This window comes from Arachis duranensis, chromosome 7 (assembly GCF_000817695.3).
Source record: "Arachis duranensis cultivar V14167 chromosome 7, aradu.V14167.gnm2.J7QH, whole genome shotgun sequence".
Taxonomy (NCBI): domain Eukaryota; kingdom Viridiplantae; phylum Streptophyta; class Magnoliopsida; order Fabales; family Fabaceae; genus Arachis; species Arachis duranensis.
The window spans coordinates 74,296,764-74,357,781 of record NC_029778.3 but is presented as its reverse complement, the minus strand read 5'-3'; the positions used below and the strand labels follow the sequence as shown (position 1 = coordinate 74,357,781).

Genomic DNA, 61,018 nt, shown 5'->3' with positions numbered 1-61,018 from the left:
CCATTTTGATTTTCTTTCAGATTAAGAAATTAATTTACAAAGTAATTGAATATAATATAATATAATTTTAGATACATTAATCGTTAAACATATTAAAAAGATTTAGAATAAACGTTTATAAACATGAATTGGTAGAGTAACTGGATAAGAATAATAGGGAAAAAGGAAAGTGGAAAAACAGAAAGAAATGATACAACAAAAAGGAGATTTAAATTGAGATTTTTATTGCAAGCAGCAAACTCTAAACCATACAAATGCTATAACTTCAAACTCTAACACATACTTGAATTTTTCGATAGTTGTTGAAAACCTAACAATCGCTTAAAATTGACTATAACAATATATATATATAATGAAGCTTATTACAAGACAAATTAAAAGTGTAATATATATTTTAGCTAGCAAATACGTAGAACAAGTGAACAACAACTATATATATAGAGCCTAGAGCAATTATTAAATCAACTTCATGGAGGAAGGAGACCCACTAATCACGATCCTTAATTATTGTTTATTATAATAGGAAGAGGAATAGCTTGGAGGGGTTGATCCTTGTCCATATTTCCAAGTTTCCAATCAAAAGAGTTGATCAAAGATCCCAACATGACATGAATCATTCTCATAGCTAATGGAGAACCAGGACAAATTCTTCTTCCACTTCCAAATGGTGTCAGCTGAAAATCTCTTCCTTTAACATCAATTTTAGATCCCAACAATCTCTCTGGCAAGAACGAATTGGCATTGTCCCACACATTAGGGTTCCTACCAATAGCCCATTCATTAATTAGGACCCTTGCATTCTTTGGGATCCTATAACCTGAGATCTCCACATCAACCTTAGCTTTTCTTGGGAGCAAGAGTGGAGCTGGAGGGTGTAACCGTAAACTCTCTTTTACAATTGCTTGTAAGTATGGCAGTTTGGCAACGTCGGACTCATCAATAGGGTTACCTCTTCCAATGTTTTGTTCCAACTCTTGTTTGGCTTTGGACATAACCTCTGGATTGTGGAGTACTTCAGTCATTGCTCTTTCTAATCCATATGCTGTTGTATCCGTTCCCGCTACAAGTAGATCCTACAATACAATTGAACCGAATTTTTCTAGATGAGAAATGAAACTTTGTAATATCGATCAATTAACATTTGTAAAGTCTTTCTTTGTGTATCTTACATTTTTGTTTTATTCATTTGAAGTCAAATGTCAACTTATTGTTGAAAGAAAAATTACGAATGTTTAGTAACAGTTTTTAAAAGTCAAAAGTAAAATGATTCGATTTGTACACAAAAGATGTTAACGTATAAAATTATTTAAAGTTATCATTAAAAAATAGCTTTAAAAAAACCTTTAGAGCACTGATTATATGCAAGAATTTTTTTTTCACATCAAAACATTTTTAGAAAAACTGTTCACATGGAATAGTTAGTAAAAAAAAAAAACACTTCTAAACAATTTTTAAAAGAGAAAATCTAGAAAGCTAGTATTTTTATTAAAATTTGGTCAGCACTTAATCATAAAAAAAATTAAATAATCTTACACTATTGGATGAAATCTCACACTATTAAAAATACCAATGATAACTAATTAATGACAACAAATCACAAAACTTGCTGGCCCTAACACTTCTCATATATTTCTCGTATATTGACCCTAATAACATATTTGTAATGTTTTCTTGATAATTAGTAATCCTAAATTTATTTTAGTTACTTTTTCCTTTAATTATACGGACAAATAAAAAAGGATAAGAGAAACTTACAAGTAGGAAGTGTCTGATTTTTTTCCTGTCCATCCTCTTGCTATCTTCTTGAGAAACATCAAGGAGTGCATCCAACATGTCATTATTTGTGACATAATTTCTCTCTTCTCTCAACTTCAACCTTTTATCAATCAACTTATCCAAACTACGGAAGAATTTGGTAAGGTAATTAATAGTGTGTCTTTGGAGGCCTTGAGGATCAAATATTTTCAAAAATGGAAAAATATCCACCACATTTGTTGTTCCGGTTAGTTTCAAGAGAGTGGACACAATCTCCTTGTACTCTCCATTCTCTACAGATTCAACAAAATCCTCAGACACAAAAGTATAGGACAAGAAATTTATGCATGCCCTAAAAGCCGCGTGTCCTACATTAACAGCTTCGCCTGTTTGGCCGTATTTTCGCATGTCGTTGAGAAGATCTAGAAGCTTCTTGCGCCGAAGCCCTTGACTTAGATCAAGGACTTTGGTGGAGAACAATTGTTCATTGCATATTCTCCTTAGATCTTTCCAAAGTGGACAAACAGGTAAAAAGGGCAAGCTATAGTTATGGTGATCAAGGGAGGTTACAATACTCGGAACCGTTCGATCCGAGAACAACAAATCATTGGTTTGGAGAACTTCTTTGGCAATGTTTGGTGAAGAGATTATTACAGTGGTTGATTGACCAAACTTCAAAAACATTATGTCAGGGCCATAAAGCTTAGCAATCTTGGCCAATGTTTGTTGTGGCTTATTGCAAAACTCAACAAGGTTTCTCACCATGGTAAAGAAGGAAGGTCCTGGTGGTAATGGAAGCTTGTGTTTTGATTTTTCTCTTTTTGCATGAACAAATTTTGTGACAATGCATGTCATCAATACAAGGATCAATGATAGGGACAAGTAAGAATAGTAATGCATAGAGATTGAGAGGGTATGATGGTCATTATTTGGTTCAAGAATTACTTCACCAAATAATGTTGAATTCATTGATGCATGCCAATGTGCTAATAACAATGTTGATTCCATTAATGTCTTTATGACAAAAACAAAATCAGATAATTATTGTATGTTTTGATTCAAATAATAATAGAGAGTGTAGTAGTGTCAAGTGTGTTGATGCAAGTGGTTGTGGTGATGAGAGTAAGGAACATCTCTGGCTTTGTATATATAGTGGTGCAGTGCCTCTAATTAAGATGAATAATCCATTATCTTTCACACACGTGGTGTTTTTCTTTTTATTTTTTTAAATATCTTCAAAGAATAGTTGAATTTATTGTCAATATTAACACATGTCCATTTGGGGTAATTTAAATAGTGATTATTTCATATTTTATATTATCATGGGTAGTCATGACATCGAAGCGCGTCTAAACACTTTGACATTAGCACAGGTTACGTTGTTGAACAAACTCTAATAGAATAATTAAGCAATGTTAACGACTAAAGAAAACAACAAAAGAAAACAGAAAACAACAATAACAACACTTTTTGATCCGTCCCTTATAGCTAGTATTCAACTAGCTTATAAACAGTGACGGAGCTTAAAAAAAATTTTGAGGGGGGCAAAAATTTTAACATAAAATTATATAATGCTATTGTATTAATTATTTTTAAGTTTGTTACTAGTATGACAAAAGATATGTAAAAAAAAATTATAATTGTAAAAAATTAAAGTATTATAAACCGTAAAATATGTAAAAAAAATTATAGTTAAAACAATAAATATAATATTTATTAAATGTTTAAGTTTTTTTTTAAAATTCAATTGAAAAACTAATAAAATATAAAATAATATTAAATTCAATAGTTAAAAAAAATACTCAATTTTTTAAAGGCTTGCAAATTCTCTATTACCCCATATACGAATATTTATTGAATATTTTTATATTTTGTCTAATATAAATTAAATTAAAAAACCAATAAAACCTAAAATACCCCTAAATAACATAAAAAAAAATCCAAATAAGCTTGTAATTTTGTTCAATTAGTTTGTCTTTTCATTAAAGCGTGAGGTAAGAATGAAGTTGTGTCATTAAATATAGTCTTGTGAAATTGTTAATCCCATTCTAACATTATATTAGTCTAATATACATATTATGAAAGAAGCTCCGCCCTCTGCTTATAAATCGGAAAACGTGATATATAAATACTCCATGTTTGATTCAATTATAATGAAGAACGGATAAGAGTTTGTTATACATGATCTCAACGTTATATTCATTAATCGAGAGATCAAGTAGAAAAAGATAACTGCATCATATTACGTGGTGTAAAACAAGTTTCTATAAAATACAAATATCCATAAGAAAAAGAAATACATTATTTATTCTGAATATATACTATTCTTAACTTTTACTCTTACTTAAATGTTAGATCAGAGTACTTTTACAAGTGTTTACCACTACCAGTTCTTTCGAAGCCGATTTATATTTCATCTATTTTAGACGAAGACGAACTCAACCCTAAAAAGAACGAGTTATATTCTTCACAAAGCTCATAGCACAGGAACACTTTTGTAAAACACAAATCTATAACTTGGCTGGTTTTTATAAATAAAGGAAAAAAAAAAACTTGATTATAAAAGTAAATAACTCGAAAAAAGTTATAAAAATTCGACGGTTGTGACTTGTGCCACGAAAAAAAAAGGCAACATAATGAAAATAGCAGATGAATGATGAGACTTAACCAATTTCTGAAAAATGGTGTATTATCATAAGATAGTAAAATCAACCGCTTATATATACAAGCTATTGCACATGAATGACTTGCAACTTGTAATAATTAACAGTAACTAACTTCCCACTGATAGAATAACAGAAAACAGATAATCATTAACTAACTTCTATTAACTGAATTCTATATATCAATTGGATAATTATACCTACCTAAGTATAATTTTGTTTTTCTTCACATTATTAATATGTTTCTATTTAATAAGGTTGTTTTTCTTTCTTGACTTTTAAATTTTTTTTTGTTGGGGTCTCTTTGGATAGGTAAAAAATAGGGAATATTGAAGAGGCGGATTCCTAGCTAAATGGTGCACGTTGAAGGATTTTGAATTTTTTTTTTAGCGTTATCTCAATAATAAGTAGGGTTGCACACGGATCGGATCGGATTGGATATAGCCTAAAATTTTATCCGATCCGAATTATACTCATCGAATCAGATCGAATATGATATTCGCATTTTCAAAAAAACAATTTTAAGATTCTGCTCGGCTATTTTTACAAAAAAAAATATCCAAAAAATTTATTTTTTATTTGTTTAAACTTATTTACTCCTAAAATATTATCAATAATAGTTCTCCTGAATAACAAAAACAAAATAATAACACAAGATTTAAGTTTAATTATTCTAAGTTGAAGTACAACATAAAAAATTAAAAACAAAATATCATAAAATTCATAAAATAACACGTTAAAATTCATATCACATTAGGATTTATTTTCTTAAACTATGCTATTTATATGTGAGTGCGGATATGCGAATTTGTGGATCGGATCCGCAGGTATCCCTGCCAAATCCGCAATCCGATCCGACGATAGTGCGGATCGGATCCAATCCGATCCGATGACTCTGCGGATCGGATAATATCCGCAAAATTCGAATCGGATGCGAATAATTACTGCGAATATCCAGATATTATCCGATCTATGTGCAGTCCTAATAATCAGCTTTAGTATGCTAACTTTGTATATTGTTTTTAAGACATTACCATGGGCACTATAATTTATAACACTGTTAACTATCCATTTTATCATGAAATTACTTTTTTAAAATATTTAAACTGATAAAAAATTATATAAATAATTATATTTTTAATACGCTCTTTTTACAAAAATTTTTTTAGATTTATGTAAATCTTTTATACAAATTTTCCCTTTTTTTTATTAGCGCAGCCTTCTTATGCTGAATTTTTTCTTATGGTTTAACAAGGATTATATTTTTAAATTTAAGCTGATAAAAAAAATATATGAATGGTTATATGATCTTTAACACATTTTAAGGACACCTAACTTTACTCTGTCAATTCTTTTGAAATGGTTAATTTGGAGTTGTTAAATCTCTCAACAACCTGAATCAAGCACGTTTCAGCAGAAACAATCAGCTTGTCCTTGTAATTATTTTTAGTATAGTATTTGTATACAAAACCCTAGAAAATAATACACGTATGCGGCTATTATTATGTCTGCGTGTATGTGAACATCAAATTAATTAATCAATGCGATTAAATAAAAGCTTAACCTAGTATCGGCGTGGCGAAAACTGAAGTAATGTTTGACTCTAATCGGTAATATCAAACATTGTTAAATGTTAAGTCCCCTCCAAAAATAATATTAAAAAAAAGGATTAAATAAAGAAGCGGCTCCTATATGAAAAACACAGGTATTTAACAGAAATTTTCAATATAACAAAAGTAAAACTAAGTTTCAAATATGTGAAGATATAGATTATGTTACCAAGATGTGATATATACAAAAAATTAAAATATTAAAGAGCGCGGCATAATGCATATAGCGGTCAAAGAAATTGAAAAGAAAGTAACACAATTTTTGTAGCTTTCTTTCGGAAAAAATGTCCCATCCTACGAAGGATTTGTTTCTATTTTTTTCAAATGTTTTATAATTTATTATTATTACTAATTAATTATAAAACCAATTATTTTCTTTAATATTAAAATAATTTTCCTTTTAGATATTGGCTAAAATGTATTTAAATATATTTATTTAAAATTTTAGATTTTATTAATTCCAAATATAATCATCATCTATCATCATTATTTGTTGTTATTGTTATTATATATTATTATTATTAATTGCATTATCACAACTTACAACCACTACAATAAAAAAAAAAGTCTACGGTCACGGTGAAAAATCATGATCATAACTAGTGAAAAGGGTGATTATAGGTCTATGGTCACGATTTTTGAGCTATAGTTACGATTTCTTCACCGTGACCTATTCTACCATGGTCATAGACCTATGATCATAATTTTTTTTATCTATGGTCACGATTTATATAGTCACGGTTGTAGTGTTCAAATTCTGGTACTTTAAGCTACTTTTTTTTACCGTGACCATATGTTAATCTATGGTCACGCTCACGCGTAAAAACCGTGACCATAGATTGCTCTATAGTCACCCTTTTATTAAAACAGTGACCATAGCCTGATCTATAGTCACGGTTTTCACCGTGACCATAGCCTCTATGGTCACCCCACCTTAAAACCGTAACCATAGCCTCTATGGTCATCCCACCTAAAACCGTGACCATAGCCTTATCTATGGTCGCGGTTCACCGTGATCATAGCCTTTATGGTCACCCCACCTTAAAACTGTGATCATAGCCTTACCTATGGTCACAGTTTTTACCGTGACAATAGCTTATCTATGGTCACCTCATCTTAAAGCCGTGACCATAGCTTACTCTGTTTTTTTATATATTTTTTTATAGTATAATCATATCCCAAATTTTTTATAATCAGGAAATCAGTCTACAAAGGAGAAATTCAAAAAATCTAAATCATAAAATTTACATTATAAACTATATATGTTTTTAATTCAAACAACACAAATCAAAATAGGATGCCCTTTCATAAAACCGTGACCATAAACTATTTTAGGTCACCTCCAAAACTGTGACCATAGACTATTGAAGGTTGTGGTAGGCTTAGAGAAGGGGGGTTGAATCTATGCCTTCCTTTAATTTGCTGTTTTCACCCCTTTTTAAGCAAAGTTACAAATCTGGTTCTGTTTAAACTCAGCAGCGGAAATTTATGAGACAAATTATTTTTGTCTCATGAATATCAGAAAACAGAACATGACAGAGAAGAAAAAGCTAACACCAGTATATATCCTGGTTCGGTTGCTTTGTGCTATGCAACCTATATCCAGTCTCCTCCACAACTATGGAAGAATTTCACTATAGTTAACAGTATTACATACACCAATTTCACACTCAAGTTCTGACCTAACTTGACATTGGCTATGCTAACACTCAACTATTCACTCTTAGTGCTATCCCAACTAAGAAAGGGTTACCAAACAGGTACAAGATACAAGACACTTAATCAACCTAAAGAAATTTGAAAATAACTCTAGGCTTTTCTCTCAAGTGTTTCACTCAACCTTTTTCCACTCATGGCTTTTTCTTGAGCTTTCTCACAATGCCTTTTCTCACAAGAAATTACAGAAAGATAAACTTAGAAAAGTACATTACAATCAGTAAAACATGAAGGAGATTGACTTCATCAACAGCCTCTAAGTTATGTGAAAAACCAGCTTTGCAAACCTCTGAATTTGTTCTTCAGTGTTGGCAGAATGCTTCTTTGATAGAGAGCATTGTCCAAGTAGAGGAACTTCACAGGGAATACTTCACAGAACTCAACTTCTCAAACTCTGGTTTTCTCTCCTTGCTTCAGAATGAACAACAAGCTTCTTTTTATCTCCTTGCATGTTCCTTGGTTCTTCTTCCCAGGTCAACATCTTGAGCCTTGAGCTTCACCAACCTACAAGCGCACTTTTTCTTCTTAATCATCAAAGTGGAACCTTTCCTTCTGACGTTTCCAACTTGACCGAAAGCCATGAAGGAGTAACCGAAATTGTTTTTCTATGGTCAACCAAATCTGAACCATAGAGATGCAACTTGGTCCCCAAGAATCTCTTGCGACCGTGGATTTGTAGCAGTGAAGAACAGAGATCAACTTTTTCTTTGAATGCCATTTTCGGATATTGCAGAGCGTTGGGAAGAAGGGATGAAGATCTGATGCATGCAAGATGAGATGGATTACCTTTCTTAAACTTGATTTAGCTTGGAGTTACTGTTTTAGCTTCTGTGCTTCAAGCTTCACTCTCTCTCTCTCTCTCTTGCTTCTTTGGTCACTAGCTTATGGATGAAGCTTTTTTTTTTCTCTTTCTCTTTCTTACTTTTCTGATGCTATGATTTGACTTGATTAGAGAAGTGTACGTTGCTGTGGTGAGAGCAAGTGAGAGGGAATGAAAGCTTCTATCTTGTATGAGAAGCTTTGTGGGATGGATACGGGCTTGGATCCTGTTTTCATTAAGCCACCCGTTTGGCCCATTGGATCCTTTGGCTTTGATTCTCTTGGGCTGTGCTTGATTACTTATCCATCAGCCTTGCTATATCATTTTCATACCATTTGGGCTGCTTGAGATTTTGTTGGCCTGCAATATGAAATAAATAATTAGCAACATATACTTGTTAACACTTAACACTAATTATTTATTTTGCCCAAAAATAATGTTTGTCATCACTAATTAATTTAGTTAATTTCTTAACTCAACAACTATTTTAGGTCACTCTCCAAAACAGTGACCATAGACCCTTTTAGGTCACCCTTTTTTGAAAAACCGTGACCATAGACCATTTAAGGTCACCCCCCAAAATCATGACCATAGATCGCTTTAGGTCATTCCAAAAAATCGTAACCATAGACCCTTTTAGGTCACCTCTCAAAACCGTGACCATAGATGTCTTTTGGTCTCGGTGAAAAACTATGACCATAGATCATTTTAGGTCACCTCCAAAACTGTGACTATAGACCCCTTTAAGTCACCCTCCAAAACCGTGACCATAGACCCTTAGGTCATCATTTTTTGAAAAACCGTGATCATAGACCATTTAAGGTCATCCCCAAAACCGTGACTATAAATTCTTTAGGTCACCCCAAAAAACCGTGAATATAGATCCTTTTAGGTCACCCTTTTATAAAAAACCGTGATTATAGACCCTTTTTGGTCACCTCAAAAAATCGTGACCAGACTCTTTTAGGTCACCTCCGTAAACCGTAACTATAGACCCTTTTAAGTAATTCTTTTTTTAAAAATTGTGACTATAGATACTTTATGATAATTCTTTTTTAAAAAATCGTAACCATAATTTTTTTTATCACAGTAAAAAATCGTGACCATAAAGAATCTATGGTCATAATTTTTTATCGTAACAAAAAAATCATGACCATATATCCAATATGTTGTAGTGAACAAATTCCCTATATTAAGATAATAATACTTGCAACATCTATTTTTTTTTTAGAATTTCCTTTTGACGTAAATATAAAGAAAATCATTAAGCGAAAGCAGAAGAAGAAACACATAGACTTGTGCAGCACAAGAAACAAATTCACATAAACAGAAATATGAAAAGTGAGAGTAAGATGAAGTGCATCTTCTACAAATAAAGAATTGGGTATTTATAGCAAAAAATGACATATTACGATTCATATTTTATAATTTTTTAAATAATTTTTTTATGTTGTAATACAATATTGCAGTACATCATTTAAAATTAGTACTGTTTAATAGTTGATGTAACATCAGTTTTTTATTAAAATCATTCAAAAGTTAACGTAACATACATCAGTATATTAATTAAAGTTAAAATTGTTTAAAAATTGATATAATTTCCAAACATTAATTAAAGTTAAAAATGTTCATTACTATTTAATTAATATTTTATTTACAAATAATAGATGTGGTATTTTGCATTTTTTATATATGAATAATATATCCAAGATATCATGTTCCTCGATAAATATTGATGAAATAGTATTTTACATGTTCTTTATCGTATTTTTTTATATTCTTTTACGGCGGTGACATTTCAAACATCACATTCTTGAAACATTTTTTAAAATTATTCATTTCTATATCCTTTTTTCTTCTATGCGTATGAATAAGCCAATATTTAAGATATGAAGTATAAATACATGAGTAGTTATATATCTATTAACGCATTTTATTAGTAAGACTATCTTTTGGATTTTATTTTAATTTTGGCTGAAAATTTATGATACCATACAAAAAGAGTACTTATTCCAAGAATTGAAGTTATTAAAAAAAATATATAAATAATTATATATCTAATACTAACACTTACAGTAAAGAAATCAAACCAGGAAAAGTGTTACAAATGGCATAAAAAAATAAAGGTGAGATAAACACGTAGTTGAACAAAGAAATTTAAAGCAAACATATGCTGCCAAGTAAACATACAATTTTCTTATTTGGTTTTCAATTTTGTATTACTAATTAAGTTTCTATTTGTTTAACAGTGCAAAGTTGTTTTACAATGTTTATGTATAGAAATTAAGGTTCTAATGAAAGTGTAAAATGGACAAATAATTATATATTTTTTATTAAGTTTTGAACTTTGAATTATTTGGCCCCGTTTAATTTTATGTTATTTGAAGCACATGTCTTAATCAAATTCTCTACATAATGAATATTTTAAAAGAGTAACACATAATAAAACGGGATATGCAAGTGAACATGATCTAAAAGCTTGATCCGAAAATCGCGTAATGAAATTTCATCACAAAATCTGAAACAACTTCAAATCAAAATAAAATATTCTCGCTTGAATGTTCAAACATATATTAAACCTTATCTAGATGAAATGGAATGGTAGTTAAAAACATGATCTATTGTTTTGAAAAGGTTTAATTATTCTCTTAATTCCTACAGTTTTACAAAATTTTTAATTAGATTCTTATTTTTTTTTAGTTGAGTCCTTGTACTAATTCTTTTTTTCAATTAGGTTCCAACACTTTTTTTTCTTTTATTTGAGTCCCTACACCAATTTTTTTTAGTTGGATCTCTATGCAATTAAGTCAATTACTGTCAAAAAGGACCTAATTGAAAAAAATGATGCAGGGACCCATTTAAAAGGAAAAAATGTATAGGAACCTAATTAAAAATTTTGCGAAACTATAAGGACTAATAGAATAATTAAAACTTTTGAAAAATGTTCCAAGGTGTACCAGAAACAAACTCAATTGATCTGGCCTTGAGAAAAAGGAGATCGGAGGTGATAGTGAGGGTCTTGAATGTGCCATCATGTCGGTCCTGAACAACAGTGGAAAGTATTTGCAAGAGACTTCGATACTTAACTCTACAAGAAACACATTAAGTATCGTTGAATTTACCGTCGGATTTAGCGTTGTACATTAGCGTCAGCTTTATCCACAGATTTAGCGACGGTTTTATTGTGGGATTCGTCATACCAAATAATTATCGGCGGATATCCTCTTCTGACAGTAAAATTGCCGGTAACTTTTGGCGAGAAAACAAGATAAATAGGCGCCAAATTTAGCGTCGGAGTTATCGTCGGAAAAATCTGACGTTAGACACTTTAATAGAACGCTACATTTTGGTGATCCGTATTGTGTTACCGTTGGAGATATCTGCCGTTAATTTGACAGTTCTCCATCAACCTCTTCTGTCGCTGTTGCTGCAAATGCCCCATCGCTGCCGTGAACGCCCCTATTGTTGCTACAAACGCCACTGCCGCTGCTGTAAACCCTTTGTCACTTCCGTTTCTGCCGCCACTGCACCTTCCACCCCTCTTCTCCATTTTTTCTTGTCCTGCATTTAAGATTTTTTGTTTGAACTCTATTTCTTTCAAATTCTGTTACTTCAAGTTAATTAATTAGTTAGTAGAATTTAATTAGTTTAATTTTCTGTTTTAGTGATTTTAGGTGAATAAGATAAGTTAGAATAGGTTGGATTAGGTCCTGAGATTACAGAAAAGTGTTGAATTATTGAGCTATTTACTGATTTCTGCTACTAAATTATTTGAAAAATGCTTGACTGTATTGATGAGTCACTATTTTACTGTTGATTTGATGAATTTTGATACTGAAATTATTTGAATAATTTTGATTACGTTTATTCACTACACTAAGGTCGTTTTTGCTGAAAATTAATCATTGTTTTGAATTGTCGCTTGTCAATTGCTAATTGAGTACATCAATTTTGCATCTTTAATGTTTGTGATATTGCCTTAAGAATGTTCTTGGATATTTTGAATTTCATGTGTGACCACCATGTAATTTGAATTTATTATTTATATCTCGGTAATTGCTTACAAATGATGTATTTGGTTACTAAGTGATGCTTATTTTCATGGTTTATTACCTTGATTACCAAGTTTATGCATTAAATAATGAAATTAGATTGTACACTAATTGAGTGATGACAGAAGAAAATTGTTGGTTAGAAATTTTCACAAAAATAATTTTGTTGTAAATATAGATCTAAACTGACAAATCACTCTCAATCAAAGTTTAATTTATTTATCACAAGTGCAAACCCAATAAAAATCGAGATTATTTAAATCTCGGGTCGTCTCTTAAGGAAGCAGGAAAGTATTCTTATTATTGGTTATGTGGTGTATATTTTTGGGATTTTGGGTTTGATGAATAAGAAAATAAAACTAACAACTAAGAAAGGTCCTAGCAAGGGTTGAGAATTGGAATTCCTATCCTTATTATCTTCATCAATTGTGATGGTAAGTGTAAATTGCTTTCGCTTAGTTATCCTCTAACAAATGAAGGAAAGTCAAATGAGCAAAATCAACTTAAGTTCACAAGTCCTAATAATCAAAGACTAGATTTAGTGAAACTCAAGCCAACTAGCAACTTTCAATCACCAATCAACAAGAGACTTTGATAATTCAAGAGTCTCTAATTTACTCAATCTAAGCCAAAAGTAAAAATCTACTCTAAAATCCAACCAAGCATTTTATCAAACACTTGGAAGGCATAAAAGAAAAGCATAGTAAATTGGCAAAAAATATAAATTCTAAAACTACCCAATGCAAGAAAATGACAATAACAACTCAATTAAATATTAATAAACATAAAAACATAAATTGCATTAATAGAAATTAAAATCAACAAAGAGTTCATAAACATAAAAGTAATAAAATAAAGGGAATAGCAAATAAAACTAGAAGAATCAAGATATAAAAACAATAAATTGCAAGGAACACTAAATGAAAACAAGAATTAAAACTAAATCTAAGAGAAATCTAACCTAATTCTACCTTAATTCTAGAGAAAAAAGAGTTTTTCTCTTTAGAATATGACCTAAAGCATGTTACTAAGCTATTCCTAATTGCTCTCCCGTTGTTCTTTCTTGATTTTGGCCTCAAATACTTCAAAAATGAGTTGGATCTAGGCCAGAGTGAGCTCAGAAATCACCCTCAGCATATTTCTTTAATAAGGTCACGTGACAGGTGTCACGCGTACGCATGGGTCATGTGTACGCCTCGCATGGCAGATTTTCAAAACTTCATTTCTTCTTCTCCACTTTTACATGTTTTTTTCTCATTCCTTCAATCCAATCCTTGCCTTCTAAACCTGGAATTGCTCAACAACTACATCAAGGCATCGAATAGAATTAAAGTGAATTAACTTTAGCAAATTAAAGGCCTAAAAAGCATATTTTCATTCTTAAGCACAAATTAGGAGAAATTCATAGAACCATGCTATTTTATTGAATAAATGTCAGAAATATTGATAAAATTCACTAAATTCAATACAAGATAAACCACAAAATTAGGGTTTATCAACCTCTCAACACTAAAACCAAGCATGTCCTCATGCTAAACCAAGAAATATACAAGAAAGGGGTATCAACATTTATTCAATGCAAGTAAACTATCTAAATACAACCTATCTACATGCAATCTATCTAAATGCATGCAATTACTTGGTCAAAATAAATTAATTTCTACGAATACATATATAAACATAAGGGCTAAAGCAATCACAATCAAATCAAATCCACAATTGAATTGAGTTACTGAAAAGAATTTACAACTTGCAACATAAAAAAATAATAACCGGTGAAAACATAGAATTGAGCAATCGAACCCCTCACTAGATATGTATCTGCTCTAGTCGCTCAAGTGTTTAGGGTTGATTCACTCAATTCTCCTCTAATCACACTTTCTATGACTTGTTTTTCATCTAACAATCAACAATTATTCAATGCATGTATACAATTATCATGAGGACTTTTGATGGGTTGTAATGGGGCTAGGATGAAGATAATGATATATATGACTAAGTGAGCTAGAAATTTAGATCTTTGATTAACCTAAGCCCTCACCTAGCACATATAACAACCTATACAATTCAAATTCAAACCTAAGTACCCATTCTTTACTTTTTCACACACATGCATTCCCTATTTTATCACAACACATATGCATTGATTATTATTGAACTTTCTCTTTGGAACATTTTGTCCCCTCTTATTGTTTTCTTTTTCTCTTTTTCTTTTTTTCTTTTCCTTCTTTTTAGTTTTCTTTTTTTTTATACAACAAAATATGTACAAGAGTATCAATGCATATGGTTTAAATATTTAATGCATGAGTATGTACCCAATTCCCATGATCTTCAATAAAAATTTAAAATGCACTTTTACCCCAACCAATATTTTCAAATTTCTCCACACTTAAATGATACACACTCTCACTAGCCTAAACTAATCAAAGACCCAAATTAAGGACATTTATTGATTTTTTACTTTAAGGCTAGTAATGTACTAAAATTAAGAACAAAAGGGGATTAAAATAGGCTCAAAATTGGCTAACAATGGTGGATAAAAGGGTAAAACTATTTGGGTAAGTGAGCTAATAAAATAAAGGCCTCAATCATATAAATGCATTCATACGCAAAATAATAGACATAAAGAATCAAACAAATCAAATATTACAATCAATAGAAAGAGAATAACACACACAAGAATGAAATAGTGGTTATATGATGTAACCACATAATTAGGCTCAAAACTCACAAGCTTGTGTTCTTAGCTCAAAAACATATTCCACAATATATAATTCAAGCAAGTTTAATGAAATTTTTTTACTCAAATCAATTGGGGTGTCCAATAGATAAATTTCTTGAAAAATTTTATTATTTTGACTAAGCTTATTATATATATGCAATCCAAGAAAATACAACTAAAAATTCTAAAAGACCTAGTAATAAAATAAAATAAAATGTGAAAGTATTAGGATTAGAAATTTTCACCCAAAAATGGCCGATTGGTTGTACGGCCTCCCCACACTTAAAAGTTTGCACCGTCCTCGGTGTATTCAAAGATGAGCAAAGGGGTACGGCGACTACATGGGTTGCCACCTTCAGCTGGTAGATCAACTAGCTGTTGTATGTTCTTTCTCCCTCTTCCCTTGTTGTTTATGGTGAATCATTCATGAAAAATAGAAAATAACACCATAAGATGAGAAAATGCAAAAGCAAGAAAGCATAGATTGTTGGAATGAGGTAAGAATCACTAGAATGAAGTGAGTGAATTAATGCGTAACATTGATGAAAACAAGTGTGCAAATTCTAAGATTGCACGCGATTTAGTACTCACACACTAGAATTCAAAAGCTATATCACACTTACACAAAAGAAGTATAAACTTCACTCATTCTAGTGTGCTTGAAATACTCCCAAAAAAACATGTAGGTTAAGACAAACAAACAAACAATAAATAAGCATGAAAGCCCTCAAGCAATTGAGAAATGGATAATGAATGGACATTGATTGATGTGCAAGAGAATTCAATGAACTAAATGAAATATAGAGCTTAATTACACATCAATCAATAACACACTTGAAGTTTATTTACATCACCTAATTGACATGAAGTGGGACACATGGTTATTATGCAACTTAGGAAAAGAGAGATAGAAGTTAAAATCAATCACATAGCAAGCATGGTCCATATAGCTTGAAAAATTAAAAAAGATTCCCGTAGGTGAGCTTACAATTCGATTTCACAAATGAAGCATTATGCCAAAATGAATAGTTTCAAGTATGTGTATCGCACATAGTTAATCAATTAAGGGTCAACATATCATTAAGGCATAAGTATAACATATGGATGCATATGATCAAGCAATACAATGCATTAAGATAAATGCATAACATCCAACAAGAATTTGCCTAGTCAAAGTAAAGAATTCAAATCACATGGTGGTCAAAACATACAATTCAAAAGATTTAGAATGTTTGGAAGGCAATGTCATAAGTACTTGGTATTCACAAATATTCAACATTCAAAACTCAATACCAATCAACAAATTATAACCTCAACAAATAAATCCAACAATAAATATTTTCAGAATTAAGAAACAGCAAATCAAATCAATAATCCAACACTTATCACCTAAAACAAAATTAACCTAACTAACTAAATGAGATGATGGTGGATGGTAAATGATAGTGGTGGATAATGGTTGGAGAAGGGAAGAAGAGAGGAGAAGAGAAATGAAGAAAAAAAATTGGAGAGAAGAGAAGAAAAGAAGAGTATGTGAGATAGGGGTGCCCACGCGTAAGCATGGGTTGGGAGAATGGAGGGGTGACGCATACGCATAGGTCACGCATACGCGGGACTGGGGGAAATAGAGGGTGACGCATACGCATGGGTCATGCGTATGTGCACAACTCTCTGTCTGGACCGTGCAATTGCACAATGCCAGCACAATCCTGGCACGTTCAAAAACTTGGGGTCACACGTACGCATGGGTCATGCGTACACGTGACAGGGTGCTCTGTTTTTCAAAATTTTTCAAGTTCTAGCACTAAACTAAGCATTCCAAACATCCAAACAGTCATCTAAACATCACCAAACCTTATTTAACACACCAGACTATCAAATAAACTCAACCAACCAAACAAAACTTGAAATTAAACTTATTTTAACATGCAACTAAGCAATTCAAACAAAAAATGCAATACCAAACAAGATGCAATTCAAAACAATTAACCAACAAGTTAAATCATAAATCTAACCAAACCAAGTAACAACTAAAGAAAAATATACAAGAGTGATATAAAATAAAGAAATTACCTAACAATGGCAACTCAATTCATTCATCAACTATATATATAAGAGAATGGAAAGAGGTTACCATGGTGGGGTGTCTCACACCTAGCACTTTTATTTATTGTCCTTAAGTTGGACATGTGAGAGGCTCCTTGTCATGGTGGCTTGTGTTTGAATTCATCCTTGAACTTCCACCAAAGTTTGGTCTTCCAATAATCTCCAACATTTCCAAATGAATTCACCAAGCCTTGATGAAGTTTTTCACAAGCCATGAGCTCCCAAAGTTGATCTTCATCTTGTAATCTGGGATCCCATATCTTGTTTTCACACCCGTCTTCAAGTTAATCATCAAAATTTTATCCGGGTGATTTATCCTTGGAATCCTCACTTATGTACACAAACGCCTCCCTTGACCCAAGCGATTGAGATCTACAATAATCCTTGCAATTAGACCTTGACCTTTCAACCATAATGAACTTTGAATGTTGTTTCTAACCACTAGCCATCTCTCTTTTACTTTCCAATCCACAAATATTCCTAAGTTAACCATCCGTTTCAAGCAAACCATATTCAAGTGAATAAGAAACCTAAGGGATATGAATTTTACCCACTTGAATGGTGTAAAGGATGATGGCGACTTAGGAAGAGAGGTCTCCAACAACTTTGGCAATGTGAGCTTCACTCCCTTTGACTCCTCCTTGATAACTTCCACCTCTTGACAAGCTTCTTTCACTTCAACCTCTTCCTCATCAAGTTTTTCTAATTCTTTCCCATCACTCATGTCATAAGTTGGAGGTTGAGTGAGATCAATATCAACATCAAATTCAAATCCATTGGGGAAGGATTCATTAGGCTCAAAAGGATCATATATTGATGCAGAATTCTCATCAATAGGAGGACTTGTTGTTTGCTCTACTCCCTTGTGCTCTTCTTGATTTACCTCCACCTCTTGGAAACTTTCTTCCAATTCAATTTCTTATTCATTATTTGCCAAGGGTCTTGGAGGTTGTGCACCTTCTTTCTTAACATCTATTTCAAATTCAATGGGAGATGATTCAATTGTAGATAAAAACTCATCAATAATTGAATCCATCTCTTGATCAACCTCTACAACCTTAGAGGACTCTACAACTTTAGCTTCCCATGGACTTTCGGCATCTCCTAAGTCTTCAACAATTATGGCTTCCTCCAATTGTTCTAATACAAAATCCCATTTCTTGTTCTCCACCAGAATTTTTAATCTCTCTTTCATACTTCGCTTTTTATTTGATTCTCCATATGTGACCATGGAAGTGCTTTGATTGCTTAACCGTTGGAAGGCTAAGTTGTTTACTACCTCGGTCAAAGTAGCCATGAACTCTAGTTGCCTCTTTTGAGATTCACGTTGCTCTTGAAGTAATGAAGTGAGAGAATCATCCATGTGTGTTTGAGGTGGATAGGAAAGTTCATTATTTGGGAGAATGGGTTCATAATAGGAAGGTAGTTCATCTTGGTAAGCATATGAAGGTGGTGTGTACGGAGGTGGTTCTTGGGAGTAATTGTCTTGAAATTGTGGTTTCTCTATGTATGGTTCATATGGTTCATAAGGTGGTTGGTATGGTGGATGTGGATTAGGGTCATATGGAGGTGTTTGATGGTATGGGATTTGTGAGTATGGTGGTGGTTGTTGATATTCACAAGGAGGTCCACCATAACCATTAGATTGGAATGAATCATGGTATGGTTTTTGCTCATAGTGCATTAGAGGAGGTTGTTGCCAAGGATTGATAATAAGCATATGGCTCCTCCCACCTTTGATTGTCCCATCCTTGATGCACTTCTTCAATGAAATTTCCATTTCCTACAACATAATTGTACCAAGAGTGAAAATCTACTCTAAAATCCAACCAAGCATTTTATCAAACACTTGGAAGGCATAAAAGAAAAGTATAGTAAATTGGCAAGAAATATAAATTCTGTAACACCCTAACTATCAAAATGTCACGATTCCGGTTGCGCCACTCTGATAGCTCGGGTATTACGACGACTCCTAGGCCAATTCTATGGTGCCTATGAATTGGTGCCTAAATTTTGCCTAACTTACCTTTTGTACTAAGTTTTGATTTTTTAAAAATTATTTATTGTTATATCTTTTAAATTAAATATTATTTTTAAACCTTTTTTAGTAAATAGGCAACATCTTTTAGGCACCATAGCATTCACCATATATATATATATATACAAATATCTCATCATAATTCTATCCCTCTTACAAGACTTGCAAAACTAAAGGCGAGGGAAAACATAAATACTAAAACAATACAAAAATATCGTCTGACAGAAAATAAATAATATCTTCTGAACTTCGTCATCTGTAACCTGAAAAGAGAAGATCTGTAGGGAAGTGAGAACATCATCATCGAAAGGGTTCTCACTATAGGGTTGCAGAATTACTATAATAGGATACGGGATATAAAAATCGTTACAGTGATTAATAACCGCCTTATGCATCTTTTCAAATGCAAAGGTTTACTATAAAAGAAAAATCTAAAATCTTTTCTAAAAGAGGAACTGTTCATTTCTCAAAATTCAAAAGCCTTTCAAAAGGTTTATCTATGCTGAGCCAGATTAGTTTTTCATACTTTTCCAAACCAGAAATATCAACCAGACATGGCCTTCGGCCCACCTCATGATCAACCACGGCCCTAGGCCTAAACAACCCAAACAACAACCAATCTCCACAGTCCAACAGAGTCTCAGTCGCAAACACAAACAGGAAAGTTCAAGCACAAACAAACAGTTACTGCAAGTAGAACACTTAGCAGTTAATCTCAAGTAATCACAAAGGCAAACCAAGTACAATATGCATATCCAAACAATGTCACATAGATGCATATGATGAATGCTTGTCCTAGTGGCTGATGATATCACCTGTCGGTTATAAAGCCAACCCGACAAGTTCTGGTAGCTAACCATTGGACTGTCCCTCTGTCGTGCATCCCCAACTCGAGTTATTCATAATCATAATCATAATTTACATCCAACACCCTCACTGGTGTATATTCACAGGGGCGAGCTCATCCGAAACTTTCAGAGTATCGAGTCTCAACCTGTAGCACGTGGTGGCTAGTCACTGTTTCTACCCAGGAAAACTCGTATCTCAGATAATTGGAAGTGCAACAATCTCTTTATCAATTCAATAACCATTCATATTCATATACAACCATTCCGGCTCATAACATATTCCACAAACAGCCATGATTCATTATTCATTATCATATACATCCATTCCGGCTCATAACATATTCCACAAATAGCCATGATTCATTAACATATACAGCCATTCCGGCTCATAACAAAATAGCATTTCCACCTTCCAACATCATCAAACTCATAAAATCATCATTCAAGCCATAAATCACTTTTTCTCAATTCAATATACTTTGAAATCGAAAATCAATTCTTTCCAGCCTTGGCTTTAAAATCCCCATTTCGCAAATCTTTTCAGGCTCATAGGCACTTTTCCTCAAATGTAACTTTCTCTTTTCTAAAATAAGGTCACCCTCAGCATCATATTTCCAAAATTCCAAAACCAGGCCAAATTAAAATCTCCTTTGAAGGATTCAAAAATCATTCATCCTAATATAGGATTCGATAATAAAATTTCTCAGTCGAATCTCAAGACTTTAGGGAAGAACAACCTATCTCAATTTCTTAAAAATTCATTGAAATTCTTAAAATCATAGATCCTTAGTTTAAGCAAATAAAAACAGAGTTTATTATAAAACCGGATCATATAAAGTCACAAGTCCCAACCCAATCCAAAGTCAATTCACTTGAAACAGAACCGATTCATTTAAATTAAAACCACCTTCAGGTTCCTCCTTAAAACCAATTCTCTGACTTCTTCCAAAATATCACAAACGCAATTATTAAGTCAAAGTCCAATTTCCTTTAAAGTCACTAAAAGCTCCTCTGAACAAAACCTTTAAGTCTAACCAAAAGCAAAAGTCCTTTTTATATTATACCCAGTATTAGGACATAATACTTTCTTTCAGTGATTCAAATGGTAAAATAATTCATTTCTAAATAAATCAAACTCAAGACATATAGTTTACTTAAATAAATTAAGCTCGAAAACATAAATATTTTCTTAATAAATCAAATAATACAATTTCTCAAATCCAAACCTTTCTAAATAACTTTTCAAACAAAGTCTAGGATTTTTATAGAAATTTCGGCAGCACCTCACCTAAAACTTGGACTTTGCCACACGGTTCAGGTCCCAACTAAACCATTCCACAATCCTTTTCAACGGTCCAAAATCCAAAATTCAGTTCAAAAGCAAGCTAAATCCAACAGTCGTCTTATTTTCATATCTCAAGGAAACCGTTTCAAAATCAAATCATTATCAACTGATTAAACTCATTTTTAAAACTTTAAAGAAACAGTCCAGCAACAATTCATTTATCAAAATCAAACAATAATCTAATCAAAACATATGATCATATTCATCCAAAGTAGCCAAATAATATATAAGACTGGTACAATCACTAAAAGTATATAATTCTCACACCAGTATCCATTTATAACAATTCCAGATATAAAATAGCTTTTTAGAAAAGCCTTTACCTCGATTGTCAAAACTTGAAAGCTCTAAAATGCATCACAACTCGTTTCCTCTCGGCTCACAACTGCGACAGCCGCAACCTCCGCTTCAACCACTTTCTCAGCAACCACAATGACTCTAATCGCAACATATAATAATCAGGACCCGACCCCACATTACCAAAACTCATATTCATCAACCAAACACAACAGGATATTAACGCAAAGCTTTTCGAAACATAATTACTTACCAAAATAACAAAATGAAATAGCTGAGATTCCGAATCAACCTGGCAATAGCTCCAATAAAAACCCCGGTGACGATGACTATAACAACCACGCGGCATTAACAACCTTTCCGAAATTCCAAAAGGGCAGAAACCAAACTTAAAACTCTTATCGACGGTGGAACTCCATGATAGCAGAGGCGTTCTCCGGCGGTAGAGTCTCGGTAGCAACGGCGATGGCTCTCCGCCTGCTCTTCCATTCGCATTTCCTCTCCCTCAGATCAGACCGGTGGCAGACCCTAGCAGTGGCGATGCATCAGCTTCGAATGGTAAGCAACAGCGGCGGAGGACATCAGTGGCAATGAGAGGCGAAACTGGTGAGCCCTTATCTTCCAGCGGCGGCACTGTGGCAAGGAACACAGTGGCGGCGTGTAGATCGGCGACGGCAAAAACGCGATGGCTCTTCCATTACGGCAACTCCCTCACGGCGCATCTCTCTATCGCGATACTGGCGACGGCGCGAGCTAGAGGTGACGGCGCGACGAACAGTGGCGGCGGCGGTGCCAAGCTCTCCTCCGGCGACGCCCTTCCCTCACTGCTCTCTCGGATCTCGCTCTCTCTTTTGCCAACAGTGACAACGACGAAGGAATGGCGTTGGCATCTCGGTGGCGTCTCCTCCTTCCCGACGCTTCTCTCTGTCTTCGTGAAGCGGCGGCAGCTTGCAGGGACGACGACGACGTGACGGTGGTGGTGAAGCCCAGCGCGCCAGCACAGTCTCTTCCATCCCTTCCTCTCTTTCTTCTCCACGGATCCCTCTTCTCCCTTCCCTTTCTATTTCTTTCTTTCTTCCTTTCATTTTGCAGCTATTGCTGCTGCTTGATTCGGGGAAGGGTTGCGGTGGCTATTAGGGTTAGAGGGGATTAGGGTTTTGAGTGAAATTAGGCTTAGGGGTAATTTTGAAATTTCAAATAAAAATAGGGATACTCTAGTAATTAGAAATAAATTTTAATCCAACAATAATAAAGTATAAAAATACTATTTGTTCATCAATTTTACAAATTATTTTCAATAAGATGTTCAAATCCAAAAATTAGAAATAATATAATTATTTTTTTTATTTTCTAAAACAGTAGTATTAATATTTTAAAATATTAATTATTTAGTCCAAATCATATAAAATTCTTATTATTTCATAACTGCTAACTTTATAATTTAAATATAGAAAATAGTTCAATAATGGTAAAATTGGATAATAATCTTAATTTATTTCAAATTCAATTAATCAAAACTTGCCTTAATTATCTTTAATAAAATAATTCTTGAAATTAAAACTGTAGATAATTATATGATTTGAACTTTGATCATAATAAGACTTTTTAAAAGTTCTTGGTCTTACAAATTCTAAAACTACCCATTGCAAGAAAATGACAATATTCAACAAAAAAGTTCATAAACATAAAAGCAACAAAATAAATGGAATAGCAAATAAAACTAGAAGAACTAAGATGTAAGAACAATAAATTATAAGAAAAACTAAATGAATAAACAAGAATTAAACCTAAATTTAAGGGAAATCTAACCTAATTCTACCCTAATTCTAGAGAGAAGAGAGAGCTTCTCTCTCTAGAATATGACCTAAAGCATGTTACTAAGCTATTCCTAATTTTTTCCCCCTTATTTCTTCTTGATTTAGGACTCAAATACTTCATAAATGAGTTGGATCTGGGCCTGAGTGAGCTCAGAAATCGCTCCCAGTGTATTTTTTTAATGAGGTCACGTGATGTGTCACGCGTACGCCTCGCATGGCAGATTTTCAAAACTTTATTTTTTCATTAATTCTTCACTTTTACATGTTTTTTTTCTCATTTTTTCAATCCAATCCTTGCCTTCTAAACCTGGAATTGCTCAACAAACACATCAAGGTATCGAATGGAATTAAAGTTAGTAAATTAAGGGTCTAAAAAGCATGTTTTCACTCTTAAGTACAAATTAGGAGAAATTCACAAAACTATGCTATTTTATTGAATAAATGTGAGAACTATTGATAAAATCCACTAAATTCAATACAAGATAAACCACAAAATTAGAGTTTATCAAGTGATATTTTTTGAATTTTTCAAGCTTTTTTGAACCATGCTTGCTATGTGATAGAATTCAACTTCTATATCTCTTTTACTAAGTAACATAGCATCTATATTTCTCCACTATTTGTCCACTAGGTGATGTGAGCAAATTTTTAAAAGTTTTGTTAATTGATGTGTAAGTTCAATATTTCATTTAGTTCATTAAGTCCTTTTACATATTCTTTATGTGATACCTGAGCTTGTGAATTCAAATTATATTTTCATACGGAGCATCTTCACGTCTGCAATGATTAATTAAGTTTTGAAACTTCTGGTCTTGTATGTTGCCTTAATAATGATTGAAATAAATAATAAGTTAAGAAGTGGTAGATATTTGCTTACATGGAACTCTTGAAGGGTGAAAAATCTAAATTTTAAGAAAGACTCTGTTAAAATTTTTATAAGATTTTGAGTGAAATTGAAAAATTAGAATTATATTTTAAAAAGTTAGAATTATGTTCATGAGTTTTAGTGAATTTGAATCAATTGTTTAATTGGGGATGAAAAATACCTAGTTTGAAAGAGTATTTATAAGGGATATAATGACCTGTTCATCACTCCTGAATCTCACACGTATGAATAGTGGGTGATTTTCTCCCTTATTGCTTGAAAAGTTATTCCACATTAGGATGGTTATTGATCTATGGATAATCTTCGCAGTAGTGGGATGACAAGCTATTACTTGCCACACAAGTTGGGTCAGGATATGAATAATATCACTACTCAAGGTCGAATTATGGTACTCGTGTAAAATTTAGATAATTAATAAATAAATAATTAATTAATAAATTAAAAGTGAGCAAAATAATCGAGAAATTATAAGCTTATAATTTAAAATTTTACCGATAAAAATTTAACTTAGAAAATAAATTTGAGCATAAAAATATAATTAATTGCAAAAAAACGCATACCGGTATGAAAAATTAATTGTATCAGTTTAAGTTTGTTTGGTAATACGTATAAAAAAATAGAAACATAAAAATAATAAGAAAAATATTTAAAATAAAAACCGAAATACCAATTTTAAATATTTTGGTCGTAAGTAGGGCCAATGGGCTAAAATCACAACGAACCCATATTAAGGCCCAAGCCCATGACTCATAGCCCCATTATCACCAAAATCCAGGTCATTTCGCATTTTGAGAGAGACACACAAGGAGAAGAAGAGGGTGAAGAGAAACCTTTGACACTATTTACTTCATCACTTCAATTCCACTTTTCTCTCAGTCCAGAGCTCTGATCAATGACATATTTGTGACTATGCGTTCGTCTCGACTTTCTCTTAATTTTTATTTAACTATTATGATAACAAATTTTAAAATCCTTGCCTTATTTTATATTTCTTCTCTGAATTTGTGTTTTTGGGGGAATTTAGTTTAAAATTTTGTTATTTTGATGCAATAGAAAAGCTCTAGCATGGATTATAGTTGGTTTCTATCCAAATTTTGAGTGGAATAAGGTAAGCTAACCTTTTACTTCTTTGAGCCTCTATTTTATATGAATCCTAGGTTGAGAATTTGATGGATTTGGATTTAATAGAGTTGCTTGAGTGCTTGGCTTGGATTGACAGAGAAAAAAGATTCAAGGACTTGAGTTTTGTGCGAGATTGGACCCTTGGGTTGATTGTGGAGTGCTTGGTGGAGGCTTGATTGGATAATTAAGGCTTGGATTCATTTGGAGAGAAAATCCAAGAGTTGGAAAATCGTTGTCAACAAGGTACGGATTTTAGTTTCGGGTAAATATTATATAACTCTATGTGAAAACTTAGGTTAGATGCCCCTAAGATAGCGTTGAATTGAATTAATTGATGTTGTAGATGAAAATTGTTTAGTGTGAATGTTTGTGTTGAATGATGGTTGAAATTGTGAATTTGATTTGTAAGTGGATATTGTGGTTTAATTGCCTCTTAATGATTATTGAATAAAAAATTTAGGTCGGAGGCCGTGATTGGGTGAGTTACACCTGTACTGGATAGATTTTTGGACCAAAGGCCATGATTGGATAAGTATTGGTAAGATGGTAAAATTAATTGTGTTGTGATATGTTATTGAGATTGAATTATTGCAAATGAAGTGTGAAATTGAATAGTTGTACTTAAAGTATGAAATCAAATTGTGAAGAGTGATTGATGGGTGATTTGGGGTCTATGGGGATGAAAATTGTTGGTTTGAACTTTGAATATAAATTATTTGATTTTAGAAATAGAGATTGTGAATGGAGTGTGAATGATTCATAAGGTTGGTTTTTGTTGTGGTGTGTTAATTGAGTTTGGTGAAATTGTGTAGGTTGTTTAATGAGAAATTAAATGATGACTTGAGTGAGAATCTATTAATTGGATGAGATGTAGAGTGAACTAAATAAGATATGATTTTAGTTGAGTGTCAAAAAGTCATGTGAAAGAGTTTTCAAGCATAATTTGAATATTAGTTCTGTCAAAGCAATAAATAAATTCAAGATGAGATTAGTATATCTTTAGATACTAATAATCCTTTATAGATGAAGAATGAATAACTCAATCATGAAATAAATCAATGTAATACTTTAAAATAAAAGAAAATTTAGATTAATAATCCATAGGAACATAAACAAAGCTCCTAACCCTTTGACAAAAAAACTAGTTACTCATAGAGTAAACAACAATGAAAAGAAACTGTGGAGAAAACTCGATGTCCTCTCTATGAATATCATTCATTTATTTATACCTAAGGTTTCTTGTAATTCAAATACAAAAACTAAATCTTATCTAAATCAAAATAAGATAACTTCTAATAATTCAAATCCTAGAATTAAATCAAATTCAAATCTAATTATAACAAAATCTTCTTCAATCCTCAAACGGGAATAAAAAATCTGAGATTGGACCTTGTTGAAATCCTTATTGGCATTGCACTGGACTTGGTGGCATATAACTGGGCTAAATTCTTAGGGCGTAGGCGTGTAACGCCAAGCAGTGGCATTACGCACCACCTTCATTGGGCAGGCAGGGCGTTGCACACCTCATCAGTGGCATTACACGCCAGGCTTGGGCTGCTCTCAGCGATTTGGGTGTAACAGCCCAGACCATCTGCTAGCACGATATTGTCCGTTTTGGCACACAAGGCCTCACAGTTTTGCTTTTGACGATAGGGATGATAGCTGAAGCCCCCTCACACTCACTCGTCAAAACGCGTCATGCTAGGGAGAGGTATCCACACCCTTATAAGGAATGCTTCGTTCCCCTCTTCAACCGATATGGAACCTTAAAATCCACCCCCTAAGGGAGCCCAGTGCCCTCGCTGGCACATCGATCCGGGCTCCGGCTCTGATACCATCTGTAACAGCCCAGACCACTTGCTAGCACGATATTGTCTGCTTTGGCACACAAGGCCTCACGGTCTTGCCTTTGACGATAGGGATGATAGCCGAAGCCCCCCACACTCACTCGTCAAAATGTGTTATGCTAGGGGAGAGGTATCCACACCCTTATAAGGCATGCTTCGTTCCTCTCTCCAACCGATGTGGAACCTTACAATGTTACATTGGGTGTCCTCCAAGGCATGGCAATCCCTTCATGGTGTGACAAGGCCATGCCTTAAATCGCCCCAGGATGTTGCACGCCTTCCTTCCCGTGGCACACCAACACCGAAATGTTCCAGGGCGTGCCATGCCCTGCGTGGCATTGAACGCCCTCCTTGCTTCTCTCCAGGGTGTTGCACACGCTATGTATAGCGTTGTACGCCCCTGCTTCTTGCTCCAAGACTTGTTTGGGCGTGCATTGGACGTTACACGCCAGCTGTGCAGCTGGTTTTTATAGCTTTTATCCTTACGTGCTTTGATTGCATGTCTTTTTCTATGTCTTGCTCTTTGATTATACTTTCTTTGCTACTTGATTTTCCTCTCTTAATCATGTATTTCCTTGAAAAGTACTTATAAGATACCTTAGTAGAAAATGATACTTAAAAATGATGAGAATAGAAGAAGAAACTATGATTAAATTTAAGAAAACAAGAAATTAAAGTAAGAAAAACTACTAAGATGTGAAAGCATCAAGTCACAAGGTCCCCATCGGAACCCAGGTTGTTCTGAATAAAATTTGATACGGATGCTGAGTCGAAATTAATATCAAAAGTATCTTCAGGACAATTGGTGGACCATGACACAAACTCCTCATCAGTGCATAAACCAGTCAGGGTAGATAGCTCCATTAAGCTAAGACCCATCATTATATAAGGAAAATACAAATTGTTGGTGGCAAGACACCAAAAATATAAGCTTTCCCTCAGTAAGGAAACCATGTATGGTAGGTCAAAGGTGGCAAGTTTTAAAGCAAAAATAATACCTAACGACTTCCATCCTGATTTATAGGTTTGAGCAAGTCGAGAGATCCAGGTTAAAAAAAGGAAACTCGACTCTCTAGAAGGAGTAGTTTTAAAGAAACGACTAGTAAAATAAGAGATTTTGATATCTGCACAAAAAATTAAAGGCAGATGCTCAGAAGGTGATCAAAAGAAAGACGAAACTAAAGAAATTTAATCCTGAGTTCCTTCCCAGAGGCTCTAAAAATGAATATAATATTCCATTAACTTTGAAGGTCAAGAATACCTGGCTTCTCCAAAGCTCAGTAGTTGCCATGTTTGTATAAAGAGCTCGTAGAGTTCCATCCTCATTAAAAAACTGAGCCACGTTAGTTACCAAAAGAGGAGGGGTTATAATCTGAACATCATCTTCTTCTTCAAAAAGTTTTTCACGGGATTGAATCACCATATTCTGGGAAGGAGTAGTGCTAGAAACAGAAGCTGGGAGAGAGGAAAATGAAGCAGCAGTAGTGGTTGGCACAATAGTTATTGAAGAAGTGGTGGCTGCAATGGTTGTGGAAGATGAAGATGCGGCAGTAATACTTGGAGTAGTACTAGAGTGGAGAACTGATTGAGAATCCATGGAAAATAATTGAAAGAAATTTTGAAGGAAAAAGAAATTGTTCTCAGAAGAGAATGAGGAGTGATGAAAATGATTGAAATGAATCAGGTTAACAAAGTAATGGTACCTTTAAAGGGAGCTAAAAAAATTTTGAATTGAAAGCCCATTAAAACCCGAGGAAACATTACATATTCCTAGGAAAATATGCGAACCGTTTCAGAAACTGTGTAATTGTCTTTTCAAAATTCTTAATTTAAAATATGGCACATGACTAGCACGTGGTCAAGTAAAACTGATCATTTCATTTTTTAAAAAATAAGTTTTAAAAGAAAATTTGTTAGTATAAAAGTTCGACTAATTTCGAAATTCGACTATGATAAAGTTAGGTGTCAACTGCACCATACATGATATGAGTCAAGTCGAGAAATTGCTAGGGTTAAAATGTGTTGATTGAACGAGGTGTAATTTGATAGAATGCGGAGCTTCAAGATCAAGGTAAACATCAGGACGTGGAGTGTTTACCTTAGAGAAAAAGATCCTTCACAGTCAAGGCAAGGTTGAGGGTCGTGAGGCCCTGAGAAAAAGGGGGAAGATAGATCGTGGGAAGAGATAAACATTCTACAAGTCTATCCTTGTGGTCTATAAATAAGAGAAGTTCAGAAGAAATCTGGAACTTCAATCTAAACACTTCATCATCACACAAAACTCTGTCAAAAAATTCAAGTCACACTGACGCCAAGGAGAACCATGGAGTGCAAGTACATGTGAGTGTCTAGAGCCCACTTTTCATTTATTTCCTTTACTTTTCTTTTATTTTCAATTTATTATTATTTCTTTTCTTTATGTAATTTTCCTTTTTATTTCTTTGCTTCATGTATTTTATTTTTACTTCTTTTCTTCAAGAACTTTGCTTTGCTTCAATTCCAATTTTACTTTCTTGTCTATTTAAAGGTTTTATTTATTTTATATTTTCTTTTATTCCAATTCTTTATATTATTTGCCACAGTTTAATACCATTGAGTATTTCGTACATTTTTTTGACACAAACACTAAGGAAATCGCGAGTCGAGCCCACTCTTTTTTAGAAGAGTTGTACATATCTGTTCTTCGAATTGAGATCTTGGTACAAACTTGATTCAACATTCTGTCAAAATTATTAATCTCCACATACAAGCGTTTTTTTATACAAGTCTTTACAAGTCATTTGTATTAACGCGCTTCGAACCGTTACTGCACGTTTTCACTGCATCTTCTTCTTCTTGCTGCACGTTCTTCTTCCTCTTCCTCTTCTTCTTCTTTTCTTTCATTTCTTGCCTTCCCTTTCTCCTTCTTTATTTACGTATTTTTCTCTCTGTTTTCTTTCTTCGTTATTCTCGATTTCCATTGTTTTTTGACATCAAGCTATGAAATCGTTTTTGAAGAAGAAGAAGCAGCAGAAAATGAGAAGGAAAAAGAGAAAGAGTTTTGAATTATGCATAAGGTGTACTTCAACGAAATTTAGGTGTATTTCTTAAATCCTTTGAGTGTAGTTTTGTAATCCTTTGGGTGTATTTCTATAATCCTTTGGGTGTATTTCTATAATCGTTTGGGTGAATTCCTGTAACCGTTTGGGTGTATTTCTGTAACCTTTTGGGTGTATTTCTGTAATCGTTTGGGTGTATTTCTGAAGTTCTATTATCTTCAAATTTGGCAATAAACTCGTTTTCATGGAGGAAGAAGAAGAAGAGTCGTTCATAATGCATGGTGAGTAGCGCGCTTTGGAAACAGGAAGTGGTTGAATAACGTGCGTTTATTTACTCTTGAATGTGGGAGTGTAATGCGTGTGTTTTGTTGGGTTTGTGCCAACTTGTAAGACTTGTTAGTCAAAAAGACTTGTATATATAATAGGCATATATATATATTAGGAATATATAAGAATAGTTATAATATATCCAAATGTTTCTTGTTGGGATGGTGAGCAATAAAATCAAACTCTTTTATGCTTATGTAATAATTTATCAGACAAATATACAATGCTTATTATATTATATAATAACCAAGAAAATTTTCAACTAAAAATTATACCTCTAATAGAATAGATGTAGTTGTGAGATACCATAAATCTGTAGTCCAAGAACAGAATTCATATTCATATAATTTTTTGTTTTTTAAAAATAATGAATACTTCCAACATATATATCAGTTTATTCAATTTCAATTACATTGCTAAGTGCTAACCAAACCAAGGCACCTCTATTAAAAAATTCTCAACTTAAATCCTAAAGTCTTCAAGAGGACTATTTCCAAGGCCTTTTGCCGTAAAGTAGGCTGAATACTCTGCAATTGTGGTACTTTTAAATTTTGGAGGATTGTTTTTAGATAACAATTCTTTTATCGGGCTGACGAGCTTTGTTGATGCAGTGAGATTGTTGTAGCCAAAAAAACACGCAATTGATACTCTTGGACCACTTCTATTTGCCAGCACTCTATGTTGAACACTTTTAAATCTGTCATTCGTTAGTAGCTACAGTTGAAGGAAAATACCAATTAGCTTAAGTACTTGTGCAATAGCAAATTATGCAAGTCTTTTCATGCATTTTGAGCTTTTTATTGGTATAAAGTAATGACTAATGTTAGAACTTAGAAAAGAAATCATGGAGAGAATTTGTTTATTGATAAATGCAACATTATCATTAAGAGTTAACTACTAAATCGGTATTTAAAAAATTCAGACATTAACAAAATAATATCTAAAAAACATTATTGATAAAAAGGCTCCTAGATAATTTTAAAATTTGACAAAAAATAATCAAATGTCAATTACTATCATTTCTATTAATAAAAAATACTGAAGTGGCTAACGAAATAGATGTCATTTAGTTATTTTTGTCAGAATCTTTGTAAATAAGAATTTAAGGATCTTTTCATAAATAATTTCTTTGAAATTTTATTTTGTTAGCGCCTGAAGTTTTTGAGTATCAACTTTGTAGTTAACTTCTAATAATAAATATAAAGCACAAACAACACATACAAGTGCATTAAAATACCTTCTACGGTAGACATTCTTAGTTTAATACTATGTCTTAATAACAATGTTAATGCCTTTTATCTACCATACATAGTAAGTAACGAGGCAACAAATGTAAACAGCATGAACACACTAAATAGAGTATGATCATATTTTTTAAACGAGTTCATTTCGAGAATTAACTTTTTTTTATCAGTCAAATTTTTTAATTTTAGATTTTATATTTTATATTTCAAATACTAATCCAAAATTTTAAATTTTTCAAAAATAAAAATTAAAAGAAATAATTTTACAAAAAGAAATGAACTAATATTGATTATTTGAAAATTGATCTTTGTACTTTCTCTTTTAAAACATCTTAATATTTAAACCAAAAAAAGTACTTATTTTAACATACTGTTTAGCTATTTTTTATTTTATTAATTTAAAGACGACTCAAAGATACACTAAATATCATATCGAATATTTGTATTGGTATAATGTATTTTACGCTATAATTTATCATATGCAAAAATAACAACAAAAAACTTGCCTGTAGAAGATCACCAATATTAACCACTAAAGTTCCAGGTACAGGGCGTATATCGATCCATTTATCATTATGAAGAATTTGGAGGCCACCAATATGGTCTTGGAGAAGCACAGTAATAAAAGTGCCATCAGAATGTTTGGTGGTTCCCATAATGAGTTCTGGCTCAGGACAAGGAGGATAGTAATGGCCAGCACAAATAATTTGATCAGTACAACCCAATTCCATGTCTCTTAAATAGTTTGAATGCAGATTTAGAGATTCTGAGAGTAATTCAAAGAGTGTGATCCCCAATTTCATAATATTATTCCCATATTCTAGGAGTATATCCCTACAAAAAAATGACATGATCAATCAGCAAGTAAATAGATATAGGATTTAAATTGGTATCCTTATTTCTGAGTAACTATGCAACAGAATAAAATAGAACACTATAAACAAGACATAAACGATAAAAACATAAAAATTAATATTTTTATATTTTGTTTAGTGATAAAACAAACATAAAAAAAATAAATTATGAAAGTTTAATTTATTCTCATTATATTTGAAAGAAAAAGAATATAATGATAAAAAATATAATTATAAAACATTGATATAAATAATGAAAGAAAAAATAAAAAAAATTGTGTCTTTTACTAATATCATTGTGTTCTTTCTGTCAATAAAACTATCAAAAAAATAACTTTAACAATTATTTATTTTGTTTTTAGTGACAATAAGTTAAATAATTGTTAATTAGACATTAACTATCTTATACTTTGTCGCTAAAAATTTTAGCGACAATTATGTCGGTATAGACTTTTTTAATATCTGCAAAAAGTATATAATTGTCATTATAACATATAATAATAACTGCAAATATATACTTATCACAAAAATATAAGTTAAATAAGACATAGAATTGTCATTATGTTATTATATTATTGTCACTAGAAATTTGCCAAATAAAATATTTTTTGTTGCAGTATAAAAATACAAAATATATCAATTCAATATCTAAAAAAACAAATATATGTTTATATGTCTCCATCTCCGTATACTCTCTCAAAACATATATATGTTTGTATTGGATTCTATTGCTTTTTGTATAACTTCATTTTTAGTTCCAAACACATCCTAATTAAACATACCAAGATCTCAAAGGTAAAAAAATTGAAACAGTATGCATATAAATTAAAGAATATGAACATAAATATACCTGCATACTTCTGGCAAGTCTTGAGGTTTGCCAATCAGAGGAACTAATTGGCATCCAAAAGTATCTCTCCAATTGAGTGCTGGTGAACTATAAAGATCAAAATTACTATTATAAATAAATGGCTTCGTATTATCACGGCTATATACCTCTTTCTTAACCTCAACATCTTGTTCAAAGAACCTTTTAATCCCCTCTTTCATCTCCTCAAGAACACTCCCAGGGATACCATGATTTACCACTTGGAAGAAACCCCATGTCTCAGATGCTTCCCTGATTCTTGAAACAACTTGTTGGCGTGTGATTGGATCTTTGGCAACACCTTCAAGATCTATGACAGGAATCAGGCTGTGCTCTGTATTGGAGGAATTTGGGAATTTATCAAGTGGATGATAAAACATAGTTGGAATCTTTGTAACACCTCGATCAACAAGACCCTTAACACCGCCTTTTGTGTCATCAAATGCCTTCAGTTCACTCATCCTATCATCACAATTATTCATCATCTTCACTATTGTGCCTTCTGCTTCTTCACTCTCCATCTTCCTTAATGACCTATAATTTTTTTTTGGTGTCTTCTTAGTGGCCTATAATGTTCAACATGTTATATATCCTGCTAGATAAGGTTATAAAAAATAATCACGGAAATAATAATTTTTAAATAGTTATTTTACTAAGATATTAATTTCATATCAATTTTTTAGTTTATGTAAAGAAATTGATATGAGAATTTTAATTTTTTTTAATATGTGGTGTTTTTATTAAATAATATTAAAATTAAAATTAATTTATTTAAACTTTTATAAAAGATCTAAAATAGAGTTAATTTACCAAACAAAATTTAAAAATAAAATCAATTTAATAATTATGAGAAATTAAAAACTGTTCGACTAAATTATTGTGTGGTGCATGTATAATGGCATAAACTCATTAAGCTGACAAGTTTCCAATTATTGGTGGCGGCTCGTTTTTTTTTTTTTGGTGGCCTTTTTTGGCAGACCTCCCGATGTCACATCACTGTACCGACTAAGATATGTTTAGCTTAGCTTTTGAAACATCCCAAACGTACATTTAGTTTTTTTTTTAAGTTTTACTTTTTAGTTTGACAATAGAATTCTTATTATTTTTTATTTATATAAATTTTTTACCTATTATTTTTTTTGTATGAAATAATAATAGTAAAATTATAGTGTATTAAAAAACTAATAACATATGAATAAAATAAAGCACAAACCTCATCTTCGAGCTTGTGGATTCCATTGAATTCTGGATTTTACTTCAATAAGCAGCAATGTTCCTAATTTGGCCAATAAAAATAGAACCAAAACTTTAAGATAAAAAGAAGCAAAATAAATTAAGATAATACATTCAAGATAAACCAAAATCAAAACTTCCCTTCGATTAGAAGAACAGAGTCAAGCGTGCTGAGAATAGGATAATGAAGCGCACTGAGAAGAGAATAGTAAATGGTGATGAGAAGAAGAGACTCTACGGCACTGAGAATAGGAGAGCGAAGCGCTGCTTGGAGAAGAGAAGAAATTGAGAAGTGAGGAGCAGTGGCACAATCGACTGGGTTGGTTTTGGTGGCTTGTGGTTTTGTTTTGGCACGTCATGTATTCTTAGGTAATTTCTACATCAATGTATTCGTATACAGGACGCGTGTTCTATTTTTCCATATTTATATACATTGGATGAAAATAATGGCTGAAATTGGTGTACAAATAACATTTTTGTTGTGCAAACGATAGAAATTTGGATTCATATCTTTACTTGCTCATTGTATATTATGTATTTGTGCAAAAGATAAGAAATTGGATTCAAATATTTACTCGCTCATCATATGTATATATTGAACTGATATCAGAAGCTTGTGGAAAGGGGAATAGAGCAGAGCTTGTATGTAAGGAGTTGAGCGACGAGTAGAGAGAAGAGTTGGAAAAGAAGAGAAGCTAAATGATTCTGCTACTGTGTTGAAAAGCACCTTAGACAGTTTCTGTTATAGGTTTATATATGTGAGCTGAGTTAGTGAGGCACTAACAACTTCTGCCAGCTCAGCATAACAGAAAAAGGGAAAATAACTAACTCAGGGAGAAGGAAAGGTAACTGACTGTTCTAACAACCTACTTGTTCACTGTGCGATTGAACTTAGACATGCTTGTACATGACCCTCGCATTTCTCTTTTCTACATTCTTTATCATGCCCCTGTCAAGTTGAAGCTGCTAATTTTTCTAGGTTCTACACTTTGAGTTTGTCCCGAAGTTGGATGAAAGCTATAGAGGGAAGAGCTTTAGTGAAGATATCTGCAATTTGGACTGAACTGGGAACATGACTTACTTAAACCACTTTGCTTATGACATAGTCTCTTACAAAGTGCAAGTCTATCTCAAAGTGCTTTATTTTTTTAATGCAATATCAAATTTGCTGCTAAGAGCACAGTACTTTGATTATCACAGTATGCCATAGGTGCTTTTCGAATTGACCACTTCAACTCACTTATCAGGCCTTTAATCCAAATCAGTTTTGTCACTAAATCCGCTAATGCCCTATACTCTGCCTTCTGTGCTTGATCGAGCCACTACTCCTTGCTTCTTTGACTGCCAGTATACGAGATTCCTTCCCACAAAAACACATAAATCACCAATCGACTTCCTATCATTTGGGTCACTAGCCCAGTCCGAGTCACAATAGGCTATAACCTTCAAAGATGGGTCTTTGTGAATCTTCAGACCATATACAACAGTGCCACTAACATATCGCAGTATTCTTTTGACCAGTTTCCAATAAGCCTCTAAAGGTGCTTGCATAAATTGAGTAACCTTATTTATACTGTAAGCCAAGTCCGATCTAGTCACAGTAAGGTATGGAAGGCTTCTTACTATAGAACGGTACAGCTGACGATTGTCAAACACATCTCCTTCCATAGCATGAATCCTAGGAGTGGATGGCAGTGATGTAGCACATGACTTGCAGTTACTCATACCAGCTTTTGCAAGTAAGTCCTGTACATAGTTGCCTTGGGACATCATCATCCTCCATCATCAGTCTTGGTCACTTAAATCCATAAGAAATAATGCAGCTCTCCCATATCCTTCAATGCAAAGGCTGAGTTAAGCTTTTGAGTGTCTGCAGTGAGGACTGCAGAGCAATTTCCAATCACAATGATGTCATCAACATAGATTAGAACATAGGTGAGGGAGGTCTCCAGTTGCTGCACAAACACTTACACATTCAACTTAGTTGGTGAGAAGCCAAGTTTCTGAAGTGTTGAGGAGAGCTTGTGATACCAAGCTCTAGGTGCCTGTTTCAGGCTATATGTCGCTTTTGTGAGCTTATAAATCTGAGGTGTACCCTTTCGGCTGCTTCATGTAGACATCCTCAGTGAGCTCCCCATGTAAGAAGGCATTGTTCACATCAACCTGCCTAATTGACCAGCCTCTAGCTAGTTTTATGGATAGTATGATTTGTATTGATGATGGCTTCACAACTGGACTGTAGGTTTCGATGAAGTCAAATCCAAGTCTTTGGGAGAATCCTAGAGCAACAAGGTGTGCTTTATGCCTCTGGAGACTTCCATCTGCATTGTACTTGAGATGGAAAACCCATTTGCTACCTGTGGCCTCTCTACCAGTAGGCAAGGGAACAAGTTTCCATGTGTTATTTCGCTGCAAAGTCTCAAATTCAGCATCTATAGCCTGCTTCCAAGTAGGATCAGCCAGTGCTTACTGTACAGTATGGGGTTCTACAGGCGCTTGAAAGGCCCTTGGCCTCAAAGAGCCAGTCTTGCTTCTTGCCGCCATGGGATGTATATTAGTTGCTGAAGCTTAAGTCTTAGGTGGTGAGATCCAGGGAGAATAATTTTCAAATCTGAAATTAGAATAGGAATTGATATGTTTGAGGGTGCGACTGAAGGAAGATTAGAGGTTGAGGAAACTGATTAAAGGGAACAAGAGGTAGGGTGAGGGATTTGTATAGCAGGTGGTGAATGTGGAAGGGAAGAGTGAGTTTGGTGGTGATGAGGATTACAGGAGGAGGCTGAGGCTGTGAAGTAATGAATGGCCTTGGAAGAGTCTGTAGTGGGAGTAAAGGGGAGAAAGATGGGACTTGAGCTTGAGAAGTAGCTATATTGAATTCTGAATGTGGATCTTTAAAAGGAATTTTTTTCTTCATCAAAAACTACATTTTTACTAATAACCATTTTTTCTGAGCTTGTCGGGCACTTGTACCCTTTATGAAAGGTGGCATATCCAAAGAAAACACATGTTGAAGACCTGAATTGTAGCTTGTTCTTGTTATAAGATCTCAAGTATGGAAAGCACAAACAACCAAACACCTTTAAGTCCTCATAAGTGGGTTGCTTGCCAAACAACTTCTCAATTGGTGAGACTCCATTTAGCACTGGTGTGGGAAGGAGATTAATGATTTGAGTTGCTGTAGTAAAGGCTTTTCCCTAAAATTTGATAGGCAGGAGGCTGCAACCAACATTATTAGACCCATCTCGACAACATGTCTATGCTTTTGTTCAGCTGTACCATTCTGTTGATGTATGTGAGAACACGAAAATCTATGAATGAATCCTTGCTCTTGCTGTAATTTGGAGAGGCTCACATATTCTGTAGCATTGTCACTTTGGAGGCATTTAAGCTTAGCATTCAATTGTAACTCAGTCATATGTTAAAAATACAATAAAACTGATTTTAGTTGAGCTCTACTTCAATTAGATATAACCAAGTGAATCTGGAAAAGGCATCAACAAAATTAATAAAATAAGTGTTTCCATTAGAATCAGGAATTAGAGTTGGGCCCTAAATGTCAGAGTACACAAGTTCTAAGGGAGCATTGTAAGCAGTTTTAGACTCAGGAAAGGGTAAAGAATGAGATTTGCCAATGCAGCAGGGACTACATATTGACTTATTTGGGGAAGGGGGAAGATTACAAAGCTTTAAGACTCTAAAAACTATAGCTGCTAAGCCATGCCCAAGTCTAGTATGTCAAAGCATGTATTTATTTGTTGTTGCCTCTCCTGAACTAATGAGGGCAGAAGGTGTGTGAGTTGGGTGGAAATTGAGAAGCCTATACATTCTTTTGAAAACATCTCCTTGAAGAATGACTTCTTTAGTGGCCTGAGATTTAACAAAGCAACCATGAGAATGAAATTCAAAAAACACCTTATTGTCACAGCAAAATTGGTAGACACTGAGTAAATTTTTAGTTATATCTGGAACCAATAACAGTTTCTACATTATTAGACTCTTAGAGCTCAAATCAGTTTTGAAATATGCTTTTCAACACAATTTATAGCCAAATCTGTACTATTTTCAACTACTACTTGTTTTGTGCCTGTATAATTTTCTTTTTCAGCCATAACCTCTGGATCTGCAGTCATGTAATATGTGGCTCCAGAGTCCGGATACCAAACTGAATCCTAAATGGTTGCAGGATTAGCCAACACAGTGCTAAATTTTGCCTTTGGCTGTTCAACTTGCTGCTGTCTTTCTGCATAGTCTCCTTTGTACTGAGGTTGTATGTATTGTCCATTGTCATCATCATACCTGTACCAACAAAATCTGGTTGTGTGTCCATATTTGTTACATAATTGGCATTGAGGACTTTTTTGAATTCTTTCATAGCTTTGGTATTGTGTTCTGCCAAACCCTTCAGTGGTTGAGGGTCATTCATAGCTTTGGATTCTTGGCCTATTTGAGTAAGACTGCTGTCCTCTTTCATATTTTGAGTATAAAGATTGAGTTCTGCCATAACCTTGTGATTGTCTTGTATTTCTGAAGTTTTGAAACCTACCTCTGCCACGAGGACCCCATCTGAAACCTCTTCTTTGTGCAAAATTGGCTTGATGCATTTCTTGATTGAATTGACTTGTGTGACTGGACTGAGCAACATTTTCCTATAATAATTAATCTAATTCTGGCTTTCTAAATCTTTATAGCCTACTTTCATGTGCAAAGAGTACTGCTTCTAACTCACCAACTGTAATTCCTTGAGATCTTGTCAAGATTGAAGTGAGGACAGGTGCATAATCTTCAGTTAAGCCGTGGAGAATTGCATTTACATGTTCACTTTCACTTACAACTTCTCCTACTGAGGTTAATGCATCATTTTTACTTTTGATTTTTAAGATATAATTATTCATTGAAACACTGATTTTCGTACCGCTAAGCTTATTTCTCAGTTGTATTAATCTGGTAAGTGTATATATACCCAACCATTCGAGTAGTGTATGGTTTGGTCATAGAAGTTAACAGCCAAGACTTCAACAATGCATCTTGTTTCTTCCATCTCTGATATTCTAAATTGATTTCTCCATTTTCAAGAATCTACTGTGGAATCCTTGCTTCTGTAATGTGATCAAGTAGGTCATTTCCTTCAATCATCGCCTCAACCCGATCATTCCATTGCAGAAAGTTATCATTGTCAAGCTTCATGTAGATTGGAGTTGTTGTGAATTCGGTGCACTCGCTGTTTGAGCTAAGTTTGCAGCAGGAGTAGAATTATCGAGTGTGGCCATGGGAACTGAGCTCTGATACTATGAACTGATATCAGAAGTTTGTGATAAAGGAAATAGAGCAGAGCTTGTATGTGAGGAGTTGAGAGAAGAGTAGAGAAAAGACTTGAATAAGAAGAGAAGGTAAGTGATTCTGCTACTGTATTGAAAAGCACCTTAGGCAGTTGCTGTTATAGGTTTATATATGTGAGCTGAGTTAGTGGGGTATTAACAACTTCTACTAGCTCAACATAACAGAAAAGGAAAAAATAACTAACTTAAGAAGAAGGGAAAGTAATTAACTCTCTTAACAATTTTTTATGAACTCATACATGCTTCTACATATATATTTTTATGAATATTCACATTATATATTGAAGATATAGATTGAGAGAGTAGAGTTGGCTTACCATTCAAACTCAACCCTACTCGCTACTGATTGAGTTATCAACCTGTTTCAACTATATTAAAGTGAATTAGATATCAAAAATACGAATTGTATTGTCGGTCCTAATTTAGCATGATCATTTTTTTCATTTATCTTTTTCTAACTTTTTCTAGTGAGGTTATTTCCTTTAGTTTTGTAAATATTTATAAAATGGAGTAAGGTTTTTCTGAAAAAAAAAAAAGCAAGGATTTTGACTTTGTGTTGTATAAATGAATCATTAGAATGATTAATTAGATTGAGTCAAGTAATTTATGAATTTCAGTGAATATTAATTTAGTAATAGCAACATACATCTTTATCATAAAGCAGGCATTGCAATAGATACACTAACAATGACAGAACACAAGCCAGAATACAACAGATGATGAAAAAACTAAATGCAAAATACAAAAAGATCATAGATTATAAAGACAGACAAAGCGACAAGACCTTATGAAGCAAGTCTTCAAATCGAATCTTTCTTGCCACCATCCACCATTCATGCATCTAATTTTCATGTGCTTTTATTTGTACCTTTATATCTTGTCTTATTCAAATGTTAAACACACAAAACATTTAACAATAGAAATATTATAAGCATACCTCTCAAACATTTTGCTGTGGATTATTTGAGTTGGTGAAACGTATTGATACATTACTTGCTTTTTTTACATTTGAGTTTTATTTTTACTTATAATTTTTTCACGTTAAAATCAACAACTAATATTTTTCCCTGACAGAAAAATCACCTATAGATTCATGTGAAAATAATTCGCAGGTAAAAATTTGCAAATAATTTACTATATTTTAGTAGTTCATGAACAATAGACATTAACATGTAAGAGGAATTGGTTGAATGATTAACGACAATATACCACTCTTAGCTTCAGAATCTTGAAAAGTATGGTAATCTCCATGATCATACATGGCTAATACCATTTTTGTAAGGCCTAAAATAGTGTCTATGAAATCTTGAGAGAGAGAAGAATGATGAGCTTCTCTGTTTATGTTCTTCCATAGTGTATTTATAATTGATCTAACATGCTTACATGCCTCTGCCTCTGAAGCTCCACTTTTGTTCATGTAGCATTGAATTGATGAAGGAGCATCTCCAGTCTCTTTTTCACGCTAAAGATAATCGATGAAAATACAATTTAATTAATGTGCACTAACATTGTTAAACTATTTTAGATTACTAACAAATTCAATTCAAGGATTTGAATTATCATTCAAGTCAATGGAAAGATGGGCATGAACGTATATTATCGAAGAATGGCGTAAAATATTTTATATTATCAATTATTAATATATTATTTAAGTTAGAAATTTAATTTCAATATATAATTAATTATTATAAAGAAATTTTGTATTATTTAATTATATATTGTCATATTGACAAAGAATAATTATTTTTTTATATACATTATATAAATAATAATTTAAAAGAACATATATAAATGAATGATTGTGTGGTAAAAAATTTTAAATTATTAATGAATTACATTAAACTTCTAAAATAAATCTTAAAAAATTTCAAAACCAAAAATGTTTAACAAGTAAAACAGAAGATAATGTTGTTTCTTTAAGAAATAGTTCTTTTGTTCCAATGAATAATCATCTTTAATAATTAAGGAGAAAAGAAGAAGAGAATATATAAGTTGTCACATGTCAATAGAAGTATATATTTTTGTTTCCGTACCTTATATGTCCCAAGGTCATTAACAAGGCGGCAAAATATTGATGCAAGACGAAATATGTTGGGATATTCTTTTAAGGAATCCAATTGCTCCATTTTTAATACATTTGGAATTGTGAAATAAGCATGAAGGAAAATAACATGTGAGCCTGAAGATCTCCAACCATTCTCCAAGTACTCTTCAAGAGTTGGTATATAACCACTATAGTACCACTTTGCCTCAACAAAATATGCCTTACATAAATCTGCCCACTGAAAAAAAATTAAAAGCGGAAAAAAATTGAAAAAGTGAGTTCAAAATGATATTAAGTAGATTTTAATTAAGAACTTGCAAAATAGAAGACTAGAAGTTATGTATGTCATAATTATTTATTGAGCTTTTTTTTCATTTAATAGATGTTGAATTTCCCTAATCCAACCGTCGAATTAAGAAATTTCGCCATATAAATAAATGGTATAAATTTTAATAAAACTTGAAACTAATTTGCTATTTCATCATAAAACTTTATTTTGATAGAGGATTTGGTTTTAAAATATTGGGTTACAATCCTATTGATAATGTTCAAATTTTATGAAATTATTACATATGCCTAATAATAGTTAAGATAATATAGGCGATTCAGCAATTGGATTAGATAATTACTGTGCAAAAATTAAATAATTACTTACCGATTTTCTAAGAAAAGGAACAATATAAACTTCATTATTTTGTAGGCTTTCGAAAGCTACTTCATTAACAAAGTTATTGAGTGCAAGGAAGCAAATTTTCATGTAGTATGGAAGATTGTCCATACCAAAACTTAGATCCCATCTAGAATTCATGAACGAAAATTTATGAATTAATAAGAATTTTGTATAAGATAAATAAATATCATATAGCAAAAATAATAACAATAATAATGCTTACTTTTCAATAGCTTTGGTAAATAGCTCTAAATCTTCTAAAGTGCCAAAGGTCTCATACATATCATCTATTGTATTTATGAAGCAATTGACCTTTGTTATAGCTCTTCTAAAAAAACCAAATTCTGGATTAAAATTTATTCCCACGGTCCAAAAGAAGTTTTCCATCAACCTATCTCTTGCAAAACTTAACTTCTCTGCTAAGTAGGTTTTTTTCCACCACCTAATTAAGATACAATAAAAAATAATTAGGGTTAGTACACAATATCATATACCAATTGTTAAACTAATTTCAAATAATGATCATAATTTATACTTGAGAAATAATAAAATTAAGAAAAAATGATAAATCGATCTCTGACTTTTCAGTTTGTAGATATTTAAGTCCCTAAGGAATTAAAAAAATATTTAAGTCCCTGACTTCTTCAAAATCTAGACATATCAATCCCTAAGTTTAATTTTTCCAATTTTAAAAACTTTCTCACTGTCTGTGTGCATCCGTATCAACCAGGTCAATACAATGGGAATCACGTTTGATTTTTCTGTTAAGCCTGACAGACCCAAATGAACATAAGATCTAGAGATCAATGTCTAGATTTTAAAAAGGTCAGCGACTTAAATATATTTTTAAATCTTCGTAAATTTAAATGTCTACGAATCAAAAGGTCAAGGATCTATTTGTCTCTTTTTTAATTAAGAGAAAATGACAAATTGATCCCTAACTTTTAAAATTTTATATATGATAACAAATAATAACTATTTTAAAAAAATATAATAATAGAAATATAAATAAAATAGTATTCATGTGTTTTTCTAAATTCATGATATCTTGTTATTACATTGACATATCCTTCAACTCTTCTTGGTGAATGCTTTGAACAATGTTGAAATCTAATTTAGCAAACTGAAGAAATGTAGGATTCAAATTGTGACTTTTTTCATATGTGTTGATGAACCAATGGGCCTCCCATCTTGTCACCCTCCAATGTAATGGATACTCCAATGAATGATTGATTAAGAGGGATATATAGCTACCATCATTTCTTTTTACATATTCTTTGAGAATCTTTGAACTATATTTTTTTGCATCATCTAATATAGTTTCTTCTTCTACTAAATGAAATGAGGCTTCATATAGTGATAAAATTCCATCGATGCTAATTGAAGATTGATGTTCGTTGAAATTGTTTGTTTCTTTGAGATAGAAATCAAACACATCTACAACAATTAAAAGAAAAAGTAATTTAATTAAGGTTAATACTTATATAGTTACATACTTGCTTTTAAATATCTTTTGTATGTACCGTCGTAATTGGATTTCATAAAGTTAAAACTAAAAGAAAATTATATATAGCCGATGTAAAGCAACACCTATAAGCCATAATTTTGTGGACCACAAATTAACACTGGTACTATTTATTATAAAAATATTATGTATATATTAAAAATTAATTACTAAATTAATTATTTTATATTTGTATATAAATATATGTATTATTTAATTTATTTTTAATATATTTTATATAGATGAGTCATTTGATATTTTTTTTCCGCATAAGCTTGTACAACTATGTATGCTATTGCAAAGAGCTTGCTATATATACACTTATTCTTTTACCTGTTTTACTAATAAATTAACTTTTCTTTAACGAGTTAATAGTTAAAATCGTTCCTAAAAGATATTTTGATTTTCATTTTCGTCTTCAAAAGAGAAAATTAATCGAATTCGTCCCCCAAAGATATCCTACTTGATCACGTTCGTTTTTCTGTCATTTCTTTCACTGAGTTGGCAAACGTCTACTGACGTGTATCGTTAACTGCCAATATGGCAGACAATCAAAACGACGCAGTTTTGGTACAAGGCTCTCCTAACCTTGAAACGTGGCCGTTTAGTCTTCAGAAGAGAGATTCAAACGTACTTCAGAATTATCTTTCTATAAGCAATTTTAATTTCTTGATCAGAAGAGTCCCTTGACACAAACAACACCTCATATGGGTCACGTCGATTTATTGGGGTAGACGGTCCTTCCAATTTCGGACCCATCTCCATTAACCAGCCAGTCACTCCCTTTCTCTCTACCCTCTTCAAACATAGAGTTAAACCCAAAAATGAAAAAAAAAACACCTTTTAACTTTCGAATACTATTGTGGCATGTTATTCATCGACCCAAGTGAGAGAATTTAAAATCCAAAGATAGATGAAGGGGAGCTTCGAGAGAAAGCAAGGAATTCAAAAAGTCATTGGATCGAGCATGGTTGATGGTTTCCTTTAAATAGGGAAAAAGTGGAGATTTTGCGAGATGGGAATTTGGGGATCTAATGGAAGGTGCGTGAAGGCGAGGTCAATTTGAAATGAAATTGGAAATGGAAAAGAAAAGGGTTGGATAAGGTTTGAATTTTCACGAAAGAAAAAAAAGGAGATGATGATGGGGTAAGGCTTTGCAACATTTGAATCTCTCTTCTGAAGACTAAACGGTGATGTTTCAAGGTTAGGAGAGCTTTATACCAAAATTGCGTCGTTTTGATTGTCTGCCATGTTGGCAGTTAATAATATACGTTAGCAGATTTTTGCCAACTTAACAAAGGAGATGACGAAAGGACGAACGTGATCGGGTAGAGTTTTTGGGGGACAAATTCGATTAATTTTATCTTTTGAAGACGAAAATGAAAATTGGATATCTTTCAGGATTTTGACTATTAACTCTTTCTTTAACTAATAATTACTCAATAAAGTAATAAATGAGAAGAATAAGAGAAAAAAAATTTAAAAGAAAAAATATTGTTAATTATTCTCCGAAAACAATTCATTTCTAATCTCTAGATCTTTTGTTACCATTTATATTTAAAGATTTATGCATGCCCTTTTTATTTAGAAATATTAAAAATTTTGAGGAAAAATGTGGTAGTTTAAAAGGGAAATGTGACAACTTTTGAAAAAATTGATAACTATACAGAGAAATGTGAGGAAGATATTATGAAAAAATATATAAAAAATACAGGGTAAACTATTACTTATATTCCAAATGTTATTAGGAGTATATAGTAATCTTGTCTCAAACTATTTTTTATTCTATTGTGTCCCAAACGTTTTATTTGAATCACTCAATATTAGCCCATCATTAACATAATTAAAAACTCCTAATAAAGTGTGACATATATAATAAATGTTTCATGTAAGAAACTCCTATAAATTTCATGTAAGAAACTCGTACATATTACCATTTGTTAACAAGAGTTGAACTTTATATATTTTAGTAAAAAATCTTTGATGCCATGTAAAATGACTTAGAAAGTGAAAATTGCAATGTTTACCACATGTAAAACAATTACATATACTTATTATATTTAATATTACACAATTATTTTAATAATATTTAAAAAATATAAAATAAAATAAATAATAACTAAAAAATATAAAAAGAGATAACCTTAACATGTTTTAGACTCATTTCTAATTTGTTATTGTCTCCATGACTTTTTATTATAACGGATATGTTTGGTAACAAAAAAAATCTGCCAAAAACAGTCATAACTTACTTTATTTAATATTTATTAATTATTGCGACAATTAATAAATGTTAAATAAGATAAATTTTGACTAATTTTTTTTGTCTCCTTAGCATTATTCTATTATAAATAATAGTTGATGAGCGGTCACATGTCTATTATCCCCTATCCAACAATAGTTTTGTACTTTCGTGGATCACAAATTAACGCTTGTACTGACTACTTGCCATGCTTTTTTGTCTCGGTGCATAAGTACAAGTGTACAACTATACATGCCATCACTATATATTATTGCAAAGAACTTGCTATATATTATTCACTTATTTTATTATATGTTTTATTATTTTGTCTTTTCACCATGAATTCTCACCCCCTTGATTATGAATGTAGTTCAAATTATGTTGTAGGAAATAGAGATTATAATGAAAACATGCATCAAGGATGAAACAACCAAAGGTAGGAGGAGTCTCAAGGATTTGATCAACTGGAACCGCATCGTTTGGACCTGTGTAGCTAAAGTTATAGCCGTTTGAGTGCAAAGAGGTCAGGCTGGACAGCTTAGCAATTCCTCCAACTTCTTATATTCCTTCCACTTTTGCATGCTTTCTTTCCATCCTCTAAGACATTCCTGCCTTGTAATCTCTGAAATCACTTAACACACATATCAAGGCATCTAATGGTAATAAGAGAGGTTTAAATATAGGAAACTTAAGGCCAAAGAAGCGTGTTTTCAATCAAAGCACATAATTAGGAAGGCAAATGTAAAATCATACAAATAGTATGAATAAGTGGGTGAAGAGTTGATAAAAATCACTCAATTGAGCACAAGATAAACCATAAAATAGTAGTTTATCAAGTTTGTTAATTTTGGAAGAAAAAATTTTAATTTTAATTGTAAAAAATATCGGATAACATATTTTGATTTGTTAAATTACTAATATAAAATATAAATTATATATAGAGTAAAAATGGTAGAGAAAAGTAGAAAAATGGAGAGAGATAGATGAGAGAATTTAGGAAGTGAGTTTATTAATTTTGAAAAAAAAAGATTTCTCTCAATTTTAATAAAAGTGTGTCATGTGACACATTTGATTATTAAATTAGATAGTAATATATGATACATAATATAGGTATATTTTAATTTCAATTTTAATATTTTAATTTTAATTTTAATTTTAATTTTAATTTTAATTTAATTAAAGAATGTTATGTTACACATTTTGATTGTCAAATTAGTAATTAGTTATTGATCAAATGATATATAAAATAGATAGAGTAGTTGAAGGAATGAGAGAAATAGAAAAAGGAAGAGGGAGGATTGGATAACTCTTTAGTCTTTAATTTTGGAGGAAAAGATTAGATTTCAATTACAATGAAAGAGTGACATGTGACACATTTTAGTTGTAAAATTAGTAAGGAAGAGGGAAGAATTCTTTAATTTTGGAGGGAAAGATTTAATTTCAATTGCAATGAGAGAGTGACTGATAAACTACTATTTTACATTTTATTTTGTATTGAATTGAGTGGATTTTATCAACTATTCTCACACTTATCCATATAAATTGCATGTTCTTAAGTTTCCTTCCTAATTTTATAATATGATTGAAAACATGCTTCTTTGGCTTTAAATTTGCTAATTTAAATCATCTCTTATTACCATTCAATGTCATGATATGTTTGTTAAGTGTTTTCAGGATTTATAGGGTAGGAATGGCTTAGAGAATGGAAAAGAAGCATTTAAAAGTGGAAGAAACACAAGAAATTAAGGATTTCAGAATCTGGTAACGACGTGCACGCATGGATGACGCAAACGCGTGACTGGTGCAGTAGACAAATGACGCACACGCGTAGTTGACGCCTATGCGTGGCCAGTGAAAAGTCTAGCGACGCGTACGCGTGACGAACGCCATGTGCTGCAATTAATAGAATTCACTGGGGGCGATTTCGGGCTGCTTTTGGCCTAGTTTCAAGCCCGAAAATGAAGATTAGAGGCTGCAGAGTGGGACGAATGGGGAGACTTTTTTCATTCATTCACACTTTAGGTTTAGATGTCGAATTATAGAGAGAGAGGCTCTCTCATCTCTCTAAGTTTTAGGGTTTCTTTTAGTCTTATTTCTTCTCCAATTCAAATTTCCATCTTGCTTTAATTTAGTTCCTCTTCTACCTTTTATTATTCTAGCATCATATTTTATCTTCTCTTGTTCATCTCTTTATTTTTCTAATTTAGTTTATGAACTCTTCTTGTTAGATTCAATTTTCTTTTAATGCAATTTGAGGTATTTCATGTTTATTGCTTCTTTCTTTAATTGTTGGTTATTGATTCTTGCATTTGGTAGTTTAGATTTAATAATTCGTGTTAATTTTCTATGTTTTTATTTGGTGCCTTCCAAGTTGATGAGTTTGGAAAACTCTAATTTAAATTGATGATGATAGAACATTATTAACATAATTAATTACAAAATTATTAATTTGATTTTAGATCATATGTGTTAAACTAAATAATTTTGCTATGCAGATTGTGCTTGTTGGGCCAAAAATAAAAAAGAAAAGATCCTAAACCCAATGTGAAATCAAAATTTCAGCCATGTGCAAAATTATTATATGAATGTGTGGCTGAATCATTGTTTTGTTTATTGGGCCAGATTCTTATCATTACTATTAGCCCAAATTATTTTTTTTGCTAGCTTGCTTGGTCCGAAAATAAGAAAGAGAGAAAGCAAGAAATGCTTTCAACGGATCCCATTTTCATCATGTGGTGGATTTCAAAAATCTCTTTGCTTGAGTTAATTACCTTGGAAACATGAAAGAGAAAATGTCAAAGTGATTTGATGGCATTTAGAGTAGCTTACACGCTACTACACAAGAAGCATGGGGAGTTGATCTTAATTAACTTATAACACTCATTACTCTCATGCTTTGCTTTTTCTTTCTTCTCTCTCTACTCTTTCTTCTCTTTCGATCACTTCAACAGAGAAAGCATGGAAGCTAAAGCTAGCTACCGAAAAGAAGAAGAAGCAAGCAATAAGACCATTGTAATGATGGCAAGAAAAAGAAAACAAAAAGTATGTTGTGGCTGAGATCTTCACCAAGAAAGGTAAGATTTGGTGAAGTAAGCTCAAGCTCTCCATACCAAAAATGAAAGAAGAAGATTTCGATCAGAGGAAGAAGATCCTTAAGGGATGGCTTGTCTCAGCTTTTGATCAACCACCACAAGAGATAGCTACAGAAGCTACGTGATGGAGGATGCAGAAGTTAGAGCAGATGAAGCTGTCATCATCAAGAAGCATCAAGGGCTAGGGATCCTTCTTGGAGTGCAAGTCAAGATGGATGGCTCGGATGGGTGAAGCTTGGTGTAAAAGGAAGACACAGAGGTAATTGCATGTTGGATTTTACATTTAGTTTCCTCTCCTCTCACTCTGGCCGAACTGGTTTGCATGAAGAAGAAGAAGTTGACTCGGTTCAAGAACTTCAATCTTAGAGGCTTCCCCTTCTATAAATAAGGGAGAACAGCCAGGGTTTGAAGTAAGAAAAAGAGTGAAAGCACAGTGTTCACATAGCTACCTAAGCTAACAGAAGTTCTTCTCCTTCAATGTTCTTCATTTTGTATTTTTTCTGTTTAATTTTGTCTATCTTGAGCCTCATGGAAAAAGGCAAACAGTGAGGTTTGTAAGAAAAAGCCATAGAGCGGAAAAAGGTAGAGAGTGCAAAATTAATAGAAAAAGCCATAGATGTCCTTAGAGGTCCTTTATACATCTGTGTTGTGTTTCATGATTCTGTGGAAATTCCCTTGCAAGTCGGGTTAACACTTTGCAGTTGAAAGTTTGGCAGTGACCAAGTCAAGTTCAGTTTTGGGATTAGATTCTGGACTTGTCCCAGATAGGAATGGTAGTTCCTAGGGAGAATTGGTGTATATAATCAAAGATGATTATAGTGAAATTCCATCATTTTTGTGATGGAGACTGGATGTAGGATGCATTGCACTTTGCAGCTGAACCAGGATATATCTTTGTGTAATTTTCTCTCTCTTCTACTCCATTTCTGATTCTGCTGCATAGGAGACAAAACTGAAAAATATCTCCTGGCTGGTCATGAGACAAAACGGAAAAATCTCGTGGATAGGCACGAGACAAAAATAAAAATATCTCCTCAAGTGCTCTGAAGGATAGCAAGAGTTACTAAGCAAAAAATGGGCTAAGATTCAACCCCCTTCTCTTAACCATTGATAAACCATCACAAGTGTTTGGTAAAATGCTTGGTTGGATTTTAAATTAGATTGTTATGTTCTTAACTTGGATTAATCAATTAGAGACTCTTGAGTTATCAAAATTCTTTTGTTGATTGGTAATTAAAGATTGTCGGTTAGCTTGAACTTCACTAAATCTAGCCTCTCCCTATGAGTTGACTAGGACTTGTGAACTCAAGTTGATTGTATGCACTTTACTTTCCTTCATGGGTTAGAGGTTAACTAAGTGAAGGCAATTTACATTTACCATCACAATTGACGACGATAACGAGGATAAGACTTCTAATTCTCTTTCCTTGCTAAGAGCTTTCTTAGTTGTTACTTTATTTTCTTGCTATTTTACTTTCTTGTATCTTAGTTCAAAAAACCCCAAAAATGTTTTTCCATAACCAATTATAAGTACACTTCCCTACAATTTCTTGAGAGACGACCCGAGGTTTAAATACTTCGGTTAATTTTATTGGGTTTGCTTAAGTGACAAACAATCTAAATGTTGATTGAGGTTTAATTGTCGGTTTAGAACTATACTTGCAACGCGATATTTTTGTGAAAATCTTTACCGACATTTTTCCTCCGTCAAGTTTTTGGCGGTGTTGCCAGGAAATTACAAATGTGTGCCTTATTATTGGTTATTGTATATATTGTGAATATGTTTGCCTTTGCTTCTTTGTTAGTTGTTGCTAGTTTTAACAGTATATTTTCATTATCTCTCATTAACTTTTGATTTTATTTTGTCTTTTCACCATGAATTCTCACTCCCTTGGCTATGAATGTAGTTCAAACTATGTTGTAGGAAATGGAGATTATAATGAAAACATGCATCAAGGATGGAACAACCAAAGGTGGGAGGAGTCTCAAGGATTTGATCAACCCTCTTGGCAACAATCCCCTCCAACATACTATGAGCAAGAGCCATCTCAAGATACATACCAAGACAATGGTTATGGTCATGGTGAACCTTCTTTTGATTATTAACAACCACCACCATATGCCCATGAAATCCAATTTCAACATAGTTTTGAACCACCATACTCGCAAGCTCCTTACCACCATTCACCTCCATATGACCCTAATTCATACCCACTATACCAACAATGATATGAGCCATATGAACCATATATGGAACCACCACAATTTCAACACCAATACTTCCAAGAACCACCACCTCCATACTATTACCAAGATGAACCACCTCCCATGTATGAAAACTTTCAACCACAAGCTGAATTCCCCTTTTCACCTCAACCCTCCATGGAAGAATGTCCATATCTATCAATCCAAGATCAATTTCACCCTACCTATATTAACCAAGTGGAACAAGAGCCAATGGATCGTCTTAAGGAAGTAATGGATCGGCTTCAAGCAACCATCTGTCAAAAGTTAGACTCATGGGATTCATGCCACAAGCAAAGCATTTTCACGGATGAATGTGAAAAATCAACTGGAGAGAGGAGCATGAAGGAGGTTTTAGAATCTCAACATGAGAACAAGAAAATAGAGTGTGTTTTGCAATAAGTGGAAAGGGTGGAGATTGTTGAAGAAGAAGAAGTGGTTGAAGACCTAGGTGAAGTTGAGCAAGAGGTGGATTCTAAGCTTGAGAACACTTCCACATCAAGTAATGTTGTTGATGATTTTGTGGACATTGTGGAACCTTCTTCCATTGAGCTTGAAGGTGATGTTGAGGAGGGTGCACAACCTCCAATCCATATGGTGAACGAAGAATTGGAAGAAGTTGAGCAAGCAACAAATCTTCCCCTTGATGATGATTTCACACCAACGCATAATCCTCTTGAGTTTGAGGATCATTCTCCCATTAAAATTTCGGTTGATGTTGAGATAGGTTCTAAATTACCTCTAAGTTGTGATATGAAGAATGGAGAAGAATTATAAGTGGATGTGAAATTGATGTTGAAGTGGACTTCGCACAACCTCCAAAATTTAATGTGATTGATGATGAAGAAGATTTAAAGGTGGTTAATGGAGAAAAGCTACAAAGTATTGAAGTGGACTTCACACAACCTCCAAAATTTGATTTTATTGATGATGAGGAAGAGTTGGAAGAAGTTGACAAACAAGTGGAAGTTGAAGAAAGTTGTCAAAAGGTAGAAGTCATCAAGGAGGAGTCAAAAGGAGTGGAGCTTACATTGTCAAGGCCATTGGATATCTTCCATGCTAAATCACCATCAAAATTACAAATTGAGTGGGTAATAATCTCATCCTTTAATTTTTTTGGCCCATATCAATATGCTTTGTTAAAAACGGATAGTCAACTTAGAGCTATTTGTGGGTTAGAAAGTAGAGAAAAGTTGGATGTTGGTTGGCAACAAGAATCAAGGTGCATAGTGGATGGAAGCTCAAAGTTTTGGATTCATAGGTGGAGTGAAGCTCAAGTTAATGGAATTAGGATGAGGATTAGGAGTTCTAAGGAGAATTCAAGAAGTTTATCACCCAATTGGAAGCATGACCATCAAGAAGAAAGGGTGTTAACAAACAAAGCATGGGATCCCGGAATACACATCAACAATCATAAGCCTTGGGGTCTTACTACTTGCTTGAGGCTTCTTGGAAGAGTGGTGTACATAATTTGAGATCTCGGAGGCTATTGGAAATGCAAAAACTGGTGGGGATTTATGGAACAATTCAAGTATAAGCCACCCTAGCAAGGGCATCCCCAATTGTCCAATTTAAAGACAATAAATAAAAGTGGTAGGTGGGAGACACCCCACCAAGGTAACATCTTTCCATTCTCTTGTAGATATAATCAATGAATGAATTGAGTTGCCATTATTAGGTACTTTCTTGATTTTATATTACTCTTGCATATATTGCTTTTGTTGTTAGTTTGTTTGGTTAGACTTATGCCTTAAATTGTAAGTTAGTAGTTTTGAATTACATCTTGTTTGGCATTGCATTATTTGTTTGAATTACTTAGTTGTATGTTTGCATAATTTTTATAAGTTAGGGAGGCTGTCACGCGTACGCGTGATCTATGCGTATGCGTCGATGCCTCAATTCTGATGATGCGGAAACCGTGCAGAAATGGCGTGACAATACGGCCTGGACAGTAAGTTGTGCCAGGACTGTGCTGGTGGGATGCTAGGCATACAACCCTTCCCACGCGTACGCGTGACTGACGCGTACACATCGCTTTCCGAATTCAAATAAAGGGCGCACTGCCCTGTTTCTCCTCTCTACTTCTTCTTTCTGTATCCTGCTTCTTCTTCCTTTCTTACTTTCTTCTTCTCCCTCTTTTCAAAATTTCACTTCCCATTTTTATCATCTTTCTTTTCTTTTGTTTATTGCATTTGCATACTTTCATTCATTGCATTTTAACTTTGTTGTTTGTTCTTATTGTCTTTTCTAAGTTTGTTATTTTAACATTGGTGTTGACTTTTCCCATTCAACTGTTGAGAATTTCTTGGATCATTTTGGTTCTTCGTGACTTGTTTGGTATTGTTCAGTGATGAAATTTTTAAGTCAATGCTTAATCTTTGATGACTCTTGCATCCTTTGTGCATTGATATAAACTTGCATGTCTTTCATGACTCACTCTTTTCTATTTGAACTTGATGCTTCCGAGTGTTCTCTTCATGCCATTTACTTACTTTTTGACTTTACTCACGCATCAAGTGTTAGTTGATATGCCTTTTGCTTATATTGCTTTCTCACTTACATGTTGTAGCTACCATGTAGTTGGGAACCCCACTCTTATTCGGCATTAGTCCCCACTCCCCACCTATATTCTAGTTGTTTTAATATTTTTGCTTGTGGGCTTATTCTACTTTCTTTTTCTCTCCTTTCAGGCCGACCACCTAAAAATGGCTTCTAAACAAGTCCCTCCACACAATCCTTTGAAGAAGCTCATCAATTGTAGTAACCCACCCTAATCCACTTTATCATCTTTGGATGCACCGATTAAGTGTGGGGAGGTTGAGGATCGACTTCAGTGGGTAACTACTTCCTTTTCCAATACCAATTCTTAATCTTCTTTGTTATTTTGTTGTTGCATTGCATGATAAATTATATGATAGTTAGAGTTTGTACATATTCTACCCATTTTTATGTTAGGACTACTTGGTTAGAGTGATGATTTCTTTTCCAAGAAACTGTTTTAGGGCATTTCACTAATTTGAATTAAAAAAATTTTCTTGAACTTTCTTGAAGAAATTAATTTTGGAACATAGGTTTAGAGCTAGAACACACAAGCCTAGTGAGGTTTTGAGCCTAATTGATTGGTTACACTTTATCAACCAATATTTTGTTTTGGTGTGTGTTGTTCTCTCTAAGATTGTGATCTTTGTCTTGCTTGATTCTATATGTCCATTGTTCAATGTATGCAAACCAATGTTGAGCCTATTTGACCCCTTTTATTCTATATTTTAGCACATCACTAACTCTAAACGGAAAACAATGAATGTCCTTAATTTGAATCTTTGGTTAGCTTAGACTAGTGAGAGTGTTCATAATTTAAGTGTGGGAAAATTGGGTTTGAAAACATTTGGTTCACAATATATATACATAAAAAAAAGAAAAAGATAAAAAGAAAACAATAAAAAGGGGACAAAATGCCCCAAAGTAAGTGGTGATGTCAATGCATATGTATTGTGTTCAAAATTAGGATGCATGAATATGTAGAAAAGATAGTCGATGGGTAGTTAGGTTTTGTATTTTGATTACATGGATTGTTTTAGGTTAGGTGGAAAGTTTAGGTTAATCAAGGATTCAAATTTTAGTCCACTTGGCCAAATAGAATCCTACCTTGACCCTAACGTCATTACAACCCATGAAAAGACCTCTTGATATGTGTATTCATGCATTGAGTATATGTTGATTGGTAGAAGAAAAGCAAGCATTGGAAAGCAAGATTAGTAGAGAATAGAGAAAATCGACCCTCAAACACCAGAGAGATTAGAGTGTAAACACTTCCAGGGAGGGTTCGATGCTCAATTCCTTGTTCCCTGCTTTCACAAGCTTTCTTCTTGCAAGTCTATTTGAACTTCATTCTTGAGATTTGAATTAGTGGAATTCATGAATCATCATACTATCTTAGCCCTACTTGTTCATATATGTTCTTGGAGATTGATTTACTTTTAACCAAGTAGGTAGAAGCATTTAGCATGTAGTTGCATTCATATAGATAGGTTGCATTTAACAAATCCTACCATTCCTCTTCACCCCTTTATTGCTTTTCTTGAGCTTAGCATGAGAAAATATTTAAGTGTAAGGATATTGATAAACCACTATTTTACGGTTAATTTTGGATTGAATTGAGTGGATTTTGTCAACTATTTCCACACTTATTCATATAAATTTCATGGTTTTGTGAATCCTTCCTAATTTGTACTTAAGAATGAAAACATGTTTCATAGGCCTTAAAATTGCCAATTTTTAATCCTCTCTTATTATCATTTGATGCCATGATATGTTTTTTAAGTGTTTTCAGGGTTATATGACAAGAATGGCTTAGAGGATAGAAAGGAAGCATGCAAAAGTGGAAGGAACACAAAGAATTAAAGATTTGAGAAGCTGGTCCCAACGTGTAAGCATGGCTGACGCGTGCGCATGACCAGGAGCATCGTCCACCGGCGCGTACGCGTGATTGACGCGTGCGCGTGACCTTGTGCAAAGTTTGATGACGCGTACATGTGACAAGCGTCATGTGCCTCACTTAAGGAAACACGCTAGGGGCAATTTTAGGCTGATTTCTGGCTCAGTTTCGAGCTTAGTCTGCAAATTAGAGGTTGGGGAGTGAAGGAGGATGACACACAACAACACATTAGTTTAGTTTTAGTTTTAGATAGATGTAGAATTCTAGAGAGAGAGTCTCTCTCCTCTCTCTAGGTTTTAGGGTTCTTAGTTTAATTTCTTCTTAGATCTAGATTTTAATCTTGTTTCAATTTAGTTTTCCTTTACTTTTTATCTCTAGTACCTTATTTTATCTACTTCTCTTGTTAATTTCTTTATTTTGCTAATTTTAGTTCGTGAACTCTTTTGTTAATCTCAATTCTCTTTTTGTACAATTTTATGTTTTCATGTCCCTTGATGTTTACCTTAGTTGCTATTGATGATTTCTTGCTTATGTTAGTTATGGCTTTTATTAATTCTTGCATTTTAAGATGTTTGCCTTTATTGCATTCTAGGTGTTTGATGAAATGTTTCTTTTTGCTTTAGTGTAGATTTTTTTCTATTCTTGGCTTGGGGTGGTAACTTGGGGGACCTTGAGTTGCTAATGTCCAAGTGATTGATAATTGGTGTCCATTGACACTAGTCTTCACTAATTCAATTTGTGAGTGGCTAGGCCTGATGGATTTGGATTGATGAAACTCATTTGACTTTCCTCCAATTGTTAGAGGATGACTAAATAGGATTGATCCTTACAATTATCATATTGTGGTTAGTAACAAGGATAGTGAAGCTTAACCATCAACCCTTGCCAAGACTTTTTTTATCATTTGAATTTTCCTTTCTTTATTAGTTAATTGTTATTTACTTTCTTACTGTTCACATTTCTTATCAATTGCTACCTCAACCCCCAATTTCCCTCATAGCCAATAATTGAGCACCCGCTTGCAATTCCTAGGGAGAACGACCCGGGATTAATACTTCCGATTATTTTGATTTGTATTGTGACAACCTTTTTAAACTTTGATTGGGAGATAAATTGTTGGTTTAGACTATGCTTACAACGAAATTCCTTTGAGAAATTCTAGACTGACATTTATCCCCTATCAATCATTGACGAAAATCTATTCCAAATTACAATTTCCACCTCCACATGGAAAACGAAGAAAAGAAAAAATGAGCATGGACTTGGGACAATAATGATGGAGAAGAGGAGAAGCGAGTGATGCGTGAGCATCTTATACCCTTTTTCATGGCATTTTCTAGTTGTTTTTAGTTAGATTTTATTAATTTTTACCATGATTTAGTGCAACATTTGTCTTTGGATGCTACTTTAAGTTTTTGTGTTATTTTTATGATTTTAGGTGAATTTTGGGCGAGTTTGGCAGAATCTTGTTCAGAGACGAAGAAAGGATAGCAGATGTTGACAATCCTGACCTCTGTGTATTCGAATGAGCATATCTTGAGGTAAAGAGGTTCAATTAACGCGGTCTCAAAAGTGTTGGAAAGCTAACTTCCAGCGCTTTTCAACAATATATAATAGTTTATACTTCTCTCCCAGAATGATTGCCAAAACTGGCGTTGAACGTCCACATCTGGAGTTCAACGCCCAAGAAGGACCAACCTCCCAAGTTGAATGCCCAAAACTGGCGTTCAATGCCCCCCTCTCCAAGTTGAACGCTCAGAACTTGAGTTGAACACCAGGCGTCACCAAATGGGCCCCAAAGTGGATTTTAGCACTCCTTAGGATTTTCTTATTTTATTTTTGTAATTCTTAAATTAAATTAACTTCTTTTAGGGTTAGCATTTACTATTTAAAAAGAAGATCACTTAGGTTTTAGAGGTTGAGATACAGATTACTTTAGATTTTCTTTTTGTTTTCTCTGTAAAGTATGAGTAACTAAACCTCCTGGTTAAGGTTAGAAGCTCTGCTTATTCCTGTGGATTAATATTATTACTCTTCTCTTTCAATTAATGTTTGATTCAGTTCTAAGGTGGTGTTTTCGTTCTTAATCCTATAGATCTGGGGTGGAACGGAAGTTTGATCCCTGATTCTACATGAGCTTTTTGTGATACTCTGACCAAGGTCGCTTGAGCTACAGCTTGAAAATACTCCTCCTAAACTGAGGGTTACCTGTGTTTGATTGGGATATGTGACATGAAATCCTGTCAGTTTTGGGTAATTAAGGTTTTTGTGACGCTAAACTAGAATGCTGAGCTTCACCCTTGTTCGAATCGAATGACCACTGCCCTGGCTTTTGATGAAAATCAGAGGAGATTAAATTGCCCAGGGATTGGGGTTTAATCAATTACAGTTTGTCATGGAAAGAATCATTCATTTTTAAAATAGTCAGCAAGAAGTATTAATCTGAAAAGATAAGCATCTTCGAATCCTTAACTACTTCCATATATTATCTATTTAACAATCTTTAATTGCTTTTCTTTACTTTTTGGATTTATGCGCCTACAACAACACAACTCTTTTTTTGTTTCCCTGACTAAGTTTCGCAAGACAACTATTGCTTGTTCAATCCAATAATTCTCGTGGGATCGACTCTCACTCACCTGAGGTATTACTTGGACGACCCGGTGCACTTGCCGATGAAGTTGTGCGAGTTCAAATTTTGCGCACCAAGATTTTGGCACCGTTGTCGGGGATTGTTTGTGATTGACAACTACCGGTTATCTTGTTGCTTAGATCAAGTACTTTTTACTCGTTTTTCTTTTAATTGTTTTTTCTTGTTAAATTTTCGAACCCTCTTTGTTTTCTTTTCTTAAAATTTTTCAAAAATTCATCTTAGTCATCTTTTTCTCTTTTCCGGATTTTGTGTCAAAATTTTAAGTTTGGTGTTTCTTAGTTGTTTTGGTTACTTATTTTTCTTCTTCTTGATTTTCGAAAATTGTTCTTGTTTGCTTTCTTTTTGTTCGAATCTTTTTAGTAATTTTCTCTTGTTTGATTTCAAAATTTTTAAGTTTGGTGTCTTTTTTGTGTTTTCCTTTTCTTTTTGAATTTCAAAAAAAAATTAAAACCCTTTCTTTTAATTTTTGAAATTTTAATTTAAATTCTTGAATCTTTATCTTATCTTTATTCAAATTCAAATTTTAAGTTTAGTGTCTCTTTAGTTTGTTTTCATTTTGAATTTCAAAAAAAAATTTAAAACTCCTCCCCTTTTAATTTTTGAATTTTATTTTTTTTAAATTAAATCTTACATCTTTACCTTAATTTTAATTTCAATTCTTAAGTCTGGTGTTTCTTGTTAGTGAAGTTAAATTTTCAAATCATATCTTGTTTATCTTTCTTGATTCTTGATCTTTATCTTATTTATCTTTTCCTTGATTCTAAGTTATTTGATTTTTTTTTATTTAAATTGAAATTTTAAAATTCAAAATTTAAGTTTTCTTTTTCTCTCTTTTTGAAATTTGAAAACTTTGAAAACTTTTTCTTTTGAATTTTCGAAAATCTTTAATTAAATTGTACATCTTTATCTTATCTTTATTTAGTTTTAAATTTTAAATTCGGTGTCGTCTTTCTTTCCTATTTGGATTTAAAAACTTTTTAAAACCTTCTCCCTCTAATTTTGAAATTTTAGATTAATTCTTGCATCTTATCTTGATTTAAATTCAAATTTTAAGTTTAGTGTTTCTTTGGTCTTTCATTTCCCTTCTTTTTTAAAATTTCGAAAACGTTTAAAAGCCCTTTCTTTGTATTTTTTATTATTATTTTTCAAAATTTCTAAATTACTTTTTTATTTTAGAATTAGTATTCTATTTCTTTATTTATTTTCGAATTAAAACAAAAAAATTGAAAACCCTTTCTTTTAATTCTTGCATTCTTGTTCTTGAATTTTCCTGTTTATAATTTCTTACTTTATATTACTTTATCTCTTTTTAGGATATCTCACTGGGAACTCTCTATACTCTGATATAGAGACTCTCCCTTTTTCTTTGCCTTTTGTTTGTGTATGCAAGAACAGGAAGAGTTCACTATGGACCCAAATGGGAGTGCACAATCCAGAAGAACCCTGGGATCTTACATAGTTCCCAATCCTGATTTCTATGGAAGGAGTATTTGTGTGCCTCCTATCAAAATAGAAAATTTTGAGCACAACCCACAATTGATCACTCTAGTGCAGCATAATTGTCAGTTTCATGAACTCCCACAGGAAGAA

The 61,018-nt window shown here is 32.9% G+C and overlaps 3 protein-coding genes across 3 annotated transcripts; all 3 read right to left on the bottom strand.

Annotated features, from left to right (window-relative positions):
- Positions 1 to 401: 401 nt before the first annotated feature.
- On the bottom strand, positions 402 to 2,848 carry LOC107459606 (7-ethoxycoumarin O-deethylase-like). Its single transcript, XM_016077848.3, has 2 exons — positions 1,756 to 2,848; positions 402 to 1,073 (listed from the first exon to the last, which is right to left on the bottom strand). Exons 1-2 carry the CDS (start codon positions 2,761 to 2,763, stop codon positions 501 to 503), a joined length of 1,581 nt encoding a protein of 526 aa, XP_015933334.2. The 5' UTR covers positions 2,764 to 2,848; the 3' UTR covers positions 402 to 500.
- Positions 2,849 to 31,325: 28,477 nt separating this feature from the next.
- On the bottom strand, positions 31,326 to 34,578 carry LOC107459777 (1-aminocyclopropane-1-carboxylate oxidase homolog 1). The gene is made up of 3 exons (XM_016078037.3): positions 33,958 to 34,578; positions 32,760 to 33,087; positions 31,326 to 31,723 (listed from the first exon to the last, which is right to left on the bottom strand). The coding sequence occupies exons 1-3, from the start codon at positions 34,494 to 34,496 to the stop codon at positions 31,472 to 31,474; spliced, it is 1,119 nt and encodes a 372-aa protein (XP_015933523.1). The 5' UTR covers positions 34,497 to 34,578; the 3' UTR covers positions 31,326 to 31,471.
- Positions 34,579 to 41,704: 7,126 nt separating this feature from the next.
- LOC107459451 (terpene synthase 10) lies at positions 41,705 to 52,494 on the bottom strand. Its single transcript, XM_052251640.1, has 7 exons — positions 52,417 to 52,494; positions 52,158 to 52,296; positions 44,317 to 44,695; positions 43,482 to 43,700; positions 43,244 to 43,385; positions 42,578 to 42,826; positions 41,705 to 42,006 (listed from the first exon to the last, which is right to left on the bottom strand). Exons 1-7 carry the CDS (start codon positions 52,492 to 52,494, stop codon positions 41,710 to 41,712), a joined length of 1,503 nt encoding a protein of 500 aa, XP_052107600.1. The 3' UTR covers positions 41,705 to 41,709.
- Between the last annotated feature and the right edge of the window lie 8,524 nt (positions 52,495 to 61,018).

Excerpts from the sequence above, each read along its gene's own strand:
- LOC107459777 (XM_016078037.3), bottom strand. The coding sequence starts at position 34,496 with ATGGAGAGTGAAGAAGCAGAAGGCACAATAGTGAAGATGATGAATAAT. Across the intron at positions 33,088-33,957 it reads GACTTGCCAGAAGTATGCAG|GGATATACTCCTAGAATATG; the intron begins GTATATTTATGT and ends ATTTTTTTGTAG. Across the intron at positions 31,724-32,759 it reads ATATTGGTGATCTTCTACAG|CTACTAACGAATGACAGATT; the intron begins GCAAGTTTTTTG and ends CTTCAACTGTAG.
- LOC107459451 (XM_052251640.1), bottom strand. The coding sequence starts at position 52,494 with ATGGACATTCTTCCATGGAGGGTTGAGGTGAAAAGGGGAATTCAGCTT. Across the intron at positions 43,701-44,316 it reads GAGTTGAAGGATATGTCAAT|GTGGTGGAAAAAAACCTACT; the intron begins GTAATAACAAGA and ends TATCTTAATTAG. Across the intron at positions 42,007-42,577 it reads ATGACCTTGGGACATATAAG|CGTGAAAAAGAGACTGGAGA; the intron begins GTACGGAAACAA and ends GATTATCTTTAG.
- LOC107459606 (XM_016077848.3), bottom strand. The coding sequence starts at position 2,763 with ATGGAATCAACATTGTTATTAGCACATTGGCATGCATCAATGAATTCA. Across the intron at positions 1,074-1,755 it reads AAATCAGACACTTCCTACTT|GATCTACTTGTAGCGGGAAC; the intron begins GTAAGTTTCTCT and ends ATTGTATTGTAG.